The 72,089-nt window shown below is 41.1% G+C and overlaps 4 protein-coding genes across 4 annotated transcripts; all 4 read left to right on the top strand.

Annotated features, from left to right (window-relative positions):
- The first annotated feature begins 15,351 nt into the window (after positions 1–15,351).
- Positions 15,352–16,452, top strand: LOC140203431 (hemoglobin subunit alpha-like). Its single transcript, XM_072269491.1, has 3 exons — positions 15,352–15,505; positions 15,756–15,963; positions 16,224–16,452. Exons 1-3 carry the CDS (start codon positions 15,411–15,413, stop codon positions 16,347–16,349), a joined length of 429 nt encoding a protein of 142 aa, XP_072125592.1. The 5' UTR covers positions 15,352–15,410; the 3' UTR covers positions 16,350–16,452.
- A 13,600-nt stretch (positions 16,453–30,052) lies between these two features.
- Positions 30,053–31,388, top strand: LOC140203430 (hemoglobin subunit beta-like). Its single transcript, XM_072269490.1, has 3 exons — positions 30,053–30,144; positions 30,409–30,616; positions 31,226–31,388. Exons 1-3 carry the CDS (start codon positions 30,053–30,055, stop codon positions 31,352–31,354), a joined length of 429 nt encoding a protein of 142 aa, XP_072125591.1. The 3' UTR covers positions 31,355–31,388.
- Positions 31,389–50,129: 18,741 nt separating this feature from the next.
- On the top strand, positions 50,130–51,197 carry LOC140203429 (hemoglobin subunit alpha-like). Its single transcript, XM_072269489.1, has 3 exons — positions 50,130–50,250; positions 50,501–50,708; positions 50,983–51,197. Exons 1-3 carry the CDS (start codon positions 50,153–50,155, stop codon positions 51,106–51,108), a joined length of 432 nt encoding a protein of 143 aa, XP_072125590.1. The 5' UTR covers positions 50,130–50,152; the 3' UTR covers positions 51,109–51,197.
- Positions 51,198–63,423: 12,226 nt separating this feature from the next.
- On the top strand, positions 63,424–64,859 carry LOC140203428 (hemoglobin subunit beta-like). Its single transcript, XM_072269488.1, has 3 exons — positions 63,424–63,515; positions 63,793–64,000; positions 64,530–64,859. Exons 1-3 carry the CDS (start codon positions 63,424–63,426, stop codon positions 64,656–64,658), a joined length of 429 nt encoding a protein of 142 aa, XP_072125589.1. The 3' UTR covers positions 64,659–64,859.
- Positions 64,860–72,089: the final 7,230 nt, after the last annotated feature.

Genomic DNA, 72,089 nt, shown 5'->3' with positions numbered 1-72,089 from the left:
AATGAGAACAAGAATGACCTGGCTGATGGGGGTCCTTAATGATGGATGCAACTTTTTTGAGGCATTGATCCTTGAAGATGTCCTGGATACCAAGGAGGGTAGTGCCCATGAAGGAGCTAAGTTAACAACTCTCTGCAACTATTGTGTGCAGTAGCACCCCATCCCCCATACCAGTCAGGTATACAGCCAGTTAGAAAGCTCTCCATGGTACATCTGTAGACATCGCTGAGTGTCTTTGGTGACATACCAAATATCATCAAACTCTTAATGAAATATAGCCGCTGTCGTGCCTTCTTTGTAGCTGCATTGATATGTTAGATCCAGATATATCCACACCCAGGAACTTGAAATTGTTCACTCTTTCCACCCCTGAACCCTTTAAGAGGACTGGTGTGTGTTCCCCCAGCTTACCTTTTCTGAAGTTCACAATCAGTTCTTCGGTCTTACTGACACTGAGTGCAAGGTTGTTGCTGTGACACCACTCAACCAGCTGATATAGCTTGCTTATATATGCCCTTTTTTCACCATCTGAAATTCTGCCACCAATAGGTTCATCACCAGCAAATTTATAGATGGCGTTTCAGCTGTGCCTGACCTCACAGTCATGAGAGTAGAGACGGCAGAGCAGTAGGCTAAGCACACGTCCCTGAGGTGAGCCAGTATTCATTATCAGAGAGGTGGTGATGTTATTCTGATTCACACGATTGTGGTCTTTCAGTTAGGAAGCTGAGATTCCAGTTACAGAGGGTGGTACAGAGGCTCAGGTTCTGGAGCTTTTTGTAAGTCAGAATCGCCCATTTGGATTGAATAGTGATAGCCTGCAAAGTTGTCACCCAATCTGTTTTTGGTTTCTCCAGTAAAGAAGAGACCACACTGTTTGCACTGAATGCTGCACACTGGATTGGAAGAAGTGCAAGTAAACCTGGAAAGAGAAATTAGAGGTTAAGTTTACACAACATATAAATGCCTTGAAAAATATTTATTTTTTGTTGCAGCTGTGTAGTGTATAACAGGACAAAACCAAACATAAGTTAATATAAACCTACGTTAACATGAATTATTCATAATTTACACATGCAAAATAAAGAACAAAATAAATAACAATGCTAGAGCAAAATAGAGAGAGAAAGAAAGAGAGAGAGAGAGAAAATTCAGTCTATAGTACCAACACTACCCTTTTCTTTATCTAAAATATATAAATAATAACTGTCCCTTTTGGTTTTCCTTTCATAATATTTCTCCATAGTTAGAATGTATTGTACAATAAATTCTACAGGTGGGACTGAGTTGTCAGTTACTCTTCATTGCTTTCAAAGGTTTCCATTCTTTTCACTGTAACTCATTTCAATCTGTTGCAGAAATACAGAAATACACTTTTACACATCCCCACTCTCTTAGTAAAATTTCCTTAATATTGAAGCAACATCTAGTACTTATCTTAGTGAAGGACATAAATATATAATCTGTAATGTCAACTATTTTGTTGTACTTTTGAAAAACTATTCAAAATTAAAGTGTCAATAAAACTGGTTAAATGGTGCAAAACTATGAAAACCTAATACGATATGAAACTGATTTAGATGTTTGCTATTGTGATTGCTTACAGTTATTTAGGCTTCAGCTTGTTAAAACATTTGAAAAAACTTTTTTGGATCATCAGAAGTTCAGAGATGGGGAGTGTAGATTATCTAAAGACCTCAGATTTTTGGTGTGTTTAGATATCTACGGGTTTGAAAAATGTGGGGCAAAGGGTAATTACACTTATTTTTCTAAGAACAACCTTTTTCAAGATAAAGAACTTGGCTTAAGATCACAGGCAACACCATTCTCTCCATATTGGACTACCATCTAATATTTGGTATAATGATACAGCAAGTTGCTGCTGAACATTGTTGATGAGTCATTGGAACTTTATCAGCTTTGAAGTGATGAATATACACAATAGAGCATTTCCAGAACAGACAAGTGCACTAGTCTTGCAAATGCATGATTGGGTACAACTTGGTTATCAACCATGTTTACATTAGTCCAGCCTTGAACCAGTTGAGCACCATGTTGCAACGGGGGTGTGGGGGTACAACAGTAGCATAGTGCTTACCACGACACTATTACAGCTTGGGCCATTGCAGTTTGAAGTTCAATTCCAGTGTTTACTGTAAGGAAGTTTGTTCGTTGCTTGCCGTGTGTGTGTCGGTTTCCTCCTACCGTTAGTAGTTTATTTGGTCATTGTAAATTATCCTATGGTTAGGCTAGGGTTAAATCAGTGGGTTGCTAGACAATGCAGCTCGAAGGGTTGAAAGGACCTGTCTTGCACTGTATCTCTAAATAAGATAAAATAAAGATATATATTTGCAAACCAATTTTAACAACAGACTTTAATGATATAACAATTGTGTATGCTTGTTGCCAATACACTCTTATTTTAAAGATTGGCCCTCTATGGAGAATAAAGAAAATATAAATGATTTTACATAAGAGCATAAGAAATAGGAGCAGGAGTTGGCCATCTGGCCTGTCGAGCCTGCTCCACCATTCAATAATGGCCATAGACTCATCACCACTCAACTGTCCTTTCCCCATAACCCTTAGTTCCCCTACTTTGCAAAAATCTATCCAACTCTATCTTAAATATATTTACTGGGGCAGCCTCCACTGCTTCATTGGGCAGAGAATTCCACAGATTCACCACTCTTTGGGAAAAGCAGTTCCTCTCATCTCCGTCCTAAATCTACTCCCCTGAATCTTGAGGCTATGTCCCCTAGTTCTAGTCTCACCTACCAGTGGAAACAACTTTCCTGCCTCTTTCATATCTATCCCTTTCATAATTTATATGTCTCTTTCAATTTAATGTTTATTTCTTAAAGTTGTAGGTAATGGAGTAATTTTCAGTCCAAGTTCTGAGCATGCCAAACCAATGTCTTATAGCTACGGTAATGTAAATCATGCCTATTTGTAATTGTACCAATGCTTCTTTATCGTCACTGGGACCAAATCATGGAATTTCCTCCCAATCTGCATTGTTGACTAAAGCAATTCAAGTTGACGGTGCACTATCTTCTCATAGATATTTAAAGGTCAGCAAAAAGTTGGTTTTAGCAACGATATCCAGAGCATGAAAAACAAATAACTATCATAATAATAAACATAGAAAACATAGAAACTTAGAAAACCTACAGCAAAATACAGGCCCTTCCACCCACAAAGTTGTGCCGAACATGTCCCTACCTTAGAAATTGCTAGGCTTACCCATAGCCCTCTATTTTCCTAAGCTCCATGTACCTATCCAAAAGTCTCTTAAAAGACCCTATCGTATCTGCCTCCACCACCGTTGCCGGCAGCCCATTCCACACACTCACCACTCTCTGAGTAAAAACTTACTCCTGACTTCTCCTCTGTACCTACTCCCCAGCACCTTAAACCCGTGCCCTCTTGTGGCAACCATTTCAGCCCTGGGAAAAAGCCTCTGACAATCCACACGATCAATGCCTCTCAACATCTTATACACCTCTATCAGGTCACCTCTCATCCTCCGTCGCTCCAAGGAGAAAAGGCCGAGTTCACTCAGCCTGTTCTCATAAGGCATGCTCCCCAATCCAGACAACATCATTGTAAATCTCCTCTGCACCCTTTCTATGGCTTCCACATTCTTCCTGTAGTGAGGTGACCAGAACTGAGCATAGTACTCCAAGTGGGGTCTAAGCAGGGTCCTATATAGCTGCAACATTACTTCTCGGCTCCTAAATTCAATTCCATGATTGATGAAGGCCAATACACCGTACGCCTTCTTAACAACAGAGTCAACCTGTGCAGCTGCTTTGAGCGTCCTATGGATTTCGACCCCAAGATCCCTCCAATCCTCCACATTGCCAAGAGTCTTACTATTAATATTATATTCTGCCATCATACTTGACCTACCAAAGTGAACCACTTCACACTTATCTTGGTTGAACTCCATCTGCCACTTCTCAGCCCAGTTTTGCATCCTATCAATGTCCCGCTGTAACCTCTGACTGCCCTCCACACTATCCACGACACCTCCAACCTAATAAACCCAATAAAGTGTGTAATCATGTCACAGGAGCAACAGCCAATGAACATGAGTATTTAAAGTAGATAAGATACACTCATATCCACTCATTACATTTTAACAGGTCAATAGTTAGGACTTTCGAAAATATAATCTCATTGATCAATTTGCTGCCCCAACATTGCTACTCCTGATATTAAAATCAGTAAAAACCAATGTAAGTGGCTAAAATTGAAAAACAATTTTATCTGCCCTGGATGAACCATGAAATTAGAATTTTCTGATGGCCAGATCAGAGGCTTTCAAGGCTGGAAATCAAGAATGCTACAAGGGGTGCAGGCATGATCTCCGGAAAGCCAATCTCATGGGAAAAGTGGAGATTCTGAACTAGGTTGGAATCAATGAGGGATGCTCGACAGCTGTGGTGGTTGAATGCCATAATCTCCAACAAAGTTAAATCTAGTGACATGGGGGACAGCAGGGCTTTGCTTCCAGATGAGCTCAACACAATCTATGCTTGCTTTGACCATCAGAACATGGAGGAACCACTGTGCGCCCTCACATCTCCAGGTGATCCTTTGGTCTCAGTTTAAGATGATGTGTGGGCTGCCTTCAAGAGGGTGAATCCAAGGAAAGTATCCATCTGGACAGAGTACCTGGCTGAGTTCTGAAGACCTGTGCTGACTACCTGGCTGATGTGTTCACAGATATCTTCAACCTCTCGTTTCAGTACTGTGGAGTATCCGTCTGCTTACCTGCCTCAATGACTATCACCCAGTTGCACGTATATCCACAATGTTGAAGTGTTTTGAGAGTGTGGTGATGAAATGTATCAGCTCCTGTCTGATAATGACTTGGATCTGCTCCAGTTTGTCTGCTGGAGCACTGCAGATGTCATCTCATTGGCTCTTCACACATCCCTGGACAGCAAAGATGCATACATCAGGATGCTCATTATTGATTACAGCTCAGCTCCCCTCAAAACCAAACAGTAAACTCCAAGACCTGGGCCTCAATATTTCCTTGTGCAATTAGATCCTGGATTTTCTCACTTGCAGACCCCAATTGGTTTGGATTGCCAATAACATCACCTCCACAATCTCCATCAGTACAGGAGCACCACAGGGATGTGTGCTTAGCACCCTGCTTTACTTGCTTTATACCAATGAATGTGTGGTTAAGTACAGCACCAATACCATATTCAAGTTTGCTGATGAATTCGTTGTAGGCTGTTTCAAAGGTGGTGATGAATCAGCATACAGGAGGGAGAGTATAAGTTTGGTTGAGTGGTGTCATAACAACAACCTCTCACTCAATGTCAGCAAAACCAAAGAACTGACTACAGACTTCAGGAGAGGAAAACCAGAGGATCAGAGATGGAGAGGGTTTAAATTCCTGGGTGCTACTATCTCAGAGGGTTTGTTCTGGACACATCATATAAATGCAATTGCAAAGAAAGCACAACAGTGCTTCTACTTCCTTAGGAGTCTGTGGAGATTTGGCATGACAAACTTCTGTAGATGTCTGGTGGAAAATTTATTGACTGGCTGTATTATGGCCTGGTATGGGAACACCAATGCCTTTGAACTGAAAATCCTACAAAAGGCAGTGGATTCAGTCCAGTGCATCATGGGTAAAGCACTCCCAACCATTGAGCACATCTACTTGAAACCCCATCGTAGGGAAATAGAATCCATCATCAAAGATCCTCACCACCCAGGCCATGCTCTTTTCTCTCTCTTTCCATCAGGTAGAAGGTACAAGAGCCTCAGGACTCGCACTATCAGGTTCAAGAACGATTACCACCCCTCAACCATCAGGCTCTTGAACAAAAGAAGGTAACTACATTCATCTGTTAAGATGTTCCCACAACAAAATGATCTCACTTTAAGGACTCTTTATCTTATTATTTCTTGCTCTCCTTATTTATTCCTATCTACTTATAATTGCATTTGCACAATATGTTGTCTTCAATGCTCTTGCTCTTTCATTGATCCTATTTACAGTTATTTTCTGTAGATTTGCTGAGTATGCCCACAGGAAAAAGAATCTCAGGGTTGTATGTGCTGACATATATGTACCCTGATAACAAAATTTACTTTGAATTTTGACTTTGAACTTTATTAAAAACATTAAAAAATCAAATTGTATCAAAACTACCAATAAATCTATCGAAAGAACAGGCAGGTTACCAGAGGAGAAGGAACAGCTCCTGCTGGTAAAAAAATGAACTCAAATCTTTAGGAAGAATCAAGATGGGTTCCAAAGAAGTAGAATCCTTGTAGGTAGAGATAAGAGACTGCAAGGGTAAGAAGATGCTAACGGGAGTCAGTTACAGCCTTCGAACAGTAGCCAAGACGTGGTCTACAAATTACAGTGGAGATAGAAAATACATGTCAAAAAGGCAATGTTATGTTACTTATCAGGAATATCAATATGCAAGTAGACTGGGAATATTAAGTTGATGCTAGTTTCCACGAGAGAGAATTGGTAAAATGCCTCCTAGATGGCTTTTTGGAGCAGCTTATGGTTGAGTCCACGAGGGGATCAGCAATTCTGGGTGTGTGTAATGAACCAGATATGATTAGGGAGTCTAATATAAAATAATATTAAGGTAACAATGATAGCATAATAGAATTTACACTACAATTTGAGAGGAAGAAGCTAAAGTCAGATGTATTAGTATTACAGTGGAATAAAGGGAATTACAGAGGCATAAGAAAGGAGCTGGCCAAAGTTGAATGGAAGAGGACACCAGCAGGGATGACGGCAAAGCAGCAACAGCTGGAATTTCTGGGAGCAATTCAGAAGACACAGGATAGATGCACCCCACAGAAGTATTCTAAAGGGAGGGTGATACACCTGTGGCTGACAATGGAAGTCAAAGCTAATATAAAAGCAAAAGAGAGGCCATATAATAGTGCAAAAATTAGCAGGAAATTAGAGGATTGGGAAATTTTTAAAAACCAACAGAAGGCAACTAAAAAATCACAAGGGGGTAAGATGAAATATGAAGGTAAGCTAGCCAATAATATCAAAAAATGATACCGAAATATTTTTCAGATATATAAAGAGTAAAAGAGAGGCTAGAGTTGGTATCGGACCATTGGAAAATGATACTGGAGAGATAGTGATAGAGGACAAGGCAGACCAATTGAATAAGTATTTTGCATCAGCCTTCACTGAGGAAGATACTAGTAATATGCCAGAAGTTCAAGAGGGTCAAGAGGCAGAAGTGTGTGCAACACACATCAAGTTACTGGTGAACGCAGCAGGCCAGGCAGCATCTCTAGGAAGAGGTACAGTTGACATTCCAGGCCGAGAGCCTTCGTCAGGACTAACTGAAGGAAGAGCTAGTAAGAGATTTGAAAGTGGGAGGGGGAGGGGGAGATCCAAAATGATAGGAGAAGACAGGAGGGGGAGGGATGGAGCCAAGAGCTGGATAGGTGATTGGCAAAAGGGATATGAGAGGATCATGGGACAGGAGGCCCAGGGAGAAGGGAAAGGGGGAGGGGGAGAAAAACCTGGAGGATGGGCAAAGGGTATAGTCAGAGGGACAGAGAGAGAAAAAGGAGAGAGAGAGAAAGAATGTGTGTATATAAATAAATAATGGATGGGGTACGAGGGGGAGGTGGGGCATTAGTGGAAGTTAGAGAAGTCAATGTTCATGCCATCAGGTTGGAGGCTCCCCAGTGCAGTTGTGAGTGCAGTTGCTATTACTAGGGAGATGGTACTTGCAAATGTCAGTCCACTCTTTAAGAAGGGAGGGAGGCAGAAGAAAGGAAATTACAGGCCAGTTAGCCTGACCTCAGTGGTTGGAAAGATGTTGGAGTCAATTGTTAAAGACATGGTTTTGGGTCACTTGGAGGCACATGACAAAATAGGCCAGTCAGCATGGTTTCCTTAAGGGAAAATCTTCTTTGACAAATCTGTTGGAATTCTTTGAAGAAATAACAAGCAGGATAGACAAAGGAGAATTAGTTGACATTGTGTATTTCAGTTTTCGGAAGGTCTTTGACAAGATACCTCACAAGAGGCTGCTTAGCAAGAAAATAATCTATGGTATTACAGCAAGTTTACTATTATGGATGAGCATTGGCTGACTGGCAGGAGGCAAAGAGTGGAAATAAGAGAATACTTTTCTAATTGGCTGCTGGTGACTGGTGGTGTACCACAGGGGTCTGAGTTTGGACTGCTTTTTACGTTGTTTGTCAGTGATTTGGATGATGAAATTGATGGTTTTGTGGCCACTTTTGTGGACAATACAAAGTTAGATGGAGGGGCAGGTTGTTTTGAGGAAGCAGAGAGTTTGCAGTAGGACTTAGGTAGATTGGGAGGTGGCAAATGGAATACGATGGAATAAAAGCATAGACTATTTTCTAACTTGGGAAAAGAATGCAAAAAAATGTAAAGAGATTTAGGAGTCCTTGTGCAGGATACCCTGAAGGTTAATTTACAAGTTGAATCGTTGGTGAGGATGGCAAGTAAAATGTCAGCATTCATTTCAAGAGGACTAGAATATAAAAGCAAGGATGTAATGTTGAGGCTGCATAAGGCATTAGTGAGGCCTCACTTGGAGTACTGTGAACAGTTTTGGGCCTCTTATTTAAGAAAGGATGTTCTGACATTGGAGGGGGTTCAGAGGAGGTTCACAAGAATGATTCCGGGAATGAAAGGGTTATCATATGAGCAGGGGTTGAAGGCTCTGGGCCTGTAGTCACTGGAATTTAGAAGAATGGCTGCGGGGGATCTCACTGAAACCCGTTGAGTGTTGAAAGGATTAGATAGATTTCAATGAGAAGTGAAATGGATGTTTCCTTTGCTGAGGAGTCTAGGACCAGAGGGCACAGCCTCAAAATAGAGGGACAAAGATGAGGAGGAATTTCTTTAGCCAGAGTGGTAAATCTGTGGAAATCATTGCCAGAGGTGCTTGTGGAAGCAAGGTTACTGGGTGCATTTAAGGCAGAGATCGATAGTCTCTTGATTATTCAGGGTGTGAAAGGTTTTGGGGAGAAGGCAGGAGAAAGGGGTTAAGAGGGAAATGACTCAGTTGACCAAATGGCCTAATTCTGTTCCTATGTCTCATGGTCTAAATGCTTCAGGGAAACTTCTACTCATTTGGTAGTAGAATTTGGAGAAAGCTTCGAACAACTGAGTGGCAATAGGGGATTCCTGAGGAATGGCGGTGAGTTGGGAGTTCAGTGTTGCTGGGGAACGTGATTGAAATTTGGCTTGTCCTTCAATATTTAGGTATTATAATTACTAAAAAATATAAGGATCTTTATAAAGCTAATTTTGTTCCCTTAGTAGACTCTATGAAGTATTTATTTAGTAGATGGAGTCCACTTACATTTTCACTTGTTGGTCGTTTTCATATAGTTAAAATGATGATTTTACTGAAATTTTTATATTTATTTCAGAATATTCCTGTTTTTTTTGACTAGGAAGTTTTTTGATCAGATTGATTCTATTATTTTATCTTTTATTTGGAATAATAAAGGACCAAGAATTAGTAAATGTCATTTACAAAAATTGAAAAAGGATGGAGGTCTTGCTTTGCCTAATTTTAGAATGTATTATTGGGCTGTTAATGTGCGATATATGTCTTTTTGGTTATACTGGGTTGATAAGAGTGATCGGCCAATTTGGGCAGACCTGGAACTGAAAGTTGTAAAACAGTTTTATTTAACCTCGTTATTGGGAGCTCCTTTACCTATGCAATTTTGTAAAGTTGTTAATTTAAACCTATATCCTGTGATTAAGTATTCTTTACAAATTTGGCTCTACTTCCGCAATTTTTTTAATCTTAAAAAATTTAAACTTTGTAGTTTAATTTACCGAAATTACTTTTTTAAGCCTTCTTTGAGTGATCCAATTTTTTTTACTTTGGAAAAATAAAGGTACTAATTCTTTTTTGGATTTATTTAAAGAAGATAGATTGATGTCTTTTGAACAATTAATTGATAAATATTCTCTTTCATACTCACACTTTCTGCAATACCTTCAAGTTAGATATTTTTTACAAAAATATTTAAGTAATTTTCCTTACATATTGGAGGCTGATCTGTTAGATACTATTATGAGTATGAATCTTTTGATTAAGGGTTCTATTGGAAAAATGTATAATTTATTATTACAATGGGATAAGCGTCCTTTATCTAAGACTAAACAGGATTGGGAAAAGGAACTTAATTTGACTCTTATGAAAGAGGATTGGATGTGGATATTGAAGTTGGTTAACTCTTCTTCAACTTGTGCTAGCCATTCATTGATTCAATTTAAAATTGTACAGCATTATCATTTGACAAAGGAGAGACTTTCTAAAATCTTTCCTAATGTTGATAGTCATTGTGATAGATGTAAAACCGAGATAGCTACACTGATACATATGTTTTGGTCTTGTTCTAAATTGGAACAGTTCTGGAAGTCAGTTTTCTCAACAATTTCTAAAGCACTTAAAATTAATTCACAAACTAATAAATTAACTGTGCTCTTTGGAATAGTTCCTCAAAATATTCATGGTATTTCTGTGTCTGACCAACATGTTATTGCATTTGTTACACTGATAGCTAGGAGGACCATTTTGTTGAAGTGCAAGGATACATCAGCTCCCACTTTGTTACAATGGTTCTCTCAAGTGATGCTATGTCTTAGTTTGGAGGAAATTAGAAGTCGAACCTTTGAACCTTTATTTGATTTTGAGAAAAGATTGGGCTCATTTGCTCGTTATTATCATTTGAGTTAATTGATATAATTTTTCCACGATCTAATTGTAAATTTTTTTAGTATATTTTCTTTTCTTGCTGGCGGTTTGATGTTTATTTTTAGAAGCTTTTTGTATGACGCATGACTCTGGTGTTGTACACCTAATGGGTTCTTTTTTTTTCTCAATTTTCTGCTTACTAGGTTTTTTTGTTATCACAATTTTTTTTTCAAGGCATTGTAAGTGTTGTTACTTCGATGTACTCATGTTATTTTTCCTGTATATAAAAATAAATAGATTTGAAAAGAAAGAAATTTGGCTTGTCCAGTGATTGAGTTTTGCAGGAGCTCCCTCTGCTGGCAGATAGGAGGCAGTAGAATATAAAAAGGATTAGATTTAGTTCAGTCCGTGTTGGAGTTTCTTCATTTTTATATTTTAACCTTGACCTAACTCTCTGTCACTTGTTGTAGTGCTAATTTAAGGAAAATAACTCCATGAATTTGCTTTCAGTGAAATAATTATAATTGATTCACTAAATAATGTTAGAGCAGAGGTTTGGTCTCTTGATAGTCCAATCTATATGAAATTCCAATATTATAGTGAGTGGATTACCATAATGAAGACTGAGGTAGCACAGGAAAGAGTTAAGTTAAACACAGTTGCTACAATACATTTGTTAGATAAACAATTATCACAACACTATCCTTCCAAAGAGAAGGCTTTCCTGACACATTCTTCCAGATCAGTAATGAGAATAATAAAGGACATCATTGCTACTTCCTGGCAAGAACAGTGAGAGATGTTTATTCAAATTGATTAGCACCCAAAACATCTTGGCTTCTTTAGACATTTCATCAGTTTAGTAACTTTTATTTTCAGACATTATTCTTAAAACAATGTTCCATTTCACGCATATCTGTACTTACCTCATCCTCCTATTGTCCTTACCTACCACCCCACCAGCCTCCACGTCCAGCACATAATTCTCCGTAACTTCCACCATCTCCAATGGGATTCCACCACCAAGAGCATCTTTCCCTCCCTCTACTTTCCACTTTCCACAGGGATTGCTCCCTTGCCCATTCATCCCTCCCCACTGAAATCCTTTCTGGCACTTTTCTTGCAAGCAGAACAAATGCTACACCTGCCACTACACCTCTTCCCTCACTATCATTCAGGGCTCCAAATAATGTGTAGGGCAACAATTTGCATCTCGTGGTCATGATGCCGTTAGTTTTAAGATAATTATGGAGCAGGATCGGTCTGGTCCACGTGTTGAGATTCCAAACTGGAGAAAAGCCAATTTTGATGGAATCAGAACAGATCTGGCAAGTGTGGATTTGGCCAGGTTGTTTCTGGCAAAGGTATACTTGGTAAGAGGGGGGCCTTTAAAAGTTAAATTTTGAGAGTACGGAGTTTGTATATTCCTGTCAGAATAAAAGACAAGGGTAACAGGTTTAGAGAACCTTCGTTTCTGAGAAATTTTGAGGCCCTGGTTATGAAAAAGAAGGTGATGCATTGCAGGTATAGGCAGGGAGCAACAGACGAAATTCTTGAAGAGTACAGGAGATGCATGTGAACACTTCAAAGGTTTCAAAGGTTTCAAAGGTACGTTTAATGTCAGAGAAATGTATGCACTACACATCCTGAAATGCTTCTTCTTCACAACCATCCACGAAAACCGAGGAGTGCCCCAAAGAAAGAATGACAGTTAAATGTTAGAACCCCAAAGCACCCCTAGCACCCCCCTCCCACACGTAAGCGGCAGGAAACAACGATCCCCCCCCAAACCACCAGCAAAAAAACAGCATTGGCACCCACCACAGAGCACTCAAGTGTGCAGCAAAGCATCAATAAAGACAGGGACTTACAGTACCTCAAAGACTACTTGTTCACCCGATAATTCGACATAACCACAGGTTCTCTCTCTCCCTAATAAGGGAAAAAGAAGCATCTCCATTTCACAGAGAGAGGGGAGACATAACAAACAACTCACTGATTTACTGTATAATGTTAAAAGTCCATTGCATTGCTTTTTCCGAGCTCTGTGCCCAAAGAACTCGGGCCTCTGGGCACACAGCCAGCGCTCTTCCGTGTCCCACAACACACTGATTTTCTGCAGAGTCACTGACCTCAAGTCTGCCCGCCACCAGAACCACAAAATTCCGAAACTCCAAAGGCGAGCTAATCTTCTAGGCCATGTCCTTGTTATATCGAATAACGGCCAGTTGTGAGACCCCGAGAGCGGGTTCCATTCCCACAAAGAACCGATGTCAGTGTGTAACTCCAGGTCAGCGTCTTCAAAAGAACCCTGAAAGTGAAAAATAGAGATATTAAAGATAGAAATAGAGCAGTTTCCGAAGATGCAAGCAAAGGAGTTGCCATTAGGCGCCATCGTCTCCTAAGCTCCACAACTTAAGAAGGAAATCAAGAAGGCTAAAAGAAGGCATGAGTTTGCTCTAGCAGACAAGATGAGGGAGAATCCTAAAGGCTTCTACAGATGTATTAAGAGCAAAGGTATAGCAAGGGACAAAATTTGTCTTCAGAAATATCAGACCGGTCATCTATACATGGAGCCGAAAGTGATGGTGGAGATCTTACATGGATTCAGGAGATGGACACAGAGACTCCAGAAGTGAGGCAGAGCAGCAGTGAGTTCATGGACCCTATACAGATTATGGAGGAACAGATGTTTGCTGTCTTGAAACAATTAGGTGGATACATCTCCAGGACCTGACATGGTGTTCCCTCTGACCCTGTGGGAGATTAGTGCAGAAATTTCAGGGGCCATAGCAGAGATAATTAAAGCATCATTGGCTACAGATGAGGTGCTGGACAATTGGAGGATAACTAATGCTGTTCCATTGTTTAAGAAAGGCTCTAAGAACAAGCTAGGAAATTGTAAGCAGGTGAGCCTGACATCAGTAGTGTGTAAATTATTGAAAATTATGCTGAGGGATCGGTACATAAGTATTTGAATAGACAGGGAGTGAGTAGGGATAGTCAACATGGCTTTGTGCATGGTAGGTCATGACTAACCAATCTTACAGATTTCTTGGAGGAAGTTATCAGGAAAGTTGATGAAGGCAATATAGTGGATGTTGTCCACATAGACTTTAGCGAGGCCTCTGACAAGGTCCTAAATGGGAGGTTGGTCAGTGAGGTTCAGTCACTTGGCATTCGGGATGAGGTAGCAAACTGGATTAGAGATTGGCTTTGTGGAAGAAGCCAGAGTGTGGTAGTAGAGAGTTGCCTCTCTGACTAGTGGTGCCAACCTCCTCTCAGTCCAGGGGCAGATACTCAGCATGGTGGAGTCACATTTTACTGCTAATAAAAGCCTTTCAGTATTTACTCTACTTCCAGTCTTTTGGAGTTATTGATGGTGCATCACATAGGTACTTAGGGTCTTTTAGTACATTGGCCTCATAAATCAAAGTATTTAGTACAGGAGTTGGGATGTTATGTTGAAATTGTGTAAGACATTGGTCCAGTTCTGGTCACCTACCTACAGAAAAGATATTAATAAGATGTTTCCAAGACCTGGGGACCTGAGTTAGAGCAGAAGTTTGAATAGGGTGGACTGCATTCCCTAGAGCATAGGAGAATAAGAGGAGATTTGATAGAGGTATACAAAATTGTGAGGTGTATAGATATGGTAAATGCAAGTGGGTTTTTCCACAGAGGTTGGGTGAGATCAGAACTGGAGATCATGGGTGAAGGGTAAAAGGTGACTGGTTCAATGGTAATATGATGGGGAGCTTCTGCACTCGGAAGGTGTTGAGAGAGTGGAATGAGCTGTCAGCGTATGTGGTGGATGTGGGTTTATTTATATTTTATTGAGAGACAGTGCAGAGCAGACCCCTCTGGTCCTTTGAGCTGCACTGACCAGTAATCTCCCGATTTAATCTGAGCCTAATCACGGGATAACTTACAATGACCAATTAACCTACCAAACAGTACGTCTTTGGACTGTGGGAGGAAACAGGAGCAATATTTCAAAGTTGCTGTGGCCATTCTCAAATCTTACAGCTTCCATAGACTTGTGCGTAATCAAATCCTTCCGTCTTATTTATGTGATTCTAGACAGACACACTTTTTGGTCCAATATGATTACATAATAATTTGTTTTGCCCAGTCAGCTTCTGTGCAGTGTATACAGAGGTGTTTTGTGAATATTGGAAAACCAGGTCTTCCCGCAAACTGAAGTTAAATAGTTGTGAAATAAAAAGACTGGAGGTGAAGAGAATGAGTTTGAATGGGTGAATTCAATGTAAGATCCAGCCCAAAACAACAATAAAATGAATTAAACTTATTATATCAGGATTAGTTTGGAAACACATATAGATTAATGAATATTAATCTACATTTACTAATAACTTATATGAAAATAAAGTAACCCTTTGCAAGAGTGCTTCAAATGAAAAGGTCCGAAGGCGGTGTTTAGCTTTTCTGGAACAGACATCTTTGCTAACAGTTGTATGTGAAACAGATGATTGGCTCTCTATTGACTATTGTCTCTTATCATTAGATTACGTAGACCATGAATCAGGACCCACAACCAATGGGAAAAGTGGGGTGGAGAGGGTGTAGCTCAGTGTGAATTGCAATAAATATGGACACATCAAGCCGGAGGCATCTCCTGGTTATTGAGAGATCTGAAAAAGTGAAAACTCAGCAACAATGGTACTCTCTGGCCCCAACAAACAGGTTATAGAAGAACTGGGCCACCACATCAAGGCAAATGCTGAAGCTTGGGGAGCCGATGCTTTAGCCAGGTAATTTTCTTAGATTCACACAATTAATATTGCATTTTCAGCTATTATTTGTAATTGATAACATTCCATGCATTTCCCTTGCACTGTGAGACCATTAAAGATGCACTATAACAATCTCCGCATAGAATTGAAGATTTTCCAAAATAATGTGATTGCTGGTCTGAAGAATAAAAGAATTCAATTCTCGGTGAGATGTGGTGTACATTGTGTCTGCAAATAATTTCTGCCTTCATTTTCCATGTTTCTGAAGGTTGTTTGAGATCCATCCTCAAGCTAAGACGTACTTCCCGAAATTCAATGGCTACAAAGCCTCTGATCTGCCTGTCAGAAGACATGGTCACTTGGTAATGGAAGCTGTGGCGGATGCAGCCCATAACGTGGACAATCTGAGTAAACACCTGGAAAAGCTTGCCAAGAAACATGGTGAAGAACTTCTTGTGGATCCTCATAACTTTCAGGTATATAACAATTTTACAGATTCTTTGTCATTGTCATTATACAAACTATGATATAGTGATTAGATCAGCAACTTTATTTAGTTGAAATTTTAGCAGTCTAGAAGTGTAATCTTATTCAGGTTAGCGGAGAATACTTTTTCCTGCAACACTATACATAGGAAAGCAGTCAAAGTACAAACAAGCAACACTTGTTTAATGGGTAAAATCATCCTTTGACAATACTAACACCGCCTTGTGTTATTTATTTTTCACTTTTACAGCTGTTGGCTGATTGTATCACAGTTACCCTGGCCATTCACTTGCCTGCGTTCACCCCTGCAACCCACTGTGCTGTCGACAAGTTCCTTGAGTTGCTCGCACATGAATTGAGCTCCAAGTACCGTTAGAGACGCAATCGACAAACTACGGTGAACAAGATCATCATTTAATTCCACATTTTGTCATTGATTAATTGTCATATTTGATAAACTGAGCTAAATAAACTTTCACTTCAATCAATGCTTTATCATTTGCTGTGGCTGATTTATTAAATAGACTTAATTTCAGAAAAATACCTGTCAGATATGTCATTAGCAAAAACACCAAAAATGCTGCACGATCTGTTTACCTCTATCACCGGATAACAATAAAAAGGAGAAAGACCTTGGATATAAAAGCATTGAACCAACAAATATCTCTTTGGCTGGCAGTTACTTTTTGCCCCATTGTAAATGAATCAAGCTCACAACAGAGATTTCTGAAAAGCAAAACATCTGAAATGGGAGATCGATATCTCTCCCAATGGTTTTTATACATTCAACTCAAAGCAAGCTTTACACATAAATATAGATAAATAGAGTTGTAGAGTTGTACAACATGGAACAGGCCATTCAGTCCAACTTATGCATGCCTACCAATGTCTACCTGACCTAGTCACTCATGTTTTCACATGTTTGGTCCATATCCATCTAAACCATCTCTAACTGTGGAAATGTTTAAATGCCTCTTCCACAGTGTAATTATACCTGTCCCCACAGTTGCTCTCCCAGCTCATTTCATATACCCTCCACTCTGTGTGGAAAAAGTTTCCCCTCATCTACTTGTAAATTGTTTCCCTCTCACCATAAATCTACGCTGTTTAGTTTTAGACTCCCAACACTCAGATAAAGGCTATGACTGTCAATTTATGCCCCTCACTATTTTATGCACCTATGTCAAGTCAGACTCCTACATTCCAGGGGTAAAATGAAAGCCAATTTAGGCTTTCCTCAAAACTTAATCCCTGAAAAAGAATTTTGCTTTCCAAATCAGAGTTACCAATGCAATTTTAAATACCTGATCATATAGTTATAAAAATTCAACATCCACTGATAGACATGAGCCAAATCATCATTATTATCTCTATCAAATTCATTATAGATAGAGAAATTCACTTTTCCCATCTAGAATGCTGAAATTGGACCATTCAATTGGTTTAAGTACCGTCGAAATCTCCTACAATATATCTTCTGGAAGTCTACACTGCGATGCAAGTTTTCCTTCTGTGATCAGAGCAACTTGATATCAGTGTCTTGGGGTTATATACACTATCAGGAGCTTCAAATGCAAAAGTCTCCTCTTTTGTATATCAATATGCTTCAGGATATCATTGAAATTTTCCAGGTTTTACCAGGTTTCATATCTCTGCTTTTTCCCCTTTTTCTTTAATATACGTAGTAACTGTGGGAATTCACCTTCATCTTTTCTGTCAAGGACATCCCATATCCTCCTTTCACCCTCCTGATTTCCATCCGAAGTGCACTCCTACATCCCCTATACTCTTCTATGGACTCATATTCGATCCCAGTTGCCTAAATCTGACATTCTTTGCCTTTACCGAGACCCTTAATATTCCTCAGGTTCCCTAATACTGCAAACCATTCCCTTCACTTTAAATGGAATGTGTTGGTTCTGAACTCTGTGCCTCACTTTTAAAAGCCTCCCAATTGCCAGATGACCCTTTACTTGCTGCAGCGTCTCCCAATTCCATCAAAATTAGTTTTGCCCCAAAGAGAACGTTAACCTTTGAACTAGTACTAACCCTTTCCACAAATGTCTTGAAGTGTCCCACCATTAACACTTCAGCTACTTGCCTAGATTCATTGTCTACTGATGTCAAGTGTAACTCCTTCCCTAATAGAGCCAACTACATATTGCTTCAGAAAACTCACTTTTACAACTTTTATAAACTTCTACTGCACCTAATCCCTTTGCACTGTGCAACACCAGTCAACATTAGGGAAGTTACAATGACCTACTATTATAGCCCTATCATTTCTATCACTAACTTGGGTTTTGCTACATATTTGCCCCTTGCTGCTTTTTATGATGTATGTCAATGATTTGGACTATGGGATTAATGGATTTGTGGCTAAATTTGTCGATGATACAAAGATAGATGGAGGAGTGGGTAGTGTTGAGGAAACAGAGAGCCTGCAGAGAGACTTAGATAGTTTAGGGGAATGGGTAGAGAAGTGGCAAATGAAATACAATGTAGAACATGCATGGTTATGCACTTCGGTGGAAGAAATAAACTGGCAGACTATTATTTAGTTGGGGAGGGAATTCAAAATGCAGAGATGCAAAGGGACTTGGGAGTCTTTGTGCAGGATACCCTAAAGGTTAACCTCCAGGTGGAGTTCGTGGTGAAGAAGGTGAATGCAATGTTGACATTCATTTATAGAGATATAGAATATAAGAGCAGGGATGTGATGTTGAGGCTCTACAAGGCACTCATGCGACCACACTTGGAGTATTGTGTGCAGTTTTGGGCTCCTTATTTTAGAAAAGATTTACTGACATTGGAGAGGGTCCAGAGGAGAGTCACAAGAATGATTCCAGGAACGAAAGGGTTACCGTATGAGGAGCGTTTGATAGCTCTTGGGCTGTATTCCCTGGAGTTCAGGAGAATAAGGGGGGGGGATCTCACAGAAACATTCGAAATGTTAAAAGACCTGAACAGATTAGATATGGCAAAGTTATTTCCCATGGTAGGGGAGTCTAGGACAAGAAAGCACTACTTCAACATTGAAGGTTGTCCACTTAACACAGAGATGTGGAGAAATTACTTTAGTTGGAGGGTGCTAAATCTGTGGAAGTTGTTGCTATGTGCGCCTGTGGAGGCTAAGTCATTGGGTGTATTTAAGGCAGAGATAGAAAGGTTCTTGATTAGCTGGGGCATCAAAGGATATGGAGAGAAGGCAGGGGAGTGGGGATGACTGGAAGAATTGGATCAGCTCATGATTGAATGGTGGAGCAGACTCGATGGGCTGAATAGCCTACTTCTGCTCCTACATCTTATGGTTTTATGGAATGTTGGGGGCACTGTAGAACATCCCATCAGACTTGTTACACTTTTCTGATTTTTTAGTTTTACCTACATGAAGTTACAGCATCTTTTCCCTGGAATATCCACTGTAAATACTTATGTGATGTTCCTCCTAATCAATATCATATCCCACCTTTCTCTCTTAATTCCACCTTTCTCACACTGGAAGAATGATACTTTGCAAAATTGAACTACCAGTCCTGACCATCCCTCAACCATAAGATTAATATAAGACCATAAGACCTGAAGACACAGGATCAGAATTAGGCCATTTGGACCATCAAGACTGCTCCACTATTCAAACATGGCTGATCCTTTCCTCCCTAACTCAGCCTCACTCCCCGTTCTTCTCCCTGTAACTTTTGATGCCTTGTCCAACCAAGAACCTATCAAGCTCAGCCTTAAATACACCCAACGACCTGACCGCCACAGCTGCCTGTGGTAACAAGTTCTACAAATTCACCATCCTCTGTCTAAAGAAATGTCTCCACATCTCTGTTTTAAATGAATACCTCTCTATCCTGTGCCCTCTTGTCCTAGACTCCCCCACCATAGGAACCATCGATGAGACACATTTACTCTGTCTCGGCTTTTCAACATTCAAAAGGTTTCAATGAGATTCCCCTTCAACCTTTTAAATTCCAGAGAGTACAGACCCAGAGCTATCAAACATTCCTCATATGATAACCCTTTCATTCTTGGATATAGGAGCAGAGTTAAGCTACTCAACCCTTTAAGTTTTCTCCACCATTCAATCATGGCTGATTGTTCTCCATCTCAGTTTTCTGCTTCTCTCCATAACAAGAAACCTCTTTACTAATCAAGTACCTATCAGCTTAAGCCCATCACCCTTACTGAGGCACAGGTCATCGTTAGTAGCTCACCAGAGTCTTGTGTCCTGGGCCTGTCTTTCAAGTTATTCTCAGGTGTAGTCCACCTTCTTGATGTTTCTTTCCTTTATAGGGATGAGGTACTTAAAACCCCTGTTGCCATTTCTGTAGCTCTGGATTATTTACTGTATGGGGTTGCTAGCCCCATCCCAACCCTCCTCCTTTCTTAGCCGAGCTTTTGACTGTCCATGATGGAATTAGAATCTATCAGCCCCAAATACACCCAACAAATTGGCCTCTGCAGCCTCCATTAGCAACAGATTCCACATCAGCACCACTCTCTGGCTGAAGAAATTCCTCCTAATCTCTTTTAAAAATTCAAGCCTTTATTCTGAGGGCATGCCTTTGCATCCCAGTGTCTCGTAACAATGGAAACATCCTCACCACATCCACTCTATCCAGGCCTTTCATTATTGAATAGGTTTCATTAAGATATCTCATTACACTTCTGAGCTCCTTTGAGTACAGGCCCAGAGATATCAAACACTCCTTATGTAGATATCAAACACTCCTCATGTAATAAGCCTTTCATTCTTGTGAGTGTCTGGTCCCCCTCCAAGCTAGTACACCCTTCCTGAGAAACAGGGCCCAAAATTGCTCACAATGTTGCTATTCTCCACTCCATGTTGATAAATATGATACTCCGTAAAAGTCTTTGGCACCCTAATTATATATGTATGCCTGAGACTTTTGTACAGTACAGCATGACTTACAAAACATTTTCTGTTTAGTTTTATATTCTAATCCTCCAAAACTGGAATGCTGGCACTGCATTTGCCTTCTTTACTATTCACTCAAGCTGCAAGCTAACCCTGAGGGAACGCTGAACATGGACTCTCAAGTAACTTTACACCTCTGATTTCTGAATTTTCTCCTCAACCGTAGCCACATTATCATCTGTTTCTTCATCCAGATCATTAATGTATAAAGTGAAAAGCTTCAATTCTAAAATTGACCTCTTTGGAATTCCAAAAGTCACCAGTGGTCATACTGAAAAGTATCCCTTTATCTCCACTCTCTAACTTCTGGCAATCAACCACGTTTCTATCTATACTTGTACTTTATCTCTTATCCAGAATAGCAGCATTGAGGGCCGGACCTTTTTAAAAGCTTCTTGACGATCCAAGCAAATGCTATCCACTCAATGTATCATGTTTCTGTAAGAGATATAATATCACAATCCCACATGCTAAAGATACTCCGAGATCATCAGCCTGTCAGGCTACTTGCAGCTTAGGTGATCAGACCTTCCTCACTCTTTGTCCTGACCTTGCTGACTGGATTTCTTCACTTGAAACTTCATATTTACTCCAGTTTTCTCATTGATTGCATAACCACTTTACGATTCATATCCTGCTGAACTTGTTCAAACACATCCAAGTAACGCTAGCCATTGCCTCAGCCAAGAAGCCTATTGAAACGTATCTCTCTTGTACAAGTAACCTCTGTCCTGGAAGCTATCCCACCATTCCGAGGTGTCTGTTGATCCTGCACCAGTTCATCAACCACATATTCATCAACCCTATCCTGCTATTCCCATCTTCACTAGGACACCAGAGATTACATCCCAACTGTCCCTACTTTTTAAACTTCTACCCATCTCTCTCAATTCCCTCTGCTGTATCTCATCCTTTTGATTCATCTACAGCCCCAGTCACTCTATGCAGTTGGTCAGGAGCTGCAACTGAGCACACCTCCCACAAGTATTATCACCAGGAACCATGGAAGCTTCCCTGACCTTCCCATGTTCTGCAGGATGAGCACACAGCTGCCCTGACTGCCACCTCTAAACCACTGAGACTATGGATGGATGGAAAGATCTTACCTCGCCTTACCTAACCAATGCTCAGCATCTTCACAAAAGCCTCAAACTTACAATGAAAAAAAATTCTAGTAATTCCTTTCCTGCATTTTTGTGTGCAAAACTAGCAATGTATGTCTCTCTCGTGCTATTTAAATCAAGTAGATGTAGGCTTGGTATCTAATGCGCCTCACTGTAAATCGTGCTGGTGACTCTCTAGAGTTGTAGCATGCTGCTTCAGCTTCAGAATGAACACATGAACAGAGGGCAGCTACAAGTTTACAAATGATACCAGCACAGTGAGCTGAATCTGAAATAAAAACAATCTGAGTAAAGTAAGAGCCTAGTAACATGCTGTCATGACAACAATCTTTCTCTCAATGTCAGTGAAACAAAAGAGCTGGTCATTGACTTCACGAGGGTAGGTAGTGCACACACACCTAATTACATCAACGGTGTTGAGATCAAGTAGGTTGAGAGCTTCAAGTTCCCAGGAGTAAATATCACCCACAGGCTCCTAGTTCAACCATGTAGACATCATGGCTAAGAAATCTCAGTTTCTTCTGAAGGCGAAAGAAATCTGTCATGTCCCATCTGACTGTCACTAGATTTTATTGATACACCATAGAATGCATCCTATCCAGATGCATCACAGGTTGATATGGCAACTGCTCTCCCTATAATCGCCAGAAAATGCAAAGGTTTGTGAACAAAGTTTAACATAGAATAAAAACCAGCATTTTTGTCCATGGAAAGCACCAGTGTTTCCATGGATATTGTCAACAGTTTTTGCTGCTCTGACGAAGAAGTCAGAATAATCAAAGACCTCCCATAGGCCAGAAGATATAAATGTTTGAAAGTATATCCTACTCAGTTCAAGGACAACTTCTGTTCAGCTTGTTATAAGGGCATTAAATAGTACCCTAGTAGGATAATGTCTTGACCTCACAATCTACCTCACTGCGGCCTTGAATCTTACTGTCAGCTTGCATTGCATTTTCTCAGTAACAGTAACACTCTATTCTGGATTCTGTTGTTATGCACCTAGCAGTGTGGGCAGTGGCTGGAGAGGACAGGCTGCATGGACGACTGATCGGGGAATATTCAAGCAAACTGGTGTCCAAGCTGAATGGTGTCGAGCTTCTTGAGTGATGAGGGAGAAGCATTCATTCAGGCAATTAGCGAGTATTCCATCACACTGCAGAATTGTACCTTTAGAAGTTGGAAAGTTCTTATTGAGGTATAAGTGAATCACTTGCCATTGCATAACCAGACACTGACCATTGCATAACCAGACGTCGGTCCAAAGCAGTTCTGTAGCTGATCCAGTTTGGTACTCGGACAGTAGTGACTCCCAGGATGTTGATGGTGGGGCTCAATGATAATAATGTTCTTGAACACAAGGACAAATGTCTGCATGGCATCTTGCTGGACATCCTTGAGATCCTTGTTACTTGGCACTTGGGTGATGTGAATGTTACCAGCTACTTATGGCAGAATGTAGCGTGCGGATTGTTGTATCAAGCATGGGCTACTTCATTTGCTGAGTAGAAAATATATTTGAACATTGTACTATCAGTGGTGAGCAGCCTCACATCTGACAATCACAACCACTTGCAAATGCTGGAAAGCTCACAAACAGAATGCTGGGATTACTCAATAGGTCAGACTGAGAAAGAAGAAATCTCACAGATGTGACCTGACCCCCCGAGTATTTCCAACCTTCTCTGAATTAAATTGGAAAATTAGCTTGTTGGTTTATTATTATTGTGTGATTTTATCCCACATGTGATATTCTGACCAGTCCTTTGAAACTTTACAGCACTTCTTACAAGCGAACATGTCGTTTTTAGACAGCAGGGCCAAAATTATGTACAATAGTATAGCTGTTATTTTACCAAGGCTTTAGAACCTAAAACAGTGCAAGATAGAAAAAAATCCCTTCAGCCAGACTAACTAAGCTAGTGATATCTAATCCATTCTACCTGCATGTTGTCCATATCCCTCGTTCTCTGCGCATTCATGCATCTTTCTGAGAGCGTCTTCAACACCTCTATCGTATCACCCATGGTAACACATTACAGGAACCCAACACTTTCCTGTACATGTAACAACAGTGCTATACATTTCTTTTGATTTTCCCTCTCTTCTCTTAAATGCATTGCCTCCCAAGCATTTCATTCCTGGGCAAGAAGACTGCCTGCCTACCCTATCTCTGCATGTGGCCTCCGTTGGTCATGGTTGACCATGGGTACTGCGCCTCTGGTAGTTACTGGCTTGTCGAGCAGCGTTGACTGTGGCTGTTGAAGCCGATGCTGGAATGGTAGGCTCTGCCACAGTTGCTGCATGAGTAGGGCATCGTGGAATTGTTGTCTGCTGTCTGCTGTGCTCTCCATTTAGCTCTCCGCTCCTCAGACTGACTCAGGATCACTCTTTCGCCTTGCTCTAGGTGCTGCTGAAGAGCACCTCACCATTTGTTGCTGTCATCTGCCGTATCCTCCCAGCACTCGCTGTTGATTTTTAAGGCTTTCATGGCGTGCTTGCAGAGGTCCTTGAAGCGAAGCTCGGGTCTACCAACGTTCCTCTTGCCTGTTGCCAGTTCACTGTAGAGGATGTCCTTTGGCAGTCTACCATCCTTCAAACGACAGACGTGGTCCAGCCAGCACTGTCTACGTTCCTTTAAAAGCGTGAACGTTGTGGGAAATCCAGCGCAGGAGAGGACCTCAGAGTTTGGGACTTTGTCTCTCCAGGTGATGCAGAGAATGCGGCGAAAGCTGTGCAGGTGAAAACTATTGAGTTTCTTCTCCTGTTCCGAGTAGTCATACTTTATTGATGCCGGCGGAAATTGATTTTCGTTACAGTTGCACTATAAGTAATAAATAGTAATAAAACCATAAATAGTTAAATAGTAATATGTAAATTATGCCAGGAAATAAGTCCAAGACCAGCCTACCTAAGTCTCGCTACCATACAGGAGGATGCTGATAATACAGGCATTGTACAAGGCAGTCTTGGTCTTTGTAGTGAGTTTCGGATTCACCCAGACCCGCAAGGAGAGTCGAGCAAGGATTGGTGTTGTTTTGCTGATACGCCTATTGATTTCAGCATCGAGGGAGAGAGTGTCACCAATGGTCAACCCCAAGTATGTGAACTCGTGGACCACTTCTAGATCGTAATTGTCGATGGTAATGACTGGTGTCTCCACTGCATTCTGGGCAAGGACATTTGTTTTCTTTAGGCAGATGGTAAGCCCGAAGTTGTTGCTTGCCTTAGAGAAGCGGTCCATGAGAGTTTGGTGTGCGAGGTTATAGCAGCGTCTTCGGCAAAGAGCATGTCATGTATTAAGATCTTTCGCACCTTTGTTCATGCTCTCAGGCACGCAGGGTTGAACAGCTACCCATCAGACCTGCTGTGCACGTAGATACATTCTGTCGTCGTCCCAAACGCGTGCTTCAATAGCAGAGAGAAGAAGATGCTGAATAATGTTGGGGCCAACACGCATCCTTGTTTGACTCCACTACGAATAGCGAAGGGTTCTGATGAGCTGCCATCGTACTGAACAGTAGCCCTTATGCCGTCACGGAATGACTTGATGATACTTTGGAGTTTCGGGGGACAGCCGATCTTGAGGAGAATCTGAAAGAGCCCATCCCTGCTGACAAGGCCGAATGCCTTGGTCAAGTCGATGAAAGTGACATAGAGGGGTTTCTGTTGTTCCCTGCACTTTTGGAGTTGATGGAGTGAGAAAATCATGTCGACAGTTGACCTCCTTGCATGAAAACCACATCAGGACTCAGGGTAGACCCGTTCTGCCAGAATTTGTAGACATGCCAGAGCCACACGAGCAAAGACTTTGCCGACAACACTCAGGGGGGAGATATCCCTGTAGTTGCTGCAGTCTCCCTGTCACGTTTGTTCTTGTACAAAGTGACGATTTTGGAGTCGCGCATATCCTGTGGTAAGGCTCCTTCCTTCCAGCACTGACGGAGGACCTCGTGTAAAGGTTGGAGGAGTGAGCTCTTGCAGTGTTTGATCAGGTCTGGAGGAATCCCATCTTTGCCAGGAGCTTTCCCTGGGACAGGACTGTCCATTGCCTTGCTGAGGGCCTCAATGATTGGTTAGAGTCGAGTTCATCCATGACTGGGAGACAATCGATGGCATCAATGGCTGAGCTAACAACAACATTTTTCCTCGAGTAGAGCTCAGAGTAGTGTTCTACCAAGCATTCCATCTGCTTGCTTTTATTGGTGATACCATCATACATTGATCAGATGTTGCCTGTCACAGCTGCTGTCTGAATGTCCTCACTGAGCCGGAGCCAGTACTCATTTGCGCACTGACTTGCAGTCTGTTGCATTTTGCTTCTAGCAGCTCAAAGTGCCTGGAGTGTTTGGTCAGATGGTGAACGCTTGTACTCTGTGAGAGCTGCACGCTTGGCTTTGATGACAGGAGTCAAGATGTTGGACTTTGCCTCGAACCAGTCACTGTTCTTTGTGGTCTTTCTTCCAAAGACTGAGAGTGCTGATTTGCGGATGGTGTCGCGAAGGTATGACCATTGTTCTGTTGCAGTTTCTCCTTGTGAGGAGGTAGTCATAGCACCTTGTACTGACTTGGAAAACCGGTCAACCTTTTCTGACTGTTTCATCTCTGTTGTGTTGATGCGAGGTTTTCCAGTTTGTTTGGAGTGGTGAATTTTCTTCAGACATAGTTTGATCTTGCAGCATACTAAAGCATGATCCGTATCGTAGTCTGCACTGTGGTATGAGCGGGTGATCAGTACAGAGTTGATGAAAGAGCGCCAGGTGATGATCATGTCTAGTTGGTGCCAGTGTTTAGACCATGGATGTCGCCATTAGACCTTGTACTGCGACTTTGTCTGAAAGTAGGAAGAAGTTACACACAGGCCATGATAGGAGCAGAACTCCAGAAGATATTGTCCATTGTCATTTATTTTGCCAATTTCAAAGTGGCCAAGACAAGACGGCCAGGAATCATTATCGGCTTCCACTCTGGTGTTGAAGTCACCAAGGAGAACGAGGTGCTCGTCACTGGGAATATTCCTGACAACAGCTTCTAAATTGTAGAACATGTCTTTTGTCTCAGAGGTGGAGTTCAAGGTAGGGGCATACACACTGACGAGAGATAGTGGGCCGTGACTGGTGTGTAGGCGGAGAGTCATAAATCGTTCTGATCCATTTTCTGGTGGTTCCACCATTTGCAACAAGGAGTTGCTAATGGAAAAGCCCATTCCATGCTCGCAGGGCTCGTCTTGGTTCTTTCCCTGCCCGAAAAATGTGTAGCCCCTTTCCTTCAGTGTACCTGAATCCGCCAAACATGTTACTTTATACTTTATTGTCGCCAAACAATTGATACTAGAGTGTACAATCATCACAACGATATTTGATTCTGTGCTTCGCGCTCCCTGGAGTACAAATCGATAGTAAATATTAAAAATTTAAATTATAAATCATAAATAGAAAATAGAAAAGGGAAAGTAAGGTAGTGCAAAAAAAACCGAGATGCAGGTCCGGATATTTGGAGGGTACAGCCCAGATCCGGGTCAGGATCCGTTCAGCAGTCTTATCACAGTTGGAAAGAAGCTGTTCCCAAATCTGGCTGTACAAGTCTTCAAGTTCCTGAGCCTTCTCCCAGAGAGAAGAGGGACGAAAAGTGTGTTGGCTGGGTGGGTCGTGTCCTTGATTATCCTGGCAGCACTACTCCGACAGCGTGGGGTGTAAAGTGAATCCAAGGACGGAAGATTTCTTGTAGGGCAGTTATATCTACCTTGAGCCTTAGTAGCTCATTGTTAATGACCGCTGTTTTTCGTACATCTTTGACATCCTTGAAGTTTTGGTCAAGTCCAGTCATCATTGTATGGACATTCTAACATCCCAACTTGAAGGGTATTGTCTTATTTGACTTGTTTTCTTTCTTGTCTGGTGCAGTAGTTAAAGTCATCGCTTCATGGAATAATCCATTATCCCCATGCACCCAATGAGGAAGACTGATTGTGGCGTGACAGCACCTTATTGGCTGGGGTCTGCCCAGCTAGAGGCGGGTGGTAGCTGTCCAGTGAAACGCAATGGTCTCTCCCACTGTCGGAAGCAACCCCTGGCGCCATGCTCTACGCCAATCAAGCATTATGAATTATAACCGGTAGCTGCTGCTTCCCATGTTTGTCCAGTGCTATAAAGCAAAGCTGGAGTGGCCTCTCCAGGGCACAAGCCAGGGCAGAGCTGATATAGAGATCCGTCTGTTCCCATGCAGTGGGACCCCCCCCCATGCTGATGACAGGTCCAAAGGAGCGAGGAAAGTCGGTGCGGTTCGGTGCCAGCAGCATGGCAGGAGTTGCCATGCCGGTGCTGGGTACAGCAGTCAGCCGCCTTCCGGACTCCGACTCTAACTCCGGATTCTTCCTCTGGGTTTACTCCCGAAGCCTTTCCCATGAGAGGATATAGCCGCAAGGCAGCGGAGGTTTGAAATCGGAGTTCTCCCTCTCCTAGATGAGCAACCATCCGTGGTTAACGGGCTCCATCTGCCCAGAGCTACCGGTTTTAAGGCGCCAGTGGCCCACATTTGCCCCTTCTCCTGTCAGTGAGAACAGCTCCGCTGGGCATAAGAACTATGCCACATATGAAGGCCAGGAGTTGGACTTGGTTGTCAGAGGCTGTTTGAGACGCATTTAAACCCTATCTAAACCTTTCATAATTTTATAAATTTCTGTCAGGACACCCCGCTCCTATTCCACTGAAAACAATTCTCATCTGTTCACTCTCCTTATAGCACATTCTCTTCAATCCAGCCAGCACACTGGTAAACCTCTTCTAAACCCTCTCCATGACCTCCACATCCTTCCAATGATGAGTGACCAGAACTGAATACAATACTCTAGATGCAGGCTGAACAGAAATTCCCAATTAGTTCTCTGGTTCTCTTAAGAAATCTGAAAATGTTACATCAGGTCTTCTCAGACATACTGTTAATAGACAATGTAAGTATTTGGGATCCTAGCACTGATCCTTGTTGGACCTTATCAGCTGCAGCCTGACTATCTATGAAGGATCTGTTCCTCTACTCTGTTTTCCATTTGTTAAACAACTCTCAAAGGACACAGTGACCCCAAGTTCTATGTGAGTTGTCCTTGTTTGTCTTCTCCCGAACACAAGCTTAATGAAAATTCAATACACTAACAGACAGGTTGCATTTGTTTAATTCCTCTGACATTTTATTATTCCCTATTATAAAGTCTCACATTTATGTTAAAAGAGGATTTACATTTTCCCTCATTGGTCTTTTCATGTTTACATTCCACCTATAGTAGGTTTGTGAATGCTCATGGCTGGTTCAACCTTGAATAGACACACAAAATAGAAACAGAGCTTTATCCATATGTGTCCACTTAACAAATTCATAAGTCTACCTACTGACGATGTAAATTGCTATTAGTTACCTAGTGAATGCTGATAGCAGAGTCATCAGTCAGAAAGACCCCAGGGACCATGAAGTGCACATTACTGTTGTAGCCCAGTGATACTTAAATAATTTTGTCTAATTTAATGGTGTATTTTGTCCTCAATTGTTCCATTGGTACAATCCCATTATTCAAGTTATATTATAATAGACATTGATTTGATTTCAACATCAGAAACATATTAATTTCTGAAAAATAAGTATTTTATTTAATGAAAAATTGTAATCAGCAAAATGAAGTTAAGGGTTGAACTTCAATTAACAAGGAGAGAGTTCTACAGTTTAAAAATCAATGTATTGAATTATTATTCAACAAAATTAGAGAATGATTCTTTGCATTTAGATAGGCAGAATTGGGGCTCAGACTAGCAATTGATCAGCAGGTGTTTATCTTAACACACAAATACAGAAGCTTTGCTGCCCACTTTTGGGAAGTGTGTCCAACCCATCAGGTGGTCAACCTATTACATTTGAGTGTTAGTCTGAGATTAGCCTTATTGCAGCCTATAAAAGTGAGGTCCAAACTCCAGATCAACACAGCTTTCTTGTGCGAGTAGTGACAGTAACAGGTTAACAGCCAAAATGGTGAAATTAACAGATGCACAGGAACAATACATAATGAACAAATGGGACCATTTGGATAAGGAAACAATAACTGCCCAAGCCTTGGCAAGGTATGATGAAAATGTATTTTCTGTTTTGTGTTTAAATCATGCACTCTATTATCAACAATGGTTCCAGTGAAGGTTCTTTGATTTTCTATACTTGCCTAGATATTCTAATAGGGTGAGGGAATTAGTAGTCAACACTGCCTTGAGATTCTAATCAAACTCAACTCTTTACTAGATAAAAATTTCCTCGATGTGCTTTGAGAAATAAATTAATTTTAAGTTATCTTAACAGAAAGTGGGCAATTTGTTTTTTTTTAATCATTCTAGGGTATTCGCAGTCTATCCCTGGACGACCAGGCTGTTTAAGAATTTCAATGGCCACTTTGCAGCCTGTGACCCTGGTGTTCAGGCTCATGCAGACAAAGTGCTAAAGGCTCTAAACACTGCAATTAAAGATTTGAGGAGTATTGAAAAGAATTTCCATGAACTCAGCGGTAAACATCAAAAAATCGGAGTGGACACTCAAAACTTCAAGGTAGAGACCGAAGTTGTGTGCGTTTTCACTAAAGGGGTGCTATAAATACTTCTCAATTACAGTGTCATAACAAACATGGCAACCAAGCATAGTGGATTGAACCCCAAGGAAAAGGAGGAGACCTGATTGCTGTGCAAAAGGCAGTCCTCTAGTTTTCCGAATAATTAGATCTGGGTGGGGGGGTCACAGGTTAGAAAGTTTAATCACTTTATTGAGAGCTATTCACATAGGATGCTCACTCAACAATTCATGTGCTAGATTAGGACAGGTTGCACAGGAACACAAATTGATTTCAACGTCCCTTCACTCACCATCTGACAAATGCAAAAATTTTTTCGACATTGCTGCTCCAAGAAGATCACTGTGTTGCTGCAGTTTGCTGTGCTTTAGGTTACTTAGCTTCTGTTTGGCAAAAAGAATCAAAAAGGCTTTGATGGGCACATGAGGCAAGGATATGGGAAAAGACTTATATGTTTGCACCACTGAGTGCTGACATCGACCCAGAGGACAACATGGACTTCTGGGCTACTCTGTATGAAGTCATTGGAGGTTTGAGCTTTGCTTTCCAATTTTGTTTCAGTGTTGTATAATTATTGTTTTTCTTCACAGCTTCTCAGCCAGGCCTTCATTGTTGAACTCGCTCTTTGTGATAAAAAAGGATTCGGACCAGAGGAACATGAAGCTGCCTACAAGTTTTTTAAACTGGTGACAGAAGCTCTCTCCAGCAACTACCATTAAATCTATAACCTGCATCCTCCACCACCTTCAGAAATGCAATGAAAAAATGTATTATCAGCATTTACAATGTGTTTTTTGCTTAAAGGACCTGTGTAGCATCAGGTTCAAGTCATGCTAATGTAAAGGTGGCACAATACTCCTCCTTGTATGGTCATTTTCCTCAATGTTTGGAAAATGTCTGCAAACATTCCCTTTTCCTCAATAAAGAAACAATATTTCTGTCACAGAGGTAAACTCTTCATCTCTAGAGAATGAAAATTAAAAGATCTTTGACTTGGTCAATGTTGAGATGAACAATGGTTTGTTGTTAAAAAGCAGACATTGTGCTGTAGGACCTTTCACTGTCCCAGGACAGGTCAAAGCATTTTTCATCTGCTGAAGTACTTTAGAAATAAACTAATGCTGTACTATGGGGAAAGGTAGCAGTCAATTTCTCACATTTCAGAACAAGATATGATGCCATTCAATCTATTGACAAACTGCTAGTCTTCAAAGAAATTCGAAAGCTCTGAGATTTTCTGTATCCATCCTTCCACACAATCCATTAATGCCTCGCCGATTCTCCCACCGCCATCCCATATTAGACCAATGTTGTACAACAATAGCACATAGTTTTGATTCATGTATAAAGATTGCCTACACTGAGTAATGAGCTAATTATTATTCAGTGGGCCATTTTATAAAAGAAATTTGATGACTGAGCTAACACCCGCACTTTTGCTAAAAAAATATATTGTAGCATACAGAATCGATAAAGTAATACAATTTTTCAGTGTAAAACTAAAGGTGGAGAGAATGAAAATCCACCAACAGTCTACTTTAAAACAAGGAAAATGTCCACAATAGCTTTGGTTGTGGTCTTTCACACTCAGACCAACATGGACAGATCACTGTGACGCACTGTCACAGTTCACTGCTGAAAACATGACTTACGTTGAAAGTAAACAGAGGCCTAGTCCTATTTTCAGAAATAATTCTCAAGTTTAGCAAAGCTCATCTCAGTTGCTGCAACAGGTGTAAAGTGGAGGTGGAGCACAGCTGGTACATTTATTTCCAACGTGTGGGAGTTCAACTCGAGCTTCCACATAACTCATCTATCCCATACATACAGCTCTAAGTTCTGGGAGTGCAGGGGTTGCAATTGTGTTTCAATTGGGGCACCTTCTATAATCCAATCTTCTAATCTGCAGAGAGATGAACCCTATCTTGTGAACACCGCCATTCAGTGTGGCCCCATTGGATATAAAGTGAAAAGAAAATGAGTGTTTATTTCCAGATCACCAGCTGTAGCAAAGTAAAGGTGCTCTCTGGCACGGAAACCACCAACATCTACATTAATGGATATCACTGCACATTGTCACAGCTCACAAACTCCTGATTTCAGCGTTCCATGTGATTAATCCTGTGGTTCATATGTTCATAGATGTGCTTTGGTTTTGAGACAATATTTAAAATACTACAAAAAATGTAGTGGCACAGTAGCTTGGTGTTTAATTCAATTGCTTACATCTCCGCTTGTAAAATTTGGATTCAATTCCCCCTCGCTGTTTGCAAGATGCTCGTGCATTCTCCTCGAGACTGTGTACATTTCCTCCTGGGGTTCTGGCTTCCTCCCTCATTCCAAACCTATGCTTTAGGGCTAGTCAAAAGTGGGCATGCGATGTTGGTACTAGAAGCTTGCTGACCCTTGTGGAATGCCCAGCATAACCCTTGCTGATTTGATTTGACGACATGAATGAGGCATTTCACTGAATGTTTCAATCTGCATGTGACAAATAAAGCTAAGCTTTTTAAAATTGATTTCACAGGCAAGCAATGCCATGGAATGGATACACTTGGTTGTTCTCTGGTGGCAGAAATGACTGCTGGTGTAGGAACAGAGGGCAAGTACTGACCAATATTCGTCTGGATACGCTGCCTGTGAGTAAGATGTAAATCAGACAGTAGCTAGCAAAAGATCCCGCACTGTCTCAAGTTTGTGAGTAAATCAGGAAAGGATGACCCATGGAGAAAGAACGACAATTACATCCCTTCTATGCCCAGATCTTACAGCTGAATACATGGGATGGGTATGATGTATTTTGTGGGACCTGGAGTTGAACACTCAGACTTTCTAAATAAATGTACCAGCCGTAACAAGAAATACTAGAATTAGGTGTTTAGACATTGAATAAGAAGTGAGGGTTTACACTAAATGTAAAAAATAACAGACTTCAATTGCCTTTGCCTGAACATTCCCTTTTCTCTCCCCTTCCCCCCATCAGGCAGGAGACACAAAAACCTTAAAAGCAGGTACCATTAGGCTCAAGGATAGCTTTAATTGCATTTTCTATAAAACCATAAAAATAGTGGATATGGCTCAGATCATTACTGGTAAAGTTGTTCCCTCCATTCCACACATCAGCACAGTACATAGTCATACAAAAGCATTAACCACCATCAGGAACCCCTATCACCCAGGTCATGTTCTCTTCTCACTGCTACCATCTGGAAGGAGGGACAGAATCCTCAGGACCCCCACCACCATGTTCAGGAACACTGCTACCTCTCAACCTACATGCTCTTCAACCAGTGGAGTTAACTTCATTCAACTTCACTCGCCCCATCACTGAAAAGTACCCACAACCTATGGATTCTTCATCTCAGGCTCACAATACATATTGCTTACTTGTTTGTTTTTTTTTTCATTTTTGTATATGCACAGTTTGTTATCTTTTGCACATTGGTTGCATCTTTCATTGATTCTATTATGGTTTTTGGATTTACCAATTATGCCCAAAAGAAAATGAATCTCAGGGTTGTATATAGTGACATTTACGTACTTTGTTAATAAATTCACTTTTAACTTCAAACTTAAAACTTGGAACTCTGAAATAGCCCACTTGTATGACAAGATGGATTGTCAATCTAACAACCTACATCATTATAGAGTTGCACCTTATTGTCCATCAGCAGTGAACTTCTTTTTTGTAACTGCAACACCATTGTGCATTCTTTTATTACCTTCCCTTGCATTATTACATTTGCATGCACCTCTGATATCTGAAGTTTCTAACCATTTAGAAAATAGTCTTTGCCTGTATACTGTCTACCAAAGTGCACAGCCATTCACTTCCCTGCACTGTGTTCTATCTGCCACTTCTTTACCCATCTCCCAAACTGTCTAATTCCTTTTACAGACTCCCTGTTTGTTCAGCACTACATGCCCACCACCCAACATCCAAGTCACTGATACATAACATGAAAAGAAGTGTGGTCCCAACATGCCCCCAGTGGAAAACAACAAGAAAACGGCAGCCAATCAAGAGGCCCCCTTTATTCCCACCCCCCCTTAGCATCCTGTCAGTCAGCTAATCTTCTATCGATGCTAGTATCTTCCCTGTAATACCATGGGCTGTTATGTTGTCATGTAGCCTCATGTGTGGCACTTTGTCAAAGACCTTCTGAAAAACCAAATAAACAATATCTACTGACTGTCCTTTAACCATCTTGCCAATTATTTCCACAAAGTATTCCGACAGATTTGTCAGGGAAGATTTCCCCTTAAAGAAACCATGATGTCTTTGGTGAATTTTATCATTTGCCTTCAAGTACCCCAGGACCTTAACCTTAATAATGGACTCCAACATCACCCCAATTACTGAGGTCAGACTAACTGGCCTATAATTTCCTTTCTTCTGCTTCCCTTCCGAAAGAGTGGAGTGAAATTTGCATTTCCAGTCCTCCAGAACCATTCCAGAATATAGTAAATCTGTCAGGGCACTGGAACAGGGATCTAATCACAGACCAAATACTGTGCAAACAGTGATGTTAATTGAGTAACAAATCCTAAAGTGCAAACAAAGTCGACATCAAAGTTCAGGCAGAGATCAAAACATCCAGAGAAATCCAAAAACCAGAATAGGGAAACAGGCAGAGTCAATATTCAGATGGACAGAGTACAGATTGCAATGCTGGAAAGGCTCAGGAAAATTCACTGGTACAATCTGGCAACAAACAGGTGACAACACAGGACTGAAATACACTGAGCAATAAACAGAGGCAGATGATAAGTAGAGCACAATGAGACACAGGTGGCAGCAATACAGGTAATAATGAGAAGCAGATGAGACACAAAGTACTCAATAATACAGGGGCCAGAGTAGAGCAGGAGCACATGGCGATACAAAACCATAGGCTGACAGCTAAGGGGAAACATACAAAAAGACAGAATTCAACTGGAGGTACTGATAGAATTTTGAAAGATAATTACTAATACCTCCACAATCTCTTCATCTACCTCTTACAAAACTGGGGGAAGTTCATCTGGTCCAGGTGGCGAAACTACCTTCAGATATTTCAGATTCCCAAGCACCTTCTCTTTAGTGATAGCAACTTCACTCACTTTTTCCCTCAGCACTCATACTTCTGGCATACGATGAAAAAGTTCAAAGTTCAAAGTAAAATTTATTATCAGGGTACATACATGCCACCACATACAACCCTGAGATTCTTTTTCACTAGTTTCAATCCACGGTTAAGACTGACATTAAATTCTTATTAAGTTCTTCTGCCATTTCTTAGCCCCAATTACGAACTCCCCAGCATCCTTTTCCAGCAGTCCAATATCCACTCTCTTTTACTTCTTATATATCTGAAAAATCTGTGGTATCCTCTGTTATATTAGTGACTACTTACCTTCATATTTCATTTTTTCACTATTTACATTTTTTTCACTTGCCTTCTGTTGGTTTTTAAGTTTCCCAATTCTCCAACTTAATACAACTTGCTATATTGTGTGCTCTCTTTATTCCTTTCATTTGGACTTTGACTTCTCTTGTTGAACCTCATTCTCCCTTTAGAATACTCTGCATCTTTGGGATGTATCTGTCCTGTGCCTTCTAAATTCCCCCAGAATCTCCAGCCATCATCCCTGCTAGTATCCCCTTGCAATCTACTTTGGTCAGCTCCTCTCTCATGTCTCTGTAATTCCCTTTACTCCACTGTAACACTTACACATCTGACTTTATCTTAACCCACCGATGGAGCTGATATCCTGCATCTCATAAACAAAACATTTCTGAGACCAAGATGCTAGGCTAAGAACTTCTTTATAATGGTCTTGATAGAAATGCATACTGTCCGTTTCCTTCTTCAAACACTGCTTGACACACTGAGTTCCACCTCCAGCTCAGTTCTTTGCCTGCAGATTCTAGCATCTGTAATCTCTTGTGACCTTCCTCATTATTATGATGGAAGTGTCTAGTCAATGTCTGTGCTGTCTGTTGCATTGAAGTACATTGACAGGTTGCCCTACCACTGATTGGGCATCGGAGGTTTAGATTAAGTCCATGATGATTCATCTTATAGGGGAAGTGGTCATGGCCTCTCATCATTATCAGCTGTCATTTCAAACTTGTAGGAAGGTTGCTGGGGTCATGGTGTATCACAACGGGCAGTTCTGGAGATAATAATGGATGGTGTGGAGAGGAGAAGAGGTATTTGAAAATTGTAGAGTTCATTGTGAAGCACTGGTAGGATAAATTTTAAATCAAAATCAATACCAAAGACACAAGGGCAATACAGGTCGACCTTCACTAATCCAGCACCATTGGGACCTGAGGAGTGCTGGATTAATGAAAATACTGAATTACAGAAGGATCAATTAAGCATAATCAGTGCCAGATTATCAAAGGAACCGGATTATAGGTGGTCGGATTAGTGAAGGTCGACCTGAACTAAGAAAGTGTTTTAGATTATGAAGACACGTAGTCCTCTTTTATTGTCATTTAGACAATATCATTAAGAAATGATACATTATTTCCTCCGATGTGATATCACAAAACACAGGACAAATCAAGACTGAAAAAACTGACAAAACCACATAATTATAACATATAGTTACAAACAGTGTAACAATACCATAACTTGATGAAGCAGTCCATGAGCACAGTAAAGTTCAAAGTTTCTCAAATGTCCCACATCTCACGCAGACGGGAGAAGGAAGGAAAACTCTCCCTGCCATGCCGACCACAATCCAACTCTGAGTCATCAGAAAGCTTTGAGCTCTGATCAGCTCTAAGACACCGAGTACTGAGCGCCATCTCTGTCCGAATGATTCGACCTCCTTCTCGGTTGCCAAAAGCAGGCAAGGCCGGGGATTTTGAGGCCTACCCTCCAAAAGATTCCCGACCACACAGTAACGACTGCAGTGAACGGGTGTTTCAGAAATCTCTCCAGATGTTCCTCTGTGCTTTCACATCCATTCTCCATCAAATCAGAATTGTCCACGGCCCCTACTTAACAGATACGATATCATTTTTCGCCAGAGGGCTGCGCACATGCAGGTGCACCGTCATCTCCCCCTCCCGCCTTTTAAGTCATTTTCCAGCTGTTTCATCTCTTGCACACTGCTCTATGTTATGCTTCTACAATTACACTTGGCCAGTAATCTCTACCTATAATGGTTCCTATTTAACTTTTGCATCACTACACCCTTACTTTATTTTTACTCTGACCCTAGTTCTAAACCCACATTTCACAGCTTTTTGTATATACCCACCAAGATGTTAACAAATCACCCAGCCAGTATGTTCACAAGCACATCTTCCTCTCATTTGCAGAGGAGAAGAAAGTGAATCATGATGGGCAGCATCATCATCAGCTGCTGCTGCAGATTGGTGATTAATAATAGCCATTTACTTGCTTCATGTTTGTGCTGAATATTCTGGACCCAAAATGTTGACTGTTCATTATTTTCCAGAGACGCTGCCTGTGAGATTCTTGCAAGAGTGTCTCCAGAAGAATCACAAACACAAGAAAATCTCCAGTTGTTGGAATTCCAAAGCAACACACAATACTCAGCAGGCCAGGCAGCATCTATGGAAAAGGGTAAACAGTTGACATTTTGGGCCAAGACCCTTCATCAGTTCTCTGTCATCAGTCTTTTCCAGAGATGCTGCCTGATCTGCTGAGCTCCTCCAGAATTTTGTGTGTGTTTCTCCAGAAGAATGTTTGTTTAATGGGCTGAGTAAAGACTTCGATATCATCAGCTTGAGTGCCTCTCCGGTGACTTGGATCACAGTCAGAACAGGTACAATACACTCAAAGAGTAATGTTTTCCTATGAGTTTCTGTCTGAGATTCACAGCAAGTAGGGCTGCAGCCTCACAGGTTTAAGTTCATCACTTTGATTTTCGCTTTTATAGCGGCCCTTAATTTATTTGCCTCCAACTCATTCAGTGCAGCTGCAGCAAATATCAGCCACTTCTCCCATTTGTAGTGCATTAGGGCTTTAGAATTTCAGAATCAGAATCAGAATTAGGTTTATTGTTGCAGCATATGTCATGAAATTTGTTGTTATGTAGCAGCAGTATTGTGCCATGCATTAAATGCACTACAAATTACTATAAAATATATATAAAGATTGAATAAGTATTGCAAAATATTACCTCACAAACCTGTAAACCATTTGGTAACTCTTCACAGAGATGGCAAAGATGGTGGGGCAATAATCTGGGAAGTGGGGTTTGGTGGACATTCTGGCTGATGATAAGGACTGGGCTAAAGTGAGTGGCTTTTACAATATTTGGATCCAAGTGGATCACGTACAACCAGGGCTGGTCGTATATCAGGATTCCGTAAAAACTAATACCAACCATTGACTTTCTCTGTATTTCTTGCAGGCAAGCTCAAAAACATGTTCCTCATATTTACTTTTTTAATTTTAAATACTTCCAGGAGGAAAGAGGAAGCCATTTTAGTTCATCATATTTATACTGTCTCATAATATATACCTCCATTACCCAGGACATGCCCCCTTCTCTTTGCTGCCATCAAGGAGAAGGTACAGGAGCCTGAAGACACACACTCAAGATTTCAGGAACAGTTTCTTCCCCACCGCCCCTTCTGATTTCTGAATGGACAACGACTCACAAACATGAACACTACCTCACAATTTTTCCTTCATTTTTCACTAATAAATTATTTTATGTTTTATGTATGCCTCTTATAATTATATTTTTTGTTATTATTACTGCCACAAAACAACAAATTTCACGACATGTGTCAGCGATATTAAACCTGATTCTGATTCAGATGGGAACCAGAGTGATAGGTCAGAGAATGGGGCCATTGTTGTAAAGGTAAATGAGAGACTGCGAGGCAGGATAGGTGGTGGAATGGGCATATTTGCAGGATTGTTGGATGGGTTGAAAGGTATCTGTTGTAATGATATTAACAGGAACAAGGGTGATGAACTTACAGTGGTTACATCACTGATCCTAACTGGATACAGTTCCATTACATGGATCCTCACTGGATATGGTTGTGCTTCACTTATAGCATGACAATTGGCTGTCACAAGAGCAGGAATGGTTGGAGGATGTTCTGGGGTTTAGATGTTTCAAAAGAGACAGGGAGGGAGGAATGGCATTGCTAATCAGGGATAGTATAACAATGCAGATCTCCTGAAGAAATCAACTTCTGAGTCTGTGGTTGGAAGTGAAAACAGTAAGGAAACAACTACACTATTGGTGGTATTCTATGGACTCCCCTAATTACAACAGAGACACTGTGGATCAGATCAGGTGGCAGATTTTGAAAAAATGTAAGTACAGCATCTTTGTTGTCATCAGTGGCTTCAGCGTCCCTTATATTGATTGACACCTCCGTAGAGCAAAACGTTTAGATGAGGCAGAATTTGTTAGGTATGTTCAGGAAGGATTCCTGACTCAGTATGGAGTAAAGCCAACTAGAGGAAAGCCCTTACTGGATCAGGTTCTTACTTACTGCTCATTACGCTTCTGGCATTTAGGGGGCAGTAATGAAGATCCTCCATCTCTGTCTATCTTTGGCCATCTTCTCTGTTGTGCTCCAGGTGTGATTCAGGGCCTCATTTCAGCCTCTACATCACAGCACCAATTTATCTTTGGTCTCCCGTGTTTCCTCTACTCTTCAGGGGTCCAATAACATGCCATCTTGATGATGGAGATGGCCTTTCTTCTCATCACATGCCCAGTCCATCATCAGTGTTTCTTCATGATGACACTGCAGGAGTTGGGCTTGGTTGGAGATCTTTCTTTGCCAAAAAATACAGAGAGTCTTCCTGAGGCTCCTGGTGTGGAATGACAACAGCTTGACAAGGTCACTCTGATCCATACTAGAGTGTGGACAGAACACAGCTCTTGGAACACACACAAAATGCTGGAGGAACTCAGCAGGCAAGGCAGCCTCTATGGAAAAATTTACAATCAATGTTTTGGGCTGAGACCCTTCAGCAGGATTTCCAGCATCTGCAGATTTTCTCTTGATTATGATTGGATTGCTACACCTTGGTGTGAACTTGGTTGATCCCCGTATGATGCTCCTTGATCTGAAAATTGGATCTGGTACAAGACGTTAAACCAGAAGAGGAGACAGATCTCTTGGCAGGTGAACATCATGAAGACAGTGACCACAACTCCCTGACCTTTACCATAACCTTTGACATGGATCGGAGTGGACTTTAGATGAAATTGTAAAATTGTGGAGGGGGAATTATGATGCTATTAGGCACAAACATGAAGACTGGACTGATCAGGGACAAAAGAGGAAACATGCCCCGAGCTCCTTAATGAATCTTTTGCTTCAGTAATCACAAGCAAGAAGAAACTTGATAAAAGAGAGGTCAGCTTAGGATAAGCTGATAAACTAAAACATGTTGATATTAAGAAAGAGGATCCACTAGAACTTCCGGAAAACTTTAGGTTAGGTAAGTCCCCAGGCTTGGACAGGATATACTCCAAGTTATTATGGGAAGTGAGGGAAGAGATTGTTACACATCTGACAATGATGTTTGCATCCTCACTCGCCACAGGAATAGTACCAGAGGATTGGAGGGAGGCAAATGTAATAGGGATAATGCTGGGAGTTATAGGCAAGTGAGTTTTACATCAGTGGTGGGTGAAATATTGGAAAGCATTCTTAGAGACACAATCGACAACCATGTAGAGAAGCATAGTCTGATAAGGGATAAACAATATGACTTTGTAAGGGATAGGTCTTGCCTCACGGTTCTGATTGAATTCTTTGAGGATTTTACAAAACAAATCTATGAGACCAGAGAAGTGGATTTGGTGTATATGGATTTTGGTAAGGTATTTGACAATGTTCAACATGGTAGGCACATTTAGAAAGGAGGCAAGGATCCAGGAAAATTTAACTGGGTGGATTCAGAATTAACTTGTCCACAGAAAGCAGAGGTTGGTAGTAGATGGAACATATCCTGCCTGGAGGTTAGTGGCCAGTGGTATCCCATAGGGATTTCTTCTAGGATCCCTTCTCTTTATGAATTTTATAGATGATGGATGAGTCAGTGGAAGGGTGGTTAGTAAGTTTCCACACAACAAGAAGTTTGGCAGTGTTGTGGATAGTGAAGAAGGTTGTCATAGGTTACAGTAGGACATTGATGGGATGCAGAGCTGACCTGAGAAATGGTTAATGGAGTTCAATCTGGGAAAGTGTGAAGTAAATTACTTTAGAATGTTGAACTTGAAGGCAGAATACAAGGTTGGTGCAGGATTCTTAATAGTGAAGTGGAACAGAGGGATCTTTTGGTTCACATCCGTAGATCCCTCACGTTTGCAGTGTAAGTATTATAAGGATAGGTTGAGTGAGCTATGGCCTTCCTCTTTGTAAAGAAAGAGAATGAGAGGTGACTAGATAAAGACATACAAGATGATAAGAGGCATAGATTGAGTGCATGGACAGTTTTTTCTTGGGCACAAAAGGTCTCTTTTACAAGGAGACATAATTTTAAGGTGTTGGGAGGAAAATCTAGGGGCATGTAAGAGGGAGGTGTTTTTACACAGAGATTAATGGGTGTTTGAACCCTGCTAAGGGGAAGTCAGATGCATATAAAAATATAAATATAAATATAATTATGAAAATAAAACGAAAATTTAAAACACACGTCACCCCAGACTACACTAAAGTGTACCCCTGCCTAACAGGGGTCAAAAATAATGACAATGTTGCTCGCTGCGCTGTTTGCAACAGTGGCTTTTCTATTGCCTGTGGTGGGTTAAGATCGTAAAAGACATGTTGAGGTGAGTTTAACAGGTGTCATTCGTTCATTAACATAGCTAACGTTATTTAAACTAGCTGGCTAGCTGCTAAGCAGCTGCTCTATTGCAGACATCCCACCCCTCCCGGAAGTTCTGGGAGTCTCCCGCAAATTGATGGTGCTACCTCCCTGAAATGAGTTTTTGCAGGGTGGGATGTCTGAAATATCTGAGAGTTGCCGCCTAGCCTCAGCAAGGCGGGGGTCAATCTGCCACACTATAATAGCACCCCATTTTACTAAAGCAACACACATCAAAGTTGCTGGTGAACGCAGCAGGCCAGGCAGCATCTCTAGGAAGAGGTACAGATGACGTTTCGGGCCAAGACCCTTCGTCAGGACTAACTGAGAGATTTGGAAGTGGGAGGGGGAAGGGGAGATCCAAAATGATCGGAGAAGACAGGAGGAGGAGGGATGGAGCCAGGAGCTGGACAGGTGATTGGCAAAAGGGATATGAGAGGATCATGGGACAGGAGGCCCAGGGAGAAGGAAAAGGTGGGGGGGGAATGCAGAGGATGGGCAAGGGGTATAGTCAGAGGGACGGAGGGAGAAAAAGGAGAGAGAGAGAGAAAGAATGTGTGTATATAAATAAATAACGGATGGGGTACGAGGGGGAGGTGGGGCATTAGCGGAAGTTAGAGAAGTCAATGTTCATGCCATCAGGTTGGAGGCTACCCAGATGGAATATAAAGTGTTGTTCCTCCAACCTGAGTGTGGCTTCATCTTTACAGTAGAGGAGGCCATGGTTAGACATATCAGAATTTTACTGCAGGTTTAATGGTAAGGTTAGGATTAGTGAGGAGAGAATAGAGGGCAGTGTGTTCATAGGGGGCACGGTTCAAGGAACATTGAGGAGTGAAAAGATCCAGAGCAGGTAGAAAACAAGAGCGGGGTGTCCAAGATAAGGAGGAGGGCTGGATACGGGAGAAGGGGTCATTGTTGCGGGAACAGAATCTGAATCAATTTTAATATCACCCACATATGTCGTGAGATTTGTTGTTTTTGTGGCAGCAGTATAATTCAATGCAAAATAATAGAAAAAATGTGAATTACAGTTAGTATATATATTAAATGGTTAAATTAAATAAGTAGTGCAAAAATAGAAATAAAAAAGTAGTGAGGTAGTGTTCCTGGGTTCAATGTCCATTCAGAAATCGGATGGCAGAGGGGAAGAAGCTGTTCCTGAATCACTGAGTGTGTACCTTCAGGCTTCTGTACCTCCCTACTGATGGTCGCAATGAGAACAAGCATGACCTGGGTGATGGGGGTTCTAAATGATGATGTCGCCTTGGTGAGGCATCCTCCTTGAAGATGTCCTGGATACCACGGGGGTGGGGGAGGGAAGGGGAGGGCAGTGCCCATAATGGAGCTGACTAAGTTTACAACTCTCTGGAGCTTATTTCGATCCCTTGCAGCAGCCCGTGGAATTCTTGCCAAAGAAGTGGTCTTGGAGACAGAGACAACAGAAGAAGATCTCGGCATTGTGGCTGCTATGGAATGACTGAGGTGCGGCTGGAGGGGAAAAAGGTTAAGTCCTTGCCAAGAACAGAACACTCCACCTCATCAGAATGGGGAAGGTGAGAAGGAATGTCAATTCATGGAAATATCATCCTCAAATTAGTACTACCTATCCTACAACAGGTGACAGAGAGTTAGGTCAAGGATCATATACAAAGAAAGTCTAACTTTATATACTCTATTGCCTCCTATCAGCTTGTAGAGGGAACTCCTGCCAAACGCACTTACTGGATAACCCAACATTCAGCTTTTTTTAAAGCACACTGTCAGTTTCCACAGCAGCACTGACCCCACACTTCACTGCCATTTCTCAGGAATCCTCCATTGCCTTTCAGTTATAAGATGTCCTGTCTAATTTCTACTATCAAATGAGTAGAAATTTCCTTCAATTGGTAGGTTTGGTACAATTTGATTTTTATTGTTTTTCATATTTCTGACAGATGACTTAGTCATTCTCCCTTCGGCAATGTATTGATCTTTATACCAGCAGTACATAAAATTAGCTCTGCTGGGGCTGCAGATTAATTAATGGGATTATATATTCAAGGCAGGGCAATCCTGTAGCCCCTGAATTATCAGTGAATTTAAGGCTACTAAATTATCAGAAGAATAATTTGTTAATTGATCCAGTTACTAAAGATGGAACTTTTTTTTGCTCACTGTGTGATTCTGGGTGAAATCCACATTTTTGGACATTTAGTAAAATAAAAATAACACATCCTGACAAGTTGAATCATTGAGACTGAAGATATTTCTTTGGCCTTTTTCAGTGTTTCATTCTATTTCTTCCACTGGCAACTGTCTCAAACTTTTCACCCTTAGTGTCAGATTTAGTCTTGAGATCACGTTCTCATCCATCCTGTGACCACCCAACCAACCCAATCTCAGCCACAGTCTGTCAGCTGCCAAGTCCATCTTCTGCATCTTGTTTACCTGGAGATCTGATGCATGTCTTCTAGCTCTCCGTCGTTCATGCTCTGTAAATATGAGAACATCCAAACCATTTCTGCTTAATTATGCTGTTCCCCATCATTAACATCGTCCTGCCCACTGCCAACCATAACCATAGCATTATTCTTCTCTGTGCTTTAGATCTCTGAACTGTCCAGATGAGGAAACATGGGAGACTAAATAACCTACAATATCAAGAAATAATCAAGCATCAAATTCAATTGCATTTGCTTTATTCTCCATAGAGGGCCTCAATTTAAGCTAAATATATATTGGTAGTAAATATGCACAATAAAATTTCCCAGTTTTATCATTAAGGTCTGCTGTTAAAATAGGTTTGCAACTATAGAAACATGGCGCTCAACAGGCTCAAGGCTGGACCAATGTGAACCTGGGTGATAACTGAGTTGTACCCAATCATGCATTTGCAAGACTCGTGCACTTGGGTGTTCTGGAAATGCTCTATTGTGTATATTCATCACTTCAAAGCTGATAAAGTTCCAATGACTCATCAACAAATGTTCGGCGGCAACTCGCTGTATCGTTGCACCAAATATTAGAAGGTAGCCCGATATGGAGAAAATGTTGTTGCCTGTGATCTTAAGCCAAGTTCTTTATCTAGAAAAGGGCTGCTTTGCAAAAAAAAAGTGTAATTATCCTTTGTCCCACACTTTTCAAACCTGCAGATGTACAGGCACACCAAAAAGCTGGGGTCCTGAGATAGACTATACTCCCCATCTCCATACTCTGATGATACAAAACAGCTTTTTCAAAAGTTTTAACAAGCTGAACCCAAGTAACTGTAAGCTTTCATAACATCAGGTATCTAAATCAGCTTTCACATCACATTAGGTTTTCATCACAAAACTAGCTTTCTCAATACATTAATTAAGTAGTTTTACAAAACACTTGAAGTTAAATATTATAAAATTATATCCTTCACTAAATTAAATAATAGATGTTGCTTCAATATTAAACAAATTGTACAAAGAAAGTGGGTTGTGTAATTGTGTATTGCTGTAGCAGAATAAAAAATGAGTTACAGTGAAATGAACAGATATATTTGTGAGAAATTCAGAGCAGTTGACAATTCAGTCCCATTCACTTATTGCACATTTATACAATATATATTGCAAAAGAAAGTCAAAAAGGACTGTTATAATTATATATTTGAGTTTAGGAAAGAAGTAACATCGGTACAATGAACTGTTCTTTTTCTCTCAATCTTGCACTAATATTGTTTATTTTTCGCATATGAAATTAAGTATAATTTAAGTAAATTTAAGTTTATATTAACTGCAGTTTGTCTTTGTCCTCCTATGTACTGCTGTCATGCTACACAAGAGTAACTTTCAAGGCTCTTTTACCCTGTGTGAACTTGAGCTTTAATTTCTTTTTCCAATCTTCCAATCCAGTGTGCTGCATTCAGTGTTTACAACACGGTCTCTTCTACACTGGAGAAACCAATAGCAGATCGATGATGATTTTGCAGACTATCACTATTCAATCCTAATGGGTGACCCTGACCTTTAAGTTGCCTTTCATTTTATTTCTTCATCTCACTCCCACTATGATTTCTCATTCTGCGGCCACGAATACTGTTTCACCAAACCCAAAAGAAGCTCAAGGAACAACCCTTCATCTTCCCTGTGGACAACTTGTAGTTCCAAGATACAAGAGATTCTGATAACTAGCCTTCCTTGTTTCTGTTAGAACTGGTCAGTTTGATGCTTGATGACATTCACTCAGGTTTTCTCTCTCCGTGGATCTCCCTGATCTTCCAAGTATTTCCAAAAATTCTCTTTAATTTCAGTTTTCCAACAACTGGAGTTCCCTACATCTCAGTGTTCCACCACTTTATTTGTCTCTCTATTTTCTTCATTCCTCTTCCTACCTATATTCATCCTAGAAGTTCATTATTTGTGAATACTGGGGAGGAATCATCTCTACCCTAGCTAAGATACTCCCTTCGTTCTCTCCTCAGACTGAAAGCTTGTTTTCACATTTTTCCTGTTTTAATGAAAGTCACTGGTATGTTTTTCTCTCCTCAAGTGCTGCCTGGCCTGTTGAGAACCTCTAATGCTCTTTTTTTCTATTTCAGTCTTTCAGCATGTACGATATTTTACTTTCCCTTGATAGAGTTATTTTGGGATAAACTGCAGAATAGGAGAAATATCGACAATGTGAAGGCAGAAGGGATTAGTTTAATGAGGCATGATTATCTTAATTAACTCAGCATAAGCAGTTATGTGTTCTAAGCGGGTGTTAGGGGAAATAGAAATCACCGGGAGACATTCAAGATTCTTGGGGAGGTGGTAACACGAGATCGATCTTCTACATGGAGATGTGGCATACCTAGCCAATCTGTATGATGAAATTAACATTCTGAATATGAAACTGTAGGGTGAAAATTTCAACTTAATCCAGGCAAAAAGTATCGAAAGCTTGGAAATACATAAGCAAAACATTGGGAGAAGAATGTTCTCACAGTTTCCCTGCAGGGGAAGTGTGGCACTTTCTTTCCCAGATGGTAATTTACAAGAGTATTGCTTACAACTTCAGTCACTGAAGAAGGATTTTCAGAGTGGATTCAAGGATTTGAACAATCTGCAATTTCCTGATTGAGTAACTAACCCATTCCTTTGCAAGACAGAAGAACAGGAAGAGAGCTTGCAAGAAGAAATTATAGAAATTCAGAATGATGAAGAGACAAAAATGCTTTTCAAAAATGTCAGCTTTTGTGGTATGTGGTACACAGTCATACGAAATTTCCTGGTCTTTGGAGAAGAGCCAAACTGCTCTTCCTTGGATTTCCATCCTCTTACCTTGTTGAAAGAGGCTTTAGCGCAGCAAACCATGTATTCACAAAAAACAGAAACCATTTGGACATTGTTACACATGGGGACTTAAGGTTTTTGCTGTCACAACTTGAACCAGTTGCTTCAACTCTTACTAAAAACCATCAAACTCAAGGATCACATTAATATTGAAGCTACTGTACAGTGCACAGGTAATGAGTAAGCAGGCTATAAAGATAAATAAAAATTTAAAGTGGAATCATTTTCCTCATGTTAGCACATGGTAGACATGTTCTTACACTATGGGGGCATCAGAAAGTATATTTTGCTTAAGGGGGGTGTTGACAGTTATGAAGGTGCTTTAGGGGGGACGTTTGGCTAAAAAAGGGTGGGAAACACTGATCTACCTTATTCTGTATACAGAGCATATTCAATTATAACACCTTCAGTCCTGTATTCAACCTTTTCAATTTTGTCCACCTTATATGTTGCAACTCATGCTGTTCACTGCAATTTTGTCTCTCCTCACTACACAGTGCCTCTCTTTGTAAACCATCTACCTCATCTCCTGCATAATCATCTGACTTTCCTATGATACTTCTTGCATTAAACAATACACAGTTCAAGACACTTGTCGTACCATGCTGACATACTTTTGATTCCAAACTTTGTCTGAGATCTTACCGACATCTGCCTCCACGATCTCTCTGCTAACTGTTCTGACGCTCTGGTTCCCAACCCCCTGCAACTCCAGTTTAAACCCCACATTAACAAACTTTCCTGCTGGAACATTAGTCTCCCTCCAGTTGAGGCACAAACTACCTCTTCTGTACAGGTCCCACCTTCCCTGAAAGAGAGTACAGTGTTCCAAAAATCTTATGCCCTCCCTCCTACACCAACTCCGTAGACATGTTTTAAACTGTATAATCTTCCTAGTTCCGGCCTCACTAGCATGTGGCATAGGTAGCAATCCTGAGATCATGACCCTAGAGGTCCTGCCCTTTAACTTAACACCTAACACCCTGTGCTCGCTATGCAGAACCTCATTGCACATTCTATCCATGTCATTGGTAACTACATGGACCACAACCAGTTAAGTTCACCCTCTCATTTAAGTATGCAGAGGACTCAGTCTGAGATATCCCGGGCCCTGGCACCTGGGAGGCAACATACCATCCAAGAATCTTGTTCTTACCCACAGAACTTCCTATCTATTCCTCAGTGCCTCTGGACTCAGTGCCAGAGACCCGACCACGACATTCCTCTGTTAGGTCAACACCTACCCCCAAGAGTATCCAAAGCGATCGTTGAGGGGGTTGGCCACAAAGTACTCAACACTGACTCCGTAACCTCGTTCCCCTTCCTGACTGTCCCCCAGGTTCCTGTGTCCTGAACCTTGGGTGTAACTATTTCTCTTTATGTCCTATCTATCACTCCTTCAGCATCCCAAGTGATCTGGAGTTCATGCAGTTCGAGCTCCAACTCCTTAATGCTGATTCTTTGCAACTCCACTGACTCTTCTAATGCTTCTGCTCAGTCACGCTGGTTACTTGATGTCTGGCAATGATGGAGTGGAATTTTGCGCTATCTAAGATTTGTGAAGAACAAAAACATTGACTATGCCTGCTCAACTCTAATATCAGACCACTGAATTCATCAGTCTCTGTTTGGTCAGGCCTGTAACCTTCTACTGAGCTGAGCTTGTGGCTGACTTTTCTTCTCTAGATGTCCCTGTAACATCAGCTCAGATCACCCATGTCTATGAAATTCCAGACCAATTTTCCAAAGTTGCCGTGGTCGTCCTGACACGTTACACCTTCCATCACCTGTGCATAAACAAATCCTTCAGCGGCGTGCTAATACTCTTCATTTACGTGATTTTAGACCTACACACTTCCTGGTCCAATATGGCTACATTATCATTCATTCTGTCCAGTCAGTTCTGTGCAGTGTTTTGTGAATTTTGGAAAACCATGTCTCCCCGTACACTGAGGTTAAACAGTTGTGAAATAAAAAGACCGAGGGTGAGGAGGATGAATTTCAATAGGTGATTCAGCCCAAAGTAACAACAAAATGAATTAAACTTATTATATCAGAGTTAGTTTGGTAAAGCATATTGATTAATGAATATTAATGTTCATTTACTGATAACTTATATGGCAATAAACTAAACCTTTACAATTGTGCGTCAAATGAAATGTCTGTAGGTAGTGTTTAGCTTCTCTGGAACAGGATATCTTTGCTAACAGTTGTATGTGAAACAGACGATTGGCTCTCTATTCAATGTTGTCTTTTATCATTAGATTACGTAGACCATGAATCAGGACCCACAACCAATGGGAAAAGTGGGGTGGAGAGGGTGTGGCTCAGTGTGAATTACAATAAATATGGACACATCAAGCCAGAGGCATCTCCTGGTCAATGAGAGATCTGAAAAAGTGAGAACTCTGTAATGATGGTACTCTCTGGCCCCAACAAACAGGTTATAGAGGAGCTGGGCAACCACATCAAGGCAAATGCTGAAGCTTGGGGTGCAGATGCTTTAGCCAGGTAACCTTTTTAGGTTCATAGTATAATTAATGCATTTTCAGCTATTATTTGTAATCGTTAACATTTCTTTGCATTTCTCTTGAACAGTGAGACCACTAATAAATCTACAAAGACATTCTCTGCATAGAATTGAAGCTTTTCCAAAATAACATGATTGCTGGTCTGAAGAATAACAGAATTTAATCCTGTGAGATGTAGTGTATATTGTGTCTGCAAATAATTCCTGCCTTCATTTTCCATGTTTGTGAAGGTTGTTTGAGATCCATCCTCAAGCTAAGACATACTTCCCAAATTTCAATGGCTACAAAGCCTCTGACCAGCCTGTCAGAAGACATGGTCGCATTGTCATGGAAGCTGTGGCGGATGCAGCCCATAACGTGGACAACCTGAGTAAACACCTGGAAAAGCTTGCCAAGAGACATGGTGAAGAACTTCTTGTGGATCCTCACAACTTTCAGGTATGTAACAGCTTTACAGATTCTTCCTCATTGTCATTACACAAACTATGTTATTGTAATTAGTTCAGCAATCCTGAACTTTCAACTTTATTTAGTTGAAATTTCAGTGGTCTTGAAGTGTAGTCTTGTTCAGTTTAGCTGGGAATACTTTTTCCTGCTACACGATACATAGGAAGGCAGTCAAAGTACAAAGAAGCAACACTTGTTTAATGGGTAAAATCATCCATTGACAATATCAACACTGCCTTATGTTATTTATTTTTCACTTTTACAGCTGTTGGCTGATTGTATCACGGTCACTCTGGCCATTCACTTGCCTGCATTCTCCCCAGCAACCCACTGTGCTGTCGACAAGTTCCTTGAGTTGCTCGCACATGAATTGAGCTCCAAGTACCGCTAAAGACACAACCAACAAATTTTGATGAACGACCACAAGATCATCATTTAATTCCACAGTTTGTCTTTGATTAATTGTCATAATTGAAAAACTGAGTTAAATAAACTTTCACTTCAATCAATGCTTTATCGCTTGCTGTGCATGAATGTATTAAATGTACTTAATTTCAGAAAAAATACCTGTCAATTTGTCTATTAGCAAGAAAACAAACAATACTGCAGGGTGTGTTTACCACTATCACTTGATAACAATAAAGTGGAGAAAGAACTTGGACATAAAAACATTGAGCCAACAATTGTCTGTTTGTATGGCAATTACTTATAGAACCATAGAACCATAGAAACTACAGCACAGAAACAGACCCTTTGGCCCTTCTTGGCTGTGCCGAACCATTTTCTGCCTATTCCCACTGACCTGCATACGGACCATATCCCTCCATACACCTCCCATCCATGTATCTGTCCAATTTATTCTTAAATGTTAAAAAAGAACCTGCATTTACCACCTCATCTGGCAGCTCATTCCATACTCCCACCACTCTCTGTGTGAAGAAGCCCCCCCAATGTTCCCTTTAAACTTTTCCCCCCTCACCCTTAACCCATGTCCTCTGGTTTTCTTCTCCCCTTGCCTCAATGGAAAAAGCCTGCTTGCATTCACCCTATCTATACCCATCATAATTTTATATACCTCTATCCAATCTCCCCTCATTCTTCTACGCTCCAGGGAATGAAGTCCTAACCTATTCAACCTTACTCTGTAACTGAGTTTTTCAAGTCCCGGCAACATCCTTGTAAACCTTCTCTGCACTCTTTCAACCTTATTTATATCCTTCCTGTAATTTGGTGACCAAAACTGAACACAATACTCCAGATTCGGCCTCACCAATGCCTTATACAACCTCATCATAACATTCCAGCTCTTATACTCAATACCTTAATAAAGGCCAATGTACCAAAAGCTCTCTTTATGACCCTATCTACTTGTGACAACACTTTTAGGGAATTTTGTATCTGTATTCCCAGATCCCTCTGTTCCACTGCACTCCTCAGTGCCTTACCATTAACCCTGTATGTTCTACGTTGGTTTGTCCTTCCAACATGCAATACCTCACACTTGTCTGTATTAAACTCCATCTGCCATTTTTCAGCCCATTTTTCCAGCTGGTCCAAGTCCCTCTGCAGGCTCTGAAAACCTTCCTCACTGTCTACTACACCTCCAATCTTTGTATCATCAGCAAATTTGCTGATCCAATTTACCACATTATCATCCAGATCATTGATATAGATGACAAGTAACAATGGACCCAGCACTGATCCCTGTGGCACACCGCTAGTCACAGGCCTCCACTCAGAGAAGCAATTCTCTACCACCACTCTCTGGCTTCTTCCATTGAGCCAATGTCTAATCCAATTTACCACCTCTCCATGTATACCTAGCGACTGAATTTTCCTAACTAACCTCCCATGCGGGACCTTATCAAAGGCCTTACTGAAGTCCATGTAGACAATATCCACTGCCTTCCCTTCATCCACTTTCCTGGTAACCTCCTCGAAAAACTCCAACAGATTGGTCAAACATGACCTACCACGCACAAAGCCATGTTGACTCTCCCTAATAAGCCCCTGTCTATCCAAATGCTTGTAGATTCTGTCTCTTAGTACTCCCTCCAATAAATTACCTACTACTGACGTTAAACTCACCGGCCTATAATTTCCCGGATTACTTTTCGATCCTTTTTTAAACAATGGAACAACATGAACCACTCTCCAATCCTCCGGCACTTCACCCGTAGACAGCGACATTTTAAATATTTCTGCCGGGACCCCCGCAATTTCAACACTAGTCTCCTTCAAGATCCGAGGGAACACTCTGTCAGGTCCTGGGGATTTATCCACTTTAATCTTCCTCAAGACAGCAAGCACCTCCTCCTTTTCAATCTGTACAGTTTCCATGGTCTCACTACTTGATTCCCTCAATTCCATAGATTTCATGCCAGCTTCCTTAGTAAATACAGACGCAAAAAACCTATTTAAAATCTCCCCCATTTCCTTTGGTTCCACACAAAGCCGACCACTCTGATCTTCAAGAGGGCCAATTTTATCCCTTACAATCCTTTTGCTCTTAATACCCTTGTAAAAGCTCTTTGGATTATCCTTCACTTTGACTACCAAGGCAACCTCATGTCTTCTTTTAGCCCTCCTGATTTCTTTCTTAAGTATTTTCTTGCACTTCTTATACTCCTCAAGCACCTGATTTACCCCCTGTTTCCTATACATTTCATACAACTCCCTCTTCTTCTTTATCAGAGTTGCAATATCCCTTGAGAACCAAGGTTCCTTATTGCTATTCAATTTGCCTTTAATCCTGACAGGAACATACAAACTCTGCACTCTCAAAATTTCCCCTTTGAAGGCTTCCCACCTACCAATCACATCTTTGCCAGAGAACAACCTGTCCCAATCCACGCTTTTTAGATCCTTTCTCATTTCTTCAAATTTGGCCTTCTTCCAGTTCAGAACCTCAACCCTAGGACCAGATCTATCCTTGTCCATGATCAAATTGAAACTAATGGCGTTATGATCACTGGAACCAAAGTGCTCCCCTACACAGACTTCTGTCACTTGCCCTAATTCATTTCCTAACAGGAGATCCAATATTGCATCCTCTCTAGTTGGTCCCTCTATATATTGATTTAGAAAACTTTCCTGAACACATTTTACAAACTCTAAACCATCTAGACTCCTAACAGTATGGGAGTCCCAATCAATGTATGGAAAATTAAAATCCCCTACCACCACAACTTTATGTTTCCTGCAATTGCCTGCTATCTCTCTGCAGATTTGCTCTTTCAAGTCTCGTTGACTATTGGGTGGTCTGTAATACAATCCCACTAATGTGGCCATACCTTTCCTGTTTCTCAGCTCCACCCATAAGGACTCAGTAGACAAGCCCTCTAATCTGTTCTGCCTGAGCACTGCTGTAATATTTTCCCTAACAAGCAACGCTACTCCCCCACCTTTCATTCCTCTGCCTCGATCACATCTGAAACATCGGAACCCTGGAATATTAAGCTGCCAGTCCTGCCCCTCCTGTAGCCAAATTTCACTAATGCTACAACATCATAATTCCACGTGTCAATCCACGCCCTCAACTCATCCGCCTTCCCCGCAATACTCCTAGCATCGAAATATATACACCTCAGAAGATTTTTACCACCACTCACAACCTTTCTATCAGCGGATTTGCTTAAACTTTCAACATCATTTATTTTCACCCCAGCCACACTGTCAGCTCTGGCACTCTGGTTCCCATCCCCCTGCAAATCTAGTTTAAAGCCTTCCCAATAGCACTAACAAACCTCCCTGAAAGGATATTGGTCCCCCTGTAGTTCAAGTGTAACCCGTCTCTCTTGTACAGGTCCCACCTGCCCCAGAATAGGTCCCAATGATCCTGAAATCTGAAACCCTGCCCCCTACACCAGTTCCTCAGCCACTTGTTCCTCCTCCAGAGCATCCTATTCCTACCCTCACTGGCACCGAGCACAGGTAGCAATCCTGACATTACCACCCTTGAGGTCCTGCTTTTCAACTTCCTACCAAGCTCTCTATACTCACTGTCCAGGACCTCCTCACTCTTCCTTGCTACGTCATTGGTACCAATGTGCACCATGACATCTGGCTGGTCACCCTCCCACTTCAGAATGTCATGCAATCGATCAGAGACATCCTTGACCCTGGCACCTGGGAGGGAACAAACCATCCTGGATTCTCTGTCACAACCACAGAACCTCCTATCTGTACCTTTCCCCATTCTAAATGAATCAAGTTCACAGCAGAGATTTCTGAAAAGCAAATAACTGAAATAGGAGATCAAAATCTCGCTGTAACACGTTTATACATTCAGCAACATATCATGACTCACTGCATAAAGCAAGCTTTACATGTAAAATATAGATAAATAGAGTTGCAGAGTTGTTCAATATGGAAACAGGCCATTCAGCCAAGCTCATCCATGCCTACCAATGTCTGTCTGACCTAGTCCCATTTCCTCACTTTGTTCCTGTTTCTACAGCCTGTTCTCCCACCAAATTTATTACACTCACCTCTCTGTGAGAAGAAGTTTTCCTGCCAGATGTCTTTTAAATCTTTTCCCTTTCACCAGATAACCACATTGTTCAGTTTTAGACTCCCCTACACTCGGATAAAGACTATGATCATCCATTTATGCCCTCATGATCATATACAACTCTGTCAGCTCACCCCTCAGTCTCCTACAGTCCAGGGAAAATGTGAAAGGTAATTCAGGCTCTCCTTAAAACTTAATCCTGAAAAAGTATTTTGTTATGTTTTTATATTAATATATTCAATCACGTTATAAGAATTCAACATCCAATTTTAAATGCGATAAAATCATCATTATTGTCTTTTTCAAGATCATTATGAATAGAGGAATTCATTTTTCCAATCTGGAACACTGATGGACCGTTCAGTTGGTTTAAGTAATTCCAAAATTTCCTGCAATGCAATTGCTGGAAGTCCACTCAAAGATGCAAATTATCTTTCTGTGACCAGAGCAGCTTGATATCAGTATCTTGGGGATATATAGACTATTTTGAGTTTCATCTGCAATTGCCTCCTCTTTTATACTTCAAAATGCTTCAGAATATCATTGAAAATTTCCCTAAACTTACCCGGTTTCATATCCTTTGCCACAGTAAGTACAGATGAGAATACACATCTAAAACTTTATCCTTCATTTGTAACCCCGACATACTTTGCTGCACTGATCCTAAAGGGGAAATACTCACTGCCTTTTCCCCTTTTTCCATTAATATGCACAGAACCTGTGAAGAATCATCTCCACCTTATCTGTCAAGGATATCCCATGTCCTCTTTTTACACTTTGGTTGAAGAAATTCCTCCTTAGCTCTTTTAAAGGGACAAGTCTAAATTCTGAGGGCATGCCCTTGGATCCAAGTATCTCCTCCTAATGGAAACATTCTCTCCACATCCACTCTGTCCAGGCCTTTCAGTCTCTGATAGTTTTCATTGAGATAGCCCCTCATCCTCCTGAACACCACTGAGTACAGGCTCAGAGACATCAAACTCTTCTCAAATGTCAAGCCATTTATTCCTAAGACCTTTCTTATGCATTTCTGGATCCCTTCCAATCTACTACACCCTTCCTTGGAGAAAGGACCCAAAATTGCAGCAACAACCTGTCATTCAACGTCAGTTAAACGAAAGACTTGATTGTGGACTTCAGGAAGGGTAAGACGAAGGAACACATACCAATCCTCATAGAGGGATCAGAAGTGGAGAGAGTGAGCTGCTTCAAGTTTCTGGGTGTCAAGATCTCTGAGGATCTAACCTGGTCCCAACATATTGATGTAGTTATGAAGAAGGCAAGACAGTGGCTATACTTTATTAGGAGTTTGAAGAGATTTGGCAATTCAACAAATACACTCAAAAGCTTCTACAGTTGTACCGTGGAGAGCATTCTGACGGGCTGCATCACTGTCTGGTATGGAGGGGCTACTGCACAGGACCAAAAGAAGCTGCAGAAGGTTGTAAACCTAGTCAGCTCCATCTTGGGTACTAGCTTACAAAGTACCCAGGACATCTTGAGGGAGCGGTGTCTCAGAAAAGTAGTGTCCATCATTAAGGACCTCCAGCACCCAGGGCATGCCCTTTTCTCACTGTTACCATCAGGTAGGAGGTACAGAAGCCTGAAGGCACACACTCAGCAATTCAGGAACAGCTTTTTCCCCTCTGCCATCCGATTCCTAAATGGACATTGAATCTTTGAACACTACCTCACTTTTTAAAAAAATGCACAGTATTTCTGTTCTTGCATGTTTTTAAAAAATGAATTTAATATACGTAATTGATTTATTTGTTTATTTTTTAAAATTTTATTTATTATTATTCTTTTTCCCCCACTAGATTATGTATTGCATTGAACTGCTGCCGCTGAGTTAACAAATTTCACTTCTCATGCTGGTGACAATAAACCTGATTCTAATTCTGATATTAGTTCCTCGAGATCCACAAACTTGCTCTCTGCTCCTTATTGAGAAATACAGTCCTTTGCAAAAGCCTTTGACACCCTAGCTATACATATATGTGCCTGAGGTTCTTGCATCATTCTGCATGACTATAAAGCCTCAGCATTACGTATCTGTTTTTATATTCTAATCCTCCCAAAATGAATGTTAATATTGCACTTGTCTTGTTTGCTATTAACTCAACCTGTAAATTAACCTTGAGGGAATTCAGGATTAGGAATCGCAAGTAACTTTACACCTCTGCTTTCTGAATTTTCTCCTCATTTACAAAATAGTCTTTTGTTCTTCCTACCAATGTGTATAACCCCACACTTCCTATTCTACATTCCATCTGCTTATTCTTTGCCCAACCTCCCAACCTCTCCAGGTCATTTTGCAGGCTTCCTGTCTCTGGGATATTGCCTGTTCTTCAACTTATCAAATGTAGCCACAACATCATAATTTTCTTCATCCAGATCATTATTGTATAAGGTGAAATGCCAGAAATCTAACACTGACCCTTGTGGAATTCCAAAAGTTACGAGCAGCCATTGTGAAAAGCACCATCTTATCCCCAATCTTTGACTTCTGGCAATCAACCACATTTCTATCTATACTTGTACTTTATCTCTTATCCAGAGTAGCAGCATTGTGTGCCAGACCTTGTTAAAGGCTTTTTGAAAATCCAAACAAATGATATCCACTCAATGTATCATGTTTCTGTAAGAGATATAATATCACAATCCCACATGCCAAAGGTGCTCTGAAATCATCAGCCTATCAGGCTACTTGCAGTTTAGGTTGTCAGACCTTCCTCGCTCTTTGTCCTGCTCCTGCTGGCTGGAGTTTTTCACTTTAACCTCTATACTTACTCCAGCTTTTTCATTGATTGCGTAACTACTTTGGGATCCATATCCTGCTCAACTTGTTCAAATCCATTCACGTAATTCTAGCAATTTTCTCCATCAGGAAGCCTATTGCAATGTGTCCCTCTTGTAAAAGTGATCTCGGTCCTGGAAGATATCCCACCATCTCGAGGTGTGTGTCGCCCTGCACCAGTTCATCAGCTCCACATTCGTCAGCCCTATCCTGCTATTCCCTTTTTCACTACAACACAGCACATGGAGTTACCCAGGGATTATAACCCTACTGCTCCTACTTTTTAACTTTCTACCCATCTCTCTCAATTCCCTCTGCAGTATCTCATCCTTTTGTTTCATCTACAGCCCCAGTCACTCTATGCAGTCAGTCAGGAACCACAACTGAACACATCTCCCACAGATATAATCACCAGGAACCATGGAACTCCCTTGTCCATTCGTCCCCTCCATCTCTCCCCACTGATCTCCCTCCTGGCACTTATCCTTGTAAGCAGAACAAGTGCTACACATGCCCTTACACTTCCTCCCTTACCACCATTCAGCGCCCCAGACAGTCCTTCCAGGTGAGGCGACACTTTACCTGTGAGTCAGCTGGGGTGATATACTGTGTCCGGTCTTCTCGATGTAGTCTTCTATATATTGGCGAGACCCGATGCTGACTGGGAGATTGTTTTGCTGAACACCTATGCTCTGGCTGCCAGAGAAAGCAGTATCTCCCAGTGGCCACACATTTTAATTCCACATCCCATTCCCATTCTGATATGTCTATCCACGGCCTCCTCTACTGTAAAGATGAAGCCACACTCAGGTTGGAGGAACAACACTTTATATTCCATCTGGGTAGCCTCCAACCTGACGGCATGAACACTGACTTCTCTAACTTCCGCTAATGCCCCACCTCCCCCTCGTACCCCATCCGTTATTTATTTATATACACACATTCTTTCTCTCACTGTCCTTTTTCTCCCTTTGTCCCTCTGACTATACCCCTTGCCCATCCTCTGGGTTTTACACCCCTCCCCATTTTCCTTCTCCCTGGGCCTCCTGTCCCATGATCCTCTCATATCCCTTTTGCCAATCACCTGTCCAGCTCTTGGCTCCATCCCTCCCTCTCCTGTCTTCTCCTATCATTTTGGATCTCCCCCTCCCCCTCCCACTTTCAAATCTCTTACTAGCTCTTCCTTCAGTTAGTCCTGACGAAGGGTCTCGGCCCATAACGTCGACTGTACCTCTTCCTAGAGATGCTGCCTGGCCTGCTGCGTTCACCAGCAACTTTGATGTGTGTTACCATGGAAGTTTCCCTGACCTTCCACGTTCTGCAGGGTGTACGCACAACTGTCCTGACGGCCATCCCTAAACAACTAAGACTAGAAGGAAAAGGAAATTGCCTTCTAAACTCACGAGAGAGCATAGGCCAGCAACTTTTTGCTGTTGATGTTTCTGTAGCAGGCAATTTTTTTTTACAAGTTGCTAGCTTGACGCTCAACCCAGCACAGATGGAAAGCGTGCCTGGGGAGCCGGCTGAGTTCGAACTCGGGAGCCTTCGCTCCGAAGTCCGGCGCTCATGCCACTACGCCACCAGCCGGCTACTAAGACTATGGACGGATGGAAAAGATCTCACTTCATCTTACCTGACCCTTGGTCAACTTCCTCACTGAAGTTTCTCCAAGCAAAGCCTCTGACTTACAATGAAACAACTCTGAGAAATTCCTTTCCTGCATTTTCATGTGCAAAACTAGTAAACTATGTCTCTCTAGTGTTATTTAAATCAAGTAAACATAGACTCAGTATGTAATGTGTCCCACTGTAAATCATGCTGGTGACTCTCTAGAGTTGTAACATGCTGTTTCAGCTTCAGAATGAGCACATGAACAGAGGTCCATCAATCTCACAGTACTACTCTGTCTTCAGCTCACAACCTGACTTCCTAACCAACAGAGCACACTCAGTAAGGGTAGGTAGCATTACCTCCATCATCCTTATTCTCAACACTGGTGCCCCACAAGGCTTCATCAGCAATACCCTACTCTACTCTCTGTACGCTCACAACTGTGTGGTCAGGCTCTGCTCGAACTCCATCATTACAAATGATACCACCACAGTGAGCCGAATCTCAAGTAACAATAAGCTGAGTAAAGTACGAGTCTAATAACATTCTGTCATGACAACAATCTTTCCCTCAATGTCAGTGAAACAAAAGAGCTGGTGATTGACTTCACGAGGGTGGGTGGTGCACACACACCTGATTATATCATCGGTGTTGAGATCAAGTAGGTTGAGAGCTTCAAGTTCCCAGGAGTGAATATCACCAACAGGCTCCTAGTTCCATCATGGCCAAGAAATCTCAGTTTCTTCTGGAGGCTACAGAAATCTGGCATGTCCCATCCGACCGTCACTAGTTTTTATTGATAGAACATAGAATGCATCACAGGTTGGTGTGGCAACTGTTCTCTCAATAATCAGCAGAAAATACAGAGTTGTGACCAAAATTTAGCACAGAACAAAAACCAACGTCCTCTCCATGGAGTCTACCGACATTTTTTGCCACCTTGCTAAAGAAGCCAACATAATTAAGGACCCCACTCACCCCAGACATGCTCTCTTCTTCATCCTCCCATAGGGTAGACAATACAAATGCTTGTAAGCACATGCAAGTAGGCTCAAGGACAGCTTCTACCCCACAGTTCTAAGGGTATTGAATATTACCATAGTGAGATGATCTCTCGACTGCACAATCTACCTCATTGTGGCCTTGAAACTTATTGTCAACTTGCGCTGCATCTTCTTGGTAAAAGTAACACTTTATTCTGCATTCTGTTATTGCTTCAGACTATCTTAGTACATGTGACAATAGCAAACTGATTTATCAATTTAGCAATAGATCCCTTGTGTTTTGTCTCTTAAAGGGACAATACAGAAGCAGAGCAGCTGAAGCTGGGGTTGTGGACAGATTTGTGCAACAACTGCTGCAGTGGCTGGAGAGGACAGGGTGCATGGATGGCTGATGGAGGAACATTCAAGCAAGCTGGTGTGTAAGTGTGGATGGTGGTGAGCAGCTTCTTCTGTGCTGATGGGGCCGTCCTCATTCAGACAAGTGGGGTGTATTCTATCATACGCAGAATTGTACCTTTGGTGAAAGTCGGAAAGTTTTTACCATGGTATTAGTGAGTCTCTTGCTATTGCATAGCCAGTGTCTGCCCCGTTCACGCACCCAGAGTAGTTCTGTATCTGATCAAATTTGGAACCTGGTCAGTGGAGATGCCCAGGATGTTGATGGTGGGACTCAATGATAAGAATGCTCTTGAACACAAGGACCAATGTCTGCATGACATCTTGTTGGAGATCGTTGTTACCTGGTACTTTCCTGATGTGAATAATACCGGCTACTTACAGTAGAATGTTTTATGAGGATTGTTGTATCAAGGCATGGGCTACTTCATTTACTGAGTAGAAAATGTATTTGAACATTGTGCTATCAGTGGTGAGCACCCTCACATCTGACAATCAAAACCACTTGCAAATGCTGGAAACCTCATAAACAGAATGCTGGAATTACTCAACAGCTCAGGCTGTACTTGTGGCTATATCTATACCTGCGCTTTTCATCCACATCTGATATTCTGACCCGTCCTTTGAAACTTTGCGCTCACCTTAAGAGCTAGTATGTCTTTTTTAGAAAGCAAAGATCAAATTTTGTACAATAGCATTTCTGTTATTTCACCAAGGTTTTGGAACCTAGAACAACACAGGACAGGAAAAGGCCCTTCAGTCAAACTAATTAAGCTAGCAACATCTAATCCATTCTACCTGCATGTGATCCATATCCCTCATTCCCTGTACACTTTATGTGTCTTTCAGGGAGCCTCTTCAACACTTCTATCGTATCTACCTCTTCTACCACTCATGGTAACACAGCAACGACACTCACCGCTCCGTTAAAAAAAACCTATTGAACTTCCCCGTCTTACGATAAATGCAGCCCTCCAGTGGTAGACATTTGAACCCTGGGCAATAAGACACTGGCTGTCTAGTCTATCGAAACCTCTCATAACTTTATAAAGTTCTGTCAGGTTACCCCTCTTCCACTCCAGTGAAAACATCTCTCATCTGTCCACTGTCCTTATACCACATTCCCTCCAATCCAGCCAGCACACTGGTAAACCTCTTCTGAACCCTCCCCATGGCCTCCACATCCTTCCAATGATGAGTGACCAGAATTGAATATCATACTCTAGTTCTGTCTGAACAGAAAATTCCCAATTAGTTCTCTATCATCAGCAAATCTGGAAATGTTACAGCAGGTCTTCTCAGATAAACTGTTAACAGACATTGTAAATGTTGGGGTCAAAGCACTGATCCCTGATGGACCCCATTAGCTGCAGCCTGACTATCCATGAGGGGTCTGTTTCTCTACTCTGTTTTCCATTTGTTAAACAACTCTCAATGGACACAGTGACCCCCAAGTTCTATGTGAGCTGTCCTTGTTTATCTTCTGAACACAACCTTATTGAAAGCCTATTGAAAATCCAATACTTAAGCAGACAGGAGACATTGGTTTAGTTCCTCTGCCATTTTATTATTTCCTATTATAAAGTCTCCGATCTTTGTTCGTAGTGAACCCACATTTTCCCTCATTGGTCTTTTCATGTTTACACTTCACCTACAGTAATTCGTGAATGCTCATGGCTGGTTCTCTATTCAATGGACACGCAAAACAGAAATAGAGCTTTGTCCATATGTGTCCATTTACCAAATTCATAAAACTACCCACAGACGATGCAAATTGCTATTAGTTACCCAGTGAACTTTGATAGCAGAGTCATCAGTCAGAAAGACCCCAGGGACCATGAAGTGCACATTATTGCTGTAGCTCAGTATTTCAAAATAATCTTGTCTCAATTTACTGATGTAAGTTTGTCATAAGTTTTCCATTGCTACAATCCCATATCTTTACAGATGAGAACATTAGTGAAGCTATATTATAATAGTCATGGATTTAATTTCAACATCAGAAATGTATTAATTTTTGAAAAATAGTATTATTTAATGAAAAAGTGTAAAAGCTGAACTTCAATTAACAAGGAGAGAGTTCTACAGTTTGAAAATGAATGTATTGAATTAATATTTGACAAAATTGGAGAATTATTCTTCGTGTTGGATGGGCAGAAGTGAGGCTCAGACAAGCAATTGTTCAGCAAGTGTTAACACACAAACACAGAAGGGTTGCAGCCCACGTTTGGAAAGTGTGCCCAACCCATCAAGTAATCAGCCTGTTACAGTAACGATTTAGCCTGAGATGAGCCATTTCAGAGCCTATAAAAGTGAAGGCAAAACTCCAGATCAACACAGCTTTCTTGCGTGAGCAGTGACAGTGAGAGCTCAACAGCCAAAATGGTGAAATTAACAAAGGCTCAGGAACAATACATCATGAACAAATGGGACCATTTGGATAAGAAAGCAATAACTGCCCAAGCCTTGGCAAGGTACTGTATGTTGAAAATGTATTTTCTGTTTTATGTTTAAATCATGCACTGTATTTTCAACTATGGTTCCAGTGAAGGCTCTTTAATTTGCTATGCTTGCCTAGATGTTGTCATTGGGTGAGGGAATTAGTATTCAACACTGCACTGAGGTTCTAGTTAAACCCACAGAAAATCAACTCTTTATTTGATCAAAAAGTCCTAAATCATGAGCTTTGAGAAATTAATTAACTCCAAGTTATCACAACAGAAACCGGACAATTTGTTTTTTTCTTCCTAGGGTATTCGCGGTCTATCCCTGGACGACCAGACTATTTAAAAATTTCAATGGCCATTTTGCAGCCGGTGACCCTGGTGTTCAGGCTCATGCAGACAAAGTGCTGAAGGCTCTGAACACTGCAATTGAGGATTTGAAGAGTATTGAAACCAATTTCTATGATCTCAGCAGTAAACATCAAACAATCGGAGTGGACACTCAAAATTTCAAGGTAAACACCAATCTTTCTAGGATGTGCAAATTTTCATAAATGGAGTGCTATAGATATTTCTCAATTACAGAGTTATAACAAACATGACAACCAAGCATCATGGACTAAACTGCAGGCAAAAAGAGCACATCTGCTCACTGTGCAAAAGGCAGACCTTTTGAAATTTTCCAGAGAGTTGATTTTGATTTCCCTTTATTCAACATCTAACAGATGCAGAATTGTTTTTGACTTCACTGCCCCAAGGACGCTGAAATTATCCTCACATTGTGTATTGTCTGTAGAGAGTTTGCTCCAGTTTGCTGTCCTTCAGGTTAATTAGCTACTGTTTGTCAAAAAGAATCAAAAGGGCTTTGATGGGCACATGAGGCAAGGATATGGGAAAAGACTTATATGTTTGCACCACTGAGTACTGACATCGACCCAGAGGACAACATGGACTTCTGGGCTATTCGGTAAGAAGTCATTGGAGGTTTGAGCTTTGCTTTCCAGTTTAGTTTCAGTGTTGTATAATTATTGTTTTTCTTCACAGCTTCTCAGCCAGGCCTTCATTGTTGAACTCGCTCTTCGTGATAAAAAAGGATTCGGACCAGAGGAACATGAAGCTGCCTACAAGTTTTTTAAACTGGTGACAGAAGCTCTCTCCAGCAACTACCATTAAATCTATAACCTGCATCCTCCACCACCTTCAGAAATGCAATGAAAACATGTATTATCAGCATTTACAATGTGTGTTTTGCTTAAAGGACCTGTGTAGCATCAGGTTCAAGTCATGCTAATGTAAAGGTGGCACAATACTCCTCCTTGTATGGTCATTTTCCTCAATGTTTGGAAAATGTCTGCAAACATTCCCTTTTCCTCAATAAAGAAACAATATTTCTGTCACAGAGGTAAACTCTTCATCTCTAGAGAATGAAAATTAAAAGATCTTTGACTTGGTCAATGTTGAGATGAACAATGGTTTGTTGTTAAAAAGCAGACATTGTGCTGTAGGACCTTTCACTGTCCCAGGACAGGTCAAATCATTTTTCATCTGCTGAAGTACTTTAGAAATAAACTAATGCTGTACTATGGGGAAAGGTACAGTCAATTTCTCACATATTTCTCACATTTCAGAACAAGATATGATGCCATTCAATCTATTGACAAACTGCAAGTCTTCAAAGAAATTCGAAAGCTCTCATATTTTCTGTATCCATCCTTCCACACAATCCATTAACGCCTCGCCGATTCTCCCACCGCCATCCCATATTAGACCAATATTATACAACAATAGCATGTAGTTTTGATTCATGTATAAAGATTGCCTACACCGAGTAATGAGCTAATTATCATTCAGCGGGACATTTTATAAAAGAAATTTAATGACTGAGCTAACACCCGCACTTTTGCTAAAAAAAATGTATTGTAGCATACAGAATCGATAAAGTAATACAATTTTTCAGTGTAAAACTAAAGGTGGAGGGAATGAAAATCCAACAACGGTCTACTTTAAAACAAGAAAAATGTCCACAATAGCTTTGCTTGTGGTCTTTCACACTCAGACCAACGTGGACAGATCACTGTGAGGCACTGTCACAGTTCACTGCTGAAAACAGGACTTATGTTGAAAGTAAACAGAGGCCTAGTGACAAATAAAGCTAAGCTTTTTAAAATTGTTTTCTGAGACAGGAGATACCGTGAAATGGAAGCACTTGGTTATTCTCTGGTGCCAGGAATGACTGCAGTTGTAGGAACAGAGGGAAAGTACTGACCAATATTCATCTGGATACACTGCCTGTGAGCATGATGTAAATCAGACAGTAGCCAGCAAAAGATCCTGCACTGTCTCAGAATTGTGAGTAAATCAGAAAATGGTGACCCATGGAGAAAGAACCACAATTACATCCCTTCTATGCCCGGATCTTAGAGCTGAATATAAGGGATGGATGGGATGTATTTTGTGGGACCTGGAGTTGAACACTCACACTTTCTAAATAAATATACCAACTGTAACAAGAATTGCTAGAATTAGGTGTTTAGACATTGAATAAGAAGTGAGGGTTTACACTAAATGTAAAAAAAAGACTTCAATTGCCTTTGCCAAAACATTCCCTCTTATCTCCCCATCCCATCAGGCAGGAGACACAAAAAGCCTAAAAGCAGGTACCATTAGGCTCAAGGATAGCTTTAATTGCATTTGCTACAAGACCATAAAAGGATATGAAAGTAGTGGATATGGCTCAGATCATTACTGGTAAAGCTGTCTCCTCCATTCCACACATCAGCACAGTGCATAGTCATACAAAAGCATTAACCATCATCAGGGACCCCTATCACCCAGGTCATGTTCTCATCCCACTGCTACCATCTGGAAGGAGGCACAGAAGCCTCAGGACCCCCACCACCATGTTCAGGAACACTGCTACCTCTCAACCTACATGCTCTTCAACCAGTGGAGTTAACTTCATTCAACTTCACTCGCCCCATCACTGAAAAGTACCCACAACCTATGGATTCTTCATCTCATGCTTACAATACTTATTGCTTATTTGTTTTTTTTTCATTTTTGTATATGCACAGTTTGTTATCTTTTGCACATTGGTTGCATCTTTCATTGATTCTATTATGGTTTTTGGATTTACCAAGTATGCCCAAAAGAAAATGAATCAAGGTTTTCTATAGTGACCTTTACGTACTCTGTTAATAAATTTATTTTTAACTTCAAACTTAAAACTTGCAACTCTGAAATAGCCTACTTACAATACACAATCAATTGTCAATCTAACAACCTACATCATTATAGAGTTGCACCTTATTGTCCATCGGCAGTGAACATTTTTTTTTGTAACTGAAACACTATTGTGCATTCTTTTATTACCTTCCCTTGCACTATTACATTTGCATGCACCTCTGATATCTGAAGTTTCTAACCATTTAGAAAATAGTCTTTGCCTGTATACTGTCTACCAAAGTGCACAGCCATTCACTTCCCTGCACTGTGTTCTATCTGCCACTTCTTTACCCATCTCCCAAACTGTCTAATTCCTTTTGCAGACTCCCTGCTTCTTTAGCACTACAAGCCCTCTACCCAACATCCAAGTCACTGAAGTGATCCCAACATGCCCCCTATGGAACACCACGAGTAACCGGCAGCTAATCAAAAGAGGTCCCCTTTATACCGCCCCCCCCCACTTTAGCATCCTGTCAGTCAGCAAGCCAATCTTCTATCAATGCTAATATCTTTCTTGTAATTATATGGGCTGTTATCTTGTTAAGCAGCCTCATGTGTGGCACTTTGTCAAAGGCCTTCTGAAAAACTAAATAAACAACATCTACTGACTGTCCTTTATCCATGTTGCCAATTATTTCCATAAAGTATTCCAACGGATTTGTCTGGCAAGATTTCACCTTAAGAAAACTATGATGACTCTGGTGAATTTTATCATTCACCTTCAAGTACCCTGGGACCTTAACCTTATTAATGTACTCCAACAGCTTTCCAATTACTGAGGTCAGAATAACTGGACTATAATCTCCTTTCTTCTGCTTCCCTTCTTAAAGTGTGGAGTGAAATTTGTATTTCAAATTCTCTAGAACAATTCCAGAATATAGTAAATCTCCCAGGACACTGGAGTAGGGATCTAACCACAATCCAGTACTGTGCACACAGTGGTATTAATTGAGTAACAAATCCCAAGGTTCAAACAAAGTCAGCATCAAAGTTCAGGAAGAGATCAAAACATCCAGAGAAATCCAAAAACCGGAATCAGGAAACAGGCAGACTCAATATTCAGACAGACAGATGCGAATGCTGGAAAGGATCAGGAAAATTCACTGGCACAATCTCACAACAAACAGATGAAAACACAGGACTGAAATACACTGAGCAATAAACAAAGGCAGATGATAGGTGAAGCACAATGGGACACAGGTGGCAGCAATACAGGTAATAATGAGAAACAGATGAGACACAAAGTACTCAGTAATACAGGGACCGGAGTAGAGCAGGAGCAGAGACAGGAGCACATGGCAATACAAAACCATAGGCTGACAGCTAGGAGGAAACACACAAAAAGCAGAGTTCAACTCGAGGGACTGATAGAATTTTGAAAGATAATTACTAATGCCTCCATAACCTCTTCATCTATCTCTTACAGAACTGGGGGAAGCTCATCTGGTCCAGGTGGCATATCTACCTTCAGATCTTTCAAATTCCCAAGCACCTTCTCCTTAGTAATAGGAACTACACTCACTTCTCCCCTCAGCACTCATATTTCTGGCATACAATGAAAAAGTTCAAAGTTCAAAGTAAAATTTATTATCAGAGTACATACATGTCACTACATACAACCCCGAGATTCTTTTTCACTAGTTTCAATCCACGCTTAAGACTGACATAAAAATCTTATTAAGTTCTTCAGCCATTTCTTAGCCCCAATTACAAACTCTCCAGCATTCTTCTCCAGCAGTCCAATATCCACTCTCTTTTACTTATTATATATCTTAAAAATCTGTGGTATCCTCTGTTATATTAGTAACTACTTACCTTCATATTTCTGTTTTTCACTATTTATATTTTTTTTGCACTTCCCTTCTGTTAGTTTTTAAGTTTCCCAATTCTCCAACTTAATACAACTTGTTATATTACGTGCTCTCTCTATTCCTTTCATTTGGACTTTGACTTCTCTTGTTGAACGTGGCTGCCTCATCCTCCTTTTAGAATACTCTGCATATTTGGGATATATCTGTCCTGTGCCTTCTAAATTGCCCACAGAATCTCCAGCCATCATCCCTGTTAGTGTCCCCTTGTAATCTACTTTGGTCAGCTTCTCTCTCATGTCTCTGTAATTCCCTTTACTCCACTGTAACACTTACACATCTGACTTTATCTTAACCCACTGATGGAGCTGATATCCTGCATCTCATAAACAAAACATTTCTGAGACCAAGACGCTAGGCTAAAAACTTCTTTATAATGGTCTTGATAGAAATGCATACTGTCCGTTTCCTTCTTCAAACACTGCTTGACACACTGAGTTCCACCTCCAGCTCAGTTCTTTGCCTGCAGATTCTAGCATCTGTAATCTCTTGAGACCTACCTCATTATTGTGATGGAAGTGTCTAGTCAATGTCTGTGCTGTCTGTGTCATTGAAGTACACTCACAGGTTGCACTACCACTGGTTGGGCATCAGAGGTTTAGATTAAGTTCATGATGATTCATCTTATAGGAGAAGTTGTCATGGCCTCTCATCATTATCAGCTGTCATTTCAAACTTGTAGGAAGGTTGGTGGGGTCATGGTGTATCACAACGGGCAGTTCTGGAGATAATAATGGATGGTGTGGAGAGGAGGAGAGGTATTTGAAAATTGTAGAGTTCATTGTGAAGCACTGGTAGGATAAATTTTAAATCAAAATCAATACCAAAGACACAAGGGCAATACAGGTCGACCTTCACTAATCCGGTACCATTGGGACCCGAGGAGTGCCAGATTAGTAAAAATGCTGAATTACAGAAGGATCACATTAAGCATAATCAGTGCCTGATTATCGAAGGAACCAGATTACAGGTAGTCGGATTAGTACTAAGAAAGTGTTTTAAGTCATTTTCCAGTCACTTCATCTCTTGCACACTGCTCTATGTTATGCTTCTACAATTACACTTGGCCAGTAATCTCTACCTATAATGGTTATTATTTAACTTTTGCATCATGATACCCTTACTTTATTTTTACTCTGACCCTAGTTCTAAACCCATATTTCACAGCTTTTTGTATATACCCACCAAGATGTTAACAAATTACCCAGCTAGTATGTTCACAAGCACATCTTCCTCTCATTTGCAGAGGAGAAGAAAGTGAATCACGATGGGCAGCATTATCATCAGCTGCCTCTGCAGATTGCTGATCAATAATGACCATTTACTTGCTTCATGTTTGTGCTGAATATTCTGGACCCAAAATGTTGACTGTTTATTATTTTCCAAAGATGCTGCCTGACCTGCTGAGCTCCTCCAGAATTTTGTGTGTGTTTCTCCAGGAGAATGCTGTTTATTGGACTGAGTAATGACTTTGATATCATCAGCTTGAGTGCCTCTCCGGTGACTTGGATCACAGTCACAGCAGGTACAATACACTCAAAGAGTAATGTTTTCCCATGAGTTTCTGTCTGAGATTCACAGCAAGTAGGGCTGCAGCCTCACAGGTTTAAGTTCATCACTTTGATTTTCACTTTTATAGTGGTTTTTAATATTTTCGCCTGCAAATCATTCTGTTCAGCTGCAGCAAATATCAGCCACTTCTCCCATTTGTAGTGCATTAGGGCTTTAGAATTTCAGAATCAGAATCAGAATTAAGTTTATTATCACTGCACATGTCGTGAAATTTGTTGTTACGTAGCAGCAGTACAGTGCAATACATAAAATGTACTATAAATTACTATAAGAAGTATATATAAAGATTAAATTAGTATTGCAAAATATTACCTGTCTTATAATCAAACCTCACAAACCTGCAAACCATTTGGTAACTCTTCACAGAGATGGCAAAGACGGTGGGGCAATAATCTGGAAAGTGGGGTTTGGTGGACATTCTGGCTGATGATAAGGACTGGGCTAAAGTGAGAGGCTTATACAATATTTGGATCCAAGTGGACCATGTACAACCAAGGCTGGTTGTATATCAGGATTCCATAAAAACTGATATCAACCATTGACTTTCTCTGTATTTCCTGCAGGCAAGCTCAAAAACATGTTCCTCATATTTACCTTTGTAGCCCTCAGCAGTAACATAAAAATCGAAATCCCCTTACACCTTTTTTTATCATAAATACTTCCAGGAGGAAATAGGAAGCCATTTTAGTTCATCATATTTATACTGTCTCATAATATATACCTCCATTACCTAGGACATGCCCTCTTCTCTTTGCTGCCATCAAGGAGAAGGTACAGGAGCCTGAAGACACACACTCAAGTTTTCAGGAACAATTTCTTCCCCACCGCCCCTTCTGATTTCTGAATGGACAATGACTCACAAACATGAACACTACCTCACAATTTTTCCTTCTTTTTTCACTAATAACTTAATTTATGTTTTATGTATGCCTCTTTTAATTATATTTTTTGTTATTATTACTGCCACAAAACAACAAATTTCACGACATATGTCAGCGATATTAAACCTGATTCTGATTCAGATGGGAACCAGAGTGATAGGTCAGAGAATGGGGCCATTGTTGTAAAGGTAAATGCAGCCTGTAGAGAGACTGCGAGGCAGGATAGGTGGTGGAATGGGCATATTTGCAGGATTGTTGGATGGGTTGAAAGGTATCTGTTGTAATGATATTAACAGGAACAAGGGTGATGAACTTATAGTGGTTACATCACTGATCCTAACTGGATACAGTTCCATTACATGGATCCTCACTGGATATGGTTGTGCTTCACTTATAGCATGACAATTGGCTGTCACAAGAGCAGGAATGGTTGGAGGATGTTCTGGGGTTTAGATGTTTCAAAAGAGACAGGGAGGGAGGAATGGCATTGCTAATCAGGGATAGTATAACAATGCAGATCTCCTGAAGAAATCAACTTCTGAGTCTGTGGTTGGAAGTGAAAACAGTAAGGAAACAACTACACTATTGGTGGTATTCTATGGACTCCCCTCATAGCAACAGAGACACTGTGGATCAGATCAGGTGGCAGATTTTGAAAAAATGTAAGTACAGCATCTTTGTTGTCATCAGTGGCTTCAGCGTCCCTTATATTGATTGACATCTCCGTAGAGCAAAACGTTTAGATGAGGCAGAATTTGTTAGGTATGCTCAGGAAGGATTCCTGACTCGGTATGGAGTAAGGTCAACTAGAGGAAAGCCCTTACTGGATCAGGTACTTAACTTACTGCTCATTACGTTGCTGGCATTTAGGGGGCAGTAATGAAGATCCTCCATCTCTGTCTATCTTTGGCCAACTTCTCTGTTGAGCTCCAGGTGTGATTCAGGGCCTCATTTCAGCCTCTACATCACAGCACCAATTTATCTTTGGTCTCCCGTATTTCCTCCACTCTTCAGGGGTCCAATAACATGCCATCTTGATGATGGAGATGGCCTTTCTT

This window comes from Mobula birostris, chromosome 9, assembly GCF_030028105.1.
Source record: "Mobula birostris isolate sMobBir1 chromosome 9, sMobBir1.hap1, whole genome shotgun sequence".
Classification (NCBI taxonomy): Eukaryota; Metazoa; Chordata; class Chondrichthyes; order Myliobatiformes; family Myliobatidae; genus Mobula; species Mobula birostris.
The sequence above is the reverse complement of the archived record's forward strand: the minus strand, read 5'-3'. Positions and strand labels throughout refer to the sequence as shown.

Excerpts from the sequence above, each read along its gene's own strand:
- LOC140203430 (XM_072269490.1), top strand. The coding sequence starts at position 30,053 with ATGGTGAAATTAACAGATGCACAGGAACAATACATAATGAACAAATGG. Across the intron at positions 30,145-30,408 it reads ACTGCCCAAGCCTTGGCAAG|GGTATTCGCAGTCTATCCCT; the intron begins GTATGATGAAAA and ends TAATCATTCTAG. Across the intron at positions 30,617-31,225 it reads TGGACACTCAAAACTTCAAG|CTTCTCAGCCAGGCCTTCAT; the intron begins GTAGAGACCGAA and ends TTTTCTTCACAG.
- LOC140203431 (XM_072269491.1), top strand. The coding sequence starts at position 15,411 with ATGGTACTCTCTGGCCCCAACAAACAGGTTATAGAAGAACTGGGCCAC. Across the intron at positions 15,506-15,755 it reads GGAGCCGATGCTTTAGCCAG|GTTGTTTGAGATCCATCCTC; the intron begins GTAATTTTCTTA and ends ATGTTTCTGAAG. Across the intron at positions 15,964-16,223 it reads TGGATCCTCATAACTTTCAG|CTGTTGGCTGATTGTATCAC; the intron begins GTATATAACAAT and ends TCACTTTTACAG.
- LOC140203429 (XM_072269489.1), top strand. The coding sequence starts at position 50,153 with ATGATGGTACTCTCTGGCCCCAACAAACAGGTTATAGAGGAGCTGGGC. Across the intron at positions 50,251-50,500 it reads GGTGCAGATGCTTTAGCCAG|GTTGTTTGAGATCCATCCTC; the intron begins GTAACCTTTTTA and ends ATGTTTGTGAAG. Across the intron at positions 50,709-50,982 it reads TGGATCCTCACAACTTTCAG|CTGTTGGCTGATTGTATCAC; the intron begins GTATGTAACAGC and ends TCACTTTTACAG.
- LOC140203428 (XM_072269488.1), top strand. The coding sequence starts at position 63,424 with ATGGTGAAATTAACAAAGGCTCAGGAACAATACATCATGAACAAATGG. Across the intron at positions 63,516-63,792 it reads ACTGCCCAAGCCTTGGCAAG|GGTATTCGCGGTCTATCCCT; the intron begins GTACTGTATGTT and ends TTTTCTTCCTAG. Across the intron at positions 64,001-64,529 it reads TGGACACTCAAAATTTCAAG|CTTCTCAGCCAGGCCTTCAT; the intron begins GTAAACACCAAT and ends TTTTCTTCACAG.